General features: G+C 43.0%; 2 protein-coding genes across 3 annotated transcripts; one reads left to right on the top strand and one right to left on the bottom strand.

The window, feature by feature from the left end:
• Positions 1–37486: 37486 nt before the first annotated feature.
• Positions 37487–52359, bottom strand: UCHL5 (ubiquitin C-terminal hydrolase L5). Of its 2 annotated transcripts, none has more exons than XM_079763532.1 (11): positions 52157–52359; positions 49539–49602; positions 48091–48196; positions 46961–47086; positions 46817–46878; positions 46609–46739; positions 46089–46152; positions 43818–43920; positions 42679–42789; positions 40976–41074; positions 37487–38134 (listed from the first exon to the last, which is right to left on the bottom strand). In XM_079763532.1, the coding sequence occupies exons 1-11, from the start codon at positions 52230–52232 to the stop codon at positions 38090–38092; spliced, it is 987 nt and encodes a 328-aa protein (XP_079619658.1). In that variant the 5' UTR covers positions 52233–52359; the 3' UTR covers positions 37487–38089. The 2 variants fall into 2 exon arrangements, with proteins under 2 accessions (XP_079619658.1, XP_079619659.1); XM_079763533.1 differs by having other exon boundaries at positions 42679–42786.
• Positions 52359–71223, top strand: RO60 (Ro60, Y RNA binding protein). Its single transcript, XM_079763531.1, has 9 exons — positions 52359–52710; positions 55763–56362; positions 58273–58493; positions 58807–58953; positions 59209–59346; positions 61806–61922; positions 62685–62798; positions 63269–63415; positions 64961–71223. The coding sequence occupies exons 2-9, from the start codon at positions 55783–55785 to the stop codon at positions 65111–65113; spliced, it is 1617 nt and encodes a 538-aa protein (XP_079619657.1). The 5' UTR covers positions 52359–52710; positions 55763–55782; the 3' UTR covers positions 65114–71223.
• Positions 71224–71871: the final 648 nt, after the last annotated feature.

The raw sequence follows: 71871 nt of genomic DNA, 5'->3' as shown, positions 1-71871 counted from the left end.
CCCTCGCCTCTAAACCACAGCACTTTCCCTTTTGAGTAGAAGAACAGCGAAAAGGGACCTGAGAGAGGGAACTTGGCAAGCAAACAGCGGGGGTCCGTGACATGCTCTTCCTTTTGGGGGCTGAGGAGGGAGGCCCAGGAAACCCTCCCCTGGAGAGGAAGAGAAGTGGGAGGGCAGCAGGTTCTACTGGCAGGCCAGGGCCCTTGGCTTCTCTCTGCCACTGGCCCCTGTGGGACCCTGAGCCACTGCCTCCCTATTCGTGCAAACAGAGGGTAGGCCAGGCCCTGCTCATGCTCCTGAAAAGCTTGACATGCCCCCAACTGGGCCGTCATCCAGCCTCCATCAACTCACAGCAAAATTCCAAATGGATAATTGTAGCAGGAGATTTCTCATTCTCCTTTATCTAGCTCTTCTAGGAATTGGATCAGTTTGACTTACAGTGAAAGGAGAAGTAAACTTTTTTTAAATATATGTTTATTGATTTCAGAGAGGAAGGGGGAAGGAGAGATAGAAATATCAATGATGATAGAGAATCATTGATCATCAGTCTCCTACATGCTCCCTGCTGGGGATTGAGCCCACAACCTGGGCATATGCCCCAACCAGGAATCAAATCTTGACCTCCTGGTTCATAGGTTGATGCCCAACCCCTGAGCCACACTGAAGTCAACTTGGTTTTGAAGACTATATTGTGATTAGATAATACTTTGGGTATTATCTGATATTTGAAGAGAACATCACAAGTAGAAAAGCAAGCATAAGAAAAGCACTGAGAAGCAACCAAACCACAAGCAATTTACCATCTCTTTCAGTGTGCTTCTTTTATGTAACGAGGGAGAAGGATTAGGAAGATCTGTTCTGATCTTCTCAGTGTCGGCTGAGAAGCAGTTGTCACTCTCCTCTCAGCTCTGTTGGGAAAACAACTATATAATTATGTGCATATGAGGGCAAGCCATACAAGAGGACTGGACATTATGGTATATTACCGTGCGATGGTATAACTGTCAAGTGATTTACCGTATTGCTGAATTCCCTGCAGTGGCATGTATTACTTCTATAATCAGGGGGAAAAAGATTCTCATTATGAGGGTTTTTATACAACATCCCTGTGATTGACGAGCAGAGTTGTTTATGGGGCTTTCACCATCTTGGTGAGTCTTTCAGGGGGCACCTGTCTCCTCTTCCCAGGGGTACAAAGAAGGCGGATGGGGGATAGGAAGCGTGACTGAGCTCATACTGGAAAGGGGATAAAGCAAGTTCCCGGACAGGAAGCAGTCAACAATATTAACTTTGAAGATGTGTATTAATAAGCCAATGAGTGCCTTGAGTTGGAACATGTAGAATTGCTTTGATAAATGAAAATCCATTACACACAATAAAACAATCATAACGTAAACCCACATGGTGAACAGGGTCTGTGCTTTGTCTTGCAACATGAAATAGTAGATGAAAGCTGGTCAGTAACGGGAGAAATTGGGTGAGTAACCCTCACCTGGATGAGCGGTTCCCTTCCGAGAAACCCCTCGCAACTAACTGTATTTACCAGAAAAAAGCACGTTAACTGAAAAAAAAAAAAAAAAAGAACCTCTAAAAAGAAATGTGATCTTCTAAGTATATCTGGTAAGCTATATTTCTCTCTCTCTCTCTCTCCCGCTCTCTCTTATTATTTTTTGTCTTTGAGCCACAGATTTAACAATTTATTATTATCCAAAGCATAAAACTATCCCTCCAGTGGAGGAGAAACTCAATAAATATTAATTGAAGAGCAAAATACTGGGTTAAAGAGAAAGACCTAAGTCAATTTACTTTCCTTGGATAATAGAACAAGAATAAAAGAAAGGACATTGGGTTAAGAGCCCTTAGGGGAAAACAAATTAAGTTAGTTGGGTTGGTCTGACATTTCTCATAAGTCTGCTTTTGACCTCTCAAAAAAATAAAATAAAAACGCCATGCTAGGAAAGCGAGCTAAGAAAGTGAAGGGTTGTGTGCGTGGCAATGGTGATGTCCTTGCAATGTTGAAAGTAAGGACATCTGAAGGTCAGGGCAGTTCACGGACAGGGGCCATAGAAGCGGAGTTGAAATAAAACGCAGGATGATACAGTGAAAGGAGACGTCTGTCAAAGATGCCATCAAACGTTACCACCGGAGGCTAAAAGAGAAAGCCATTTGGATGACAAATGACAGACTGTAACATCTAAAGAGAAATGGGGACATGAAGCAGCCCATGTCCTCGTGTGACTCTGGACGCTTCCCAGACAAGCTTAGTGTAGGCAGGCCTGTGTGATCGCTGAGCTCTCCCTCTCCGCAGCAAAGAGGAAGGCAGCCTTGTCTCCAGTTTTGAAACAAATGGCCCACGGCGTATCAGGAGAGGATGCCGGAAGGTGAGGCCACATCCTAGGTGGGCTCTAATTTCTGTGCTGAGGAGTTGGAAGGTTCTTCTTCAGGAAATGGAGAGCCACTAAAGATGTTTGCTTCACTGTGCCTCCAATTCTTTTCCTTTTTTTAAATATATTTTTATTGATTTCAGAGAGGAAGGGAGGAGAGATAGAAACATCAATGATGAGAGAGAATCATGGATCGGCTGCCTCCTGCACGCCCCCTACTGGGGATGGAGCCCACAATCCGTGAATTGAACTGTGACCTCCTGGTTCATAAGTCAACACTCAGCCACTGAGCCACACAGGCCAGGCTCCCTTGTTATTTAAAGGCCTATTCAAAAGGGCCATGTCTAGATTGGCAAAAGAAGGTGAGAATTCTAAATGGAATTCCTCTCAGGAAATACGATCTATTTTTAAAACAACCCATGGGCCAGTCCCAGGAGTTCATTGTGGAATAGATCACCTCCTCATGAAGAGGTTGATTCTCTGTGAAGAGCATGGAAAAAGTTGTTTGGAATGAAAACACTGGAAAAGGAGAAACAGAAGAGAGGCATGAGGATAAACAAGCAAAGGATGCTGAATACTCAAAGGGACCATTCAAGTTTGGCACAAAAACATCGATAAACCTTGTTTCTGGGAGAGTCGATGGGATCAGAGGGGTAAAAGGGAGGATATTTGGGCAGAGAAATCGAGACGATATTAAATTAGACATTTCATTTATTCAGTCTGTACTGCATGCGTTTTCTTTGAGAATGCAAATTCCCGATCCCGGGGCTGTTTTTATCCAACACCCACCGTGAAGGAGCCTCTGTTCAGCTGTGTCTAACAAACACCCAAGTAAATCACTCCGCAAGCATGGCCAGAGGATCACCAGGCCAACAATGAGGCAGGCTTTCCGTCCGTTCTCCTTTGTAGAGGTTAAAGATTGGGAAGGATCAGGCCTAATAAATTGAAATCTGCCATAACATCTGCTAGATCCAGAAGGATTCATTCTAAAACACAACCCCCCCCCCCAAAAGGCCCAAAACAAAACTATTGAGCCCACTTACACTATTTTCTGAAGCATTTTTAAATACACCTGATCTAAAAGTAGTTTTCAAGCTAGTTGTTATCCTTTTTTTTATATAAATATATTTTATTGATTTTTTACAGAGAGGAAGAGAGAGGAATAGAGAGTTAGAAACATCAATGAGAGAGAAACATTGATCAGCTGCCTCTTGCACCCCCCTACTGGGGATGTGCCTGCAACCAAGGTACATGCCCTTGACTGGAATCAAACCTGGGACCCTTGAGTCCGCAGGCCGACGCTCTATCCACTGAGCCAAACCGGTTTCGGCTGTTATCTATTTTTAATAGGACATGGAGTTAACTGCTCTATAATCTTGAGCACAAATAAAGGGTCTACTAATTGCATAAACTTTACTTTAGCCAAACCTCATTGTGGCACCCCACTCAACATCCTAGAAACAAAAATCACTCTATACCTGTAGTGACAGCAGCATGAAGAGCTTCAAAAAGAGCTATTTCCACACCCACATAGAAACTTACATATTTGAAAGGCTTGTTGGGGCTAATCAAAATACAATACCAATAAGTGAAATCTTGAGTAAGAACTATGAAATTGTTAAAAATTAAAATTCTGATTTACTTAAATATTTTTGAGAATGGTTTTTGGATATTATAATAGACCATAATTTAGGGTTTCATTTTTCAATCTAAACATAACATTTTTCAAGCACCTCCTGTAAATCAGGTATTAGATTAATTTTTTTAAAAAGACATGTTCTCCCCCAGCCAGTTTGGCTCAGTGGATAGAGTGTCGGCCTGCAGACTGAAGGGTCCTGGGTTTGATTCCAGTCAAGGGCATTGGAAATGTGCAGGGGGCAGAGGATCAATGATTCTCTCTCATCATTAATGTTTTTGTCTCTCTCCCTCTCCCTTCTTCTCAGAAATCAATAAAAATATATATTTTTTAAGTTATATTGATCTTGCCCTAGCTGGTTTGACTCAGTGGGTAGAGCGTCGGCCTGTAGACTGAAAGGTCCCAGGTTCGATTCCAGCCAAGGGCACATGCCTGGGTTGCAGGCTTGATTCCCAGTGTGGGGCGTGCCGGAGGCAGCTGATCAGTGATTCTCTCTCATCATTGATGTTTCTATCTATCCCTCTCCCTTCCTCTCTGAAATTAATAAAAATAAATATTAAAAAAATAAAAATAAATAAAAGTTATATTGATCTTAAATTAACTGAGGGGGAAGCATGATTTGTTAACAAAACATCAAATTTAGTTTGGGGACCAAATGCACATCCTATAACATATAGTTATAGGATCAAAATGGGCAAAAATGACTTCCATGATACGATTGAATTTTATGCTGAAATTTTGTTAAAACTTTAAAAAATAAGTCAGTCTTTAAAAAAAACTTGCAGTCTTATCTTTTATCTAAAAAGCGAAAAACTATGACTCAGAGTGGGTGAGTGGGTTGTCTGGACAGTGAGAGAAAGTCAAGCCTCCCACCTCCTGACAGATCTCCAGGCAACAACCCCCTCAAGATGGGACTTAGGGAGTATCCTCAGATGCCAGTGCAGTTACTAAGGCGAGGTCCAAACTGGCTGTCAGCCAGCCACCAGCCTCATCACTGAGAGTTTTAGACCAGAGGCTGCAAACTGACAGCCCCAGGCCAGATTCAGCCCCAGATGTATTTGTTTGGCAAAGAATAGATTACTTTCTTTTTAATTTACTTTTTTTGGTTAATCCTTACACGAGGATAGTTTTCCTATCCATTCTCTAGAGCAGGAGTGGGGAACCTTTTTTCTGCCAAGGGCCATTTGGCTATTTATTTATTTATTTTTTATTTACAAAATATATTTTATTGATTTTCTACAGAGAGGAAGGGAGAGGGACAGAGAGCTAGAAACATCGATCAGCTGCCTCCTGCACACACCCCACCGGGGATGTGCCCGCAACCAAGGCACATGCCCTTGACCGGAATCGAACCTGGGACCCTTCAGTCCGCAGGCCAACGCTCTATCCACTGAGCCAAACCAGTTTCGGCCATTTGGCTATTTATAATATCATTTTGAGGGCCATTCAAAATTAGCAACTTAAAAATTATGGGGAAAAAAGCGCCTAGATTTATTGAATTTTGAGTCCAGACTTATTTTTTGCCGAGGCACGGCCAGATCAAATGATATAGCCCGCAAGCCAGATGTTGGGGGCGGGGGAAGAGGGAGAAACATTGATGTGAGAGAGACAAATTGATTGGTTGCCTCCCACTCGTGCCCCAACTGGGGCCGGGGATTGAACCTGCAACCCAGGTACGTGCCCTTGACTGGGAATTGAATCTGTGACCCTTCCGCCATACTCCAGCCAATGCTCTAACCACTGAGGGACACCAGCCACAGCTAAATTTACATTTTTAACTTGAGAAATTTTAACCAATAATCAGAATTTTTTCCCACTTAAATAAAAATAAACTGGTACCCTCTTCCCACTTGGCAATTTGTAAAACCGAGTAGCTGCTCTGCCTTTAGCTGTGTTCTCTGCTTTGCCCGCGTCCCCACCTCTTCTTACCATCTCTCATTCTAGCTGGCTTCGCTCATTTCTATTACTTGCCTGGTCACTGTGACATCTGAATCTGTAATAGAGTTCCAGCGCTTTAGCTCACAATTTTTTTTTTCCCACACTTTCAAAAGATGATTCAAAGGCATTTACAAGGTGAAAATTAATGCAGTGATAATTCACACAAGACGGGTTACTCATTCTGGGCTGTTATAAAAATGTGATGGACTAACTCCATCCCTAGTAACACCTGCAAGACCTAGGACAAGACTAAATGCAGGGACCCAGGCCACAGCCCACCTCTTTCTCTTCTCGCCTCTGGCTCCAGCCTTCACTGCAAGGGGCCCCTCGTACACACATGTGGACAGCCTGGCTGTATATCCCAGGTCTGTTGACAACCTACACTTGACACGCAGCTATGTCTTGGCCCTAGAAGTGGCTGGACCCTGGCAGGAGGCCCGTGCACACTGTGGAAGTGGCTAAGGACCCTTGAAGGAGAGAATTCCAGGGTCCGAGGTCCTTGGAACATGACCTGGAGCAAGGAGAGCATCTGGATAAGCACAGTCCCTTGGCCCAGCGATCCTCACCCCACAGGCAAGCAGAGGAACATGAATCCCTCACTATCCAACTTTTCAATCTTTTTGCCAATCAGATAGGTGAAAAACAACCTCAGAATAGTTTTTTATTTGTTTATCTTTATTGTTGAAAATATTACAGATGTCCCCTCTGGTTTTTGTTGTCGTTGTTGTTGCTGTTTTTCCCATGGACGCCCTCCTTCCCTCACCTGCCCCTCTCAAGCCTTCGCCACACTATTGAACCTCAGGGTAGTTCTTAACTGGCATGTCTCTTATTATAAACTAGAGGCCTGGTGCACGAAATTCATGCAGGGGGGGTCCCCTCAGCCCAGCCTGCACCCTCTCCAATCCAGGACCCCTCGAGGGCCTAAACTGGCAGTCGGACATCCCTCTCACAATCCTGGACCACTGGCTCTTACCGCTCACATGCCTGCCTGCCTCATCACCCCTAACTGCCCCCCCCACCAGCCTAATCACCCCTAACCGCCTCTGCCTGCCAGCCTGATCATGCACCTAACTGCCCCGCCCCCCACCGGCCTGGTCAGCCCCAACTTCCCCCCTCTGCCGGCCTGGTTGCCCCTCACTGTCCCCCCTGCCGACCTGGTCACCTCCAACTGCCTCCCTCTGCCGGCCTGGTTACCCCTCACCGCCCCCCCCACCAACCTGGTAACCCCTAACTGCCCCCCCACTGGCCTGGTCACCCCCAACTGCTCCCCCGCTGGCCTGGTCACCCCCAACTTCCCCCTACCGGCTTGGTCACCCCTCACTGCCCCCCTGCCAACCTGGTCACCTCCAACTGCCTCCCTCTGACAGCCTGGTTACCCCTCACCGCCCCCCCCCCACCGACCTGGTAACCCCTAACTGCCCCCCACCGGCCTGGTCACCCCCAACTGCTCCCCCGCTGGCCTGGTCACCCCCAACTTCCCCCTACTGGCCTGGTCACCCCTCACTGCCCCCCTGCCGACCTGGTCACCTCCAACTGCCTCCCTCTGCCAGCCTGGTTACCCCTCACCGCCCCCCCACCACCAACCTGATAACCCCTAACTGCCCCCCCACCAGCCTGGTCACCCCCAACTGCTCCCCCGCTGGCCTGGTCACCCCCAACTTCCCCCTACCAGCCTGGTCACCCCTCACTGCCCCCCTGCCGACCTGGTTGCCCTACGCAGCCTGCTGTTCGGTGGACCAGTTGTTTCGGTCATCACGGTCACTGCCTTTTTATATATATAGATGAACTTAAGCATATTTGAGTAAATTTCAAGAGTAAATCATTCACAAGCCCAGACAAGTATTAACAATACAGTCAACTCTAGATAACCTGGGGCAATGGATGGAGGTGGTCAATTTTGAGAAGACCAGCCGTGTGAGGCATGAAACGTGCTTCTGCCTAGCTCATCCCCCCTTCCCCTCCCTCATCTCTGCAGGCCTTATCCTTCCGGGCATTTGGGTCTCAGTTTCAATGCCACCTTCTTAGAAAGGCCTTCCCTGACCACCCAGTATAAAATAGCCAGTAGAGCCCAGCCGGTGGTTGAGCATCGACCTATGAACCAGGAGGTCATGGTTCGATTCGCGGTCAGGGCACATGCTCAGGTTGCAAGCTGGATCCTCAGTGTGGGCATGCAGGAGGCAGCCGATCAATGATTCTCTCTCATCATTGATGTTTCTCTCTCCCTCTCCCTTCCTCTCTGAAATCAATAAAAATATATTAAAAATAAAATAGCCAATAGAGACTTCCTAACATTCACAGTCCTATTTTAATTTTTCTGTATTGCCCTTATCCTAATCCAATGTTTCTCTTATTTTTACTAGCATATTTAGTGCCTTTCTCCTCTACCAGAATATGCTATGTAAACATGCAAGGTTCACATTTTTCCATTTACAGCTTCTAGATCTAATATAGCAACGGAGAAAAAAAGGAAGTTTGATTACATTGTTTATTATCTACTTAAACTAAGGGAACAAGGACATCATCTGTCTTGGTCACCCCTCCGTCCCCCAGAAATGGAAAGTCTCTGTCATTTTGTGGGAACTCAAACGATAGGCTTGGCACACATGATGAAGGCTTCCTTTCTCGCTGCGCCCCTGTAGTCATGCTGTGGGCCCAGACTGAAGAAGTGAACTGTGCCACAGCCCGGTCTCACAGGCCAGTCCTTCCAGATTCCTCTGAAAGTTTCAATCAATTTCCCTGGGTTCAGGTCAATGCCACCTTTATCCATACGGCACTGTGCCTCCCTCATCTGCCGGCAGCTTCCTGGTGACCGAAGCAAGCTGTGGAAATGAACAGCTGTGCCACAGATGCCAAAGCCACGCCAGCAGGTGCCACGCTTCCATACGGGCTGCAGGAGGATGCGTCTGGGGATGCAGTGAAGTGGGGTCCCGAGCAACAGTGGTGTGTTGGGGCCCCACAGGACCAAGGGTCTCTGTAGTGACATCTCTGATTATGTCACCAAGGCACCCCCAAAAGAGTATCTCTTCCTCAGTCATCACTTCTGCTTTTTTTGTTGTTGTTGATCCACACCCGAGGATATTTTTCCATTGATTTTTTAGAGAGTGGAAGAGAGAGGGAAAGACAGAGAGGAACATCGATGTGAGAGAGACACATCAATTAATTGCTTCCTGCACGAGCTCTGACCAGGGCCCAGGCTGAGGAGGAGCCTGCAACCAAGGTACGTGCCCTTGACCAGAATCAAACCCGGGATCCTTTGGTCTACAGGTCAACACTCTATCCACTGAGCCAAACAGGCTAGGGCCACTTCTGCTTTTTTTCATAATGGTAGAAGGTAAAGAAATTTCTCAGCATTGCATGTAAATTGTATAAAATTACTCCTCCACCACTGTTGACTTTAGAACACCCCAAATGTCTTCTTTGAACCACAAGTCCCCATAACTTATACATGGCCCTTCTACTACTTTTCTCATTTCCTACTCTTTGTTATTATTATTATTGATTTCAGAGAGGGAAAGGGAGAGAGAAATAGAAACATCAATGATGAGAATCATTGATCAGCTGCCTCCTGCACACCCCCCACTGAAGATCAAGCCCACAACCCAGGCATGTGCCCTGACCGGAAATCAAACTGTCACCTCCTGGTTCATAGGTAGATGCTTAACCATTGGGCCACACAGGCCGGGCTCGTTTCCTACTCTTGCTAATAGTTCACCAAAAAAAAGTCCATTCATCTGTTTTCAAAGCTTCCACCCAGTCACCCCAGCTGCCCTGATGAAGCTGCTGTGGACAAAACCGAAGCTTCCCACGCCGCCCAGTGAGATGCTCAGACATTTACAGGAATGTTTGAGGATGCTTCTCCATCTGACCTCCACTTCAAGACAGAAAGCCCGTCTCGGTTCAGCAGACGAGATTGGCGGGTTCAGGCACGGAGGGATCACACTGTCCTGGAAATTGCCAAGCAGACAGCTTCTTCAGTTCCCTGAGTGATGCAATGATCTTTCTCAGTCTCGGAACTGAAGATCAGAAAGCTGCAGACTTCCATCTGTGTAGTGTTTCACAGTTAAACGGTAAGCTTTGCCATTGAGGGATACAGGGTGAGTGACTTAACACAAGATCCAAGTGGGGAAAAATAGGATACAAAATGTATCTGTGGTGCTGGGTGGAGGTTGGCAAAGGGGGCGGGGATGGGGACATCTGTAATGGTGTCAACAAAAATAAATTCTAAAAATAATTTTTATTGGTAAATGTATATGTGGTTTTTTTTATTAAAAAAAAAAGAAAATAAAAACCCTGGCCAGTTGTTTGGATCATTGTCCCATGCACCAAAGGGTCGTGAGTTTGATTCCCAGTCAGGGCACATACCCAGGTTGCAGATTTGATCCCTGATCAGGGCATGCGCAGGAGGCAACTGATTGATGTTTCTTTCACACATCGATGCTTCTCTCTCTCCCTCTCCTTTCCTCTCTCTAGAGTCAATGAAAATAACATATCTTAGGGTGAAGATTTTTTTTTTAAAAAAGTTAGTGGTGATCTCTAGGTAGCAGAATAATGCATTACTTTGATTGTGTTCTTTATACATTTTTGTAACCCCCAAAAAAATTTCCACAGTAAATATGGACTATGTTACCATTTAAAAAACTGCTCTTCAGGCCTTCTCATATTTCAGCAAGGGCTCGCATGTTCTGTAAGCATGCATAGCCTCCTTGTCCGAGTGAAACACTGCTTGGGTAGGAGAGGTCATAGCTTCAGCCACAGTTTGATTATTCTGTACTTAGTGTATTTGCAAGCTTTTCAGTGACATGCCAGAGAAGGGAAGCCGGCGCTGGAAAGCGGGCTGAAGGAAGAGGAGCCGCATGGGAGTGTATGTCTTAGTCAGATGTTGACAGATTGTAATGCTGTCGGGGATCGGCGCCCATCACAGGCCTTCTGCAGAAGATCGGCCACGTGAGGCAGGGATTGTCCTGGGATCAGAACGATCCTGGGAGTCTGGTTGAGGTGATCAAACCGCGCGTTCCAACGTTAAAAGAGAGCGAGAGGAACCTACGTCACTGGCTGCTAGCTTACGGACAGCAGCCCACTATGATTCATTATTTTGGCAAACATGCGAGAGATAATAATGTTTTATTTAGAAGTTTTGTACCATTCCCGGGGCTCCACTAGGGGTACGGCACGTAGCTTTTTGCATATGTGTCTGAATCAGTAATGAATGATTCCCTTCATTTAAGCATATAATTTTTTTTTTAGTCAGCTTCCTTCTTTTTGGTGATTCTGTTTCATCTAGGAGCTATAACTGGAACAAGACAGACCTCAGGGTATTTATTAAGCTGATTCACCTATCCCACTTGTTGCAAGGCATTGTGAAATACAAAGGGCGATTCTTCAAGGAAATTATGAAATTCTTTACTACTGTGCTTCACATGGATTGGGAAAAATAAGCAATAGCTACTGGCTTTGAAGAAAAAATCTTTTTTCTTTTTTCTTTTTTCATGATCCTAAGGGGGAAAAAATAGCTCTGCTAAGAACACATAATGACATTATAGCTTTGATCCCCATGAAGTCTGTCAAATATATCACCCTGTTCTGACGAAAACTTCCTGTATCACATTTTTGTGTGTGTGTGTGTGTGTGTGTGTGTGTGTGTGTATTGAGGACCTGTGATGTCAGTTTCATATGATCTTATGTTTTTTCAATATTGCTATCATAATACTAAAAGAAAAAAACACCTGACTAACAACAGACTCTTCAGGTAAAACTGCCCAGTATTACAAATGATCTTCAATCAGGAATGCTACCTTGTGGCTCCATTTAAGTACTTCGATCCTAATTCAAGATACTCGGTGCTGCTTTGTGGCTCTTCTACCAATATGTTTCTATAGCATGGTGTTTTCTTGGTATATTAATAATCCGGGCTTGTGGAACATTTAAACAAGGCATAATGATATGTACTACTATGTGCAATACTTTAAACAATCCTATATAATAAAACCCTAATATGCAAATCGACCAAAAGGTGAAACAACTGGTCACTATGACATGCACTGACCACCAGGGGGCAGATGCTCAACGCAGGAGCTGCCCCCTGGTGGTCAGTGCACTCCCACAGGGGGAGCACCGCTCAGCCAGAAGTCGGGCTCACAGCTGGGGAGCGCAGCGGTGCTGGCAGGAGCCTCTTCCACCTCTGCAGCAGCACTAAGGACCCCTTGGGGGTCCCGGACTGCGATAGGCCTCAGGCCAGGCTGAGGGACTCCCCCCAGTGCATGAATGTCATGCACCAGGCCTCTAGTAAATAAATAAATAAATAAGGCCTGATTGCAAGTTTGGCTTTGATTGGCAACTGCAAACTTGGATTTCAGAAGTATTCCCATCATTCCCTAGCTGCTAAGAGTGGCTCACTGTGCCTAAACAGTTTTACAAACAATAAACAATGTAGTTTTAAAAAATAAATAAATAAACAACGTAGTTCCTATTGAATATTTGCTTTCCTTCTGGGAGTCTGGAATGTTGGTATATGCCAGACAGGAGTACCTATGTAACCAGTAACCCGACAGAAACCTTCAGCCCTGAGTCTCAATTGAGGTTCCTTGTTAGGCAACACTTCACACATGTCAAAACCAATTGCTGAAGGAATTCAACCCATCCTTTGTGGTTCCGTGGGGAGAAGACTCTTGGAAGTCTGCTTCTAGCTTCCTCTGTACTTTGCCTGATGTGCTTGTTTCTCCCTGATTTTGTTGTGCACCCTTTCGTTGTAATAACTCATGGCCATGGAAGAGGTCTTCGAGTTTCGTGAATCTAGAAATAAATCATCAAAACTGGGTGCGATCTCTCTTACTGCTACTTTTGAATTTTGGTATAGAACTTACAAACAGATGGGGTTTGTTAATATTTTACAAGGTATGACCTATATATGTATGTGTGTATGTATACTAGTCTATTGTTTTGTATATTGTTATTCTGTTCTGTAGATGTAAATTCACAGCGCTTGTTTTTATTTCTTCTGTATGTTACATGAGTACATAATAAATGCTGTGAGGAGAAAAAAAATAACAAGGCATAACATCAAGCAGAAAATGACAGTTCCCTCCCCCCCGCCCCCGCCAGATCGCCCGTGCCGTTGCCGAAGGAAGTTGTGACAGTGAATGAGCCTGCCTTGGAGAAGGGGCTCCCAGGACAATGTGCTGCGGTTGCTTGTGTGATACAGTGTGACTGTTGCAAACATCTTAGGGAAAAAAGAGTTACAGAGTGTAGAGTCTGACCCATTTTTGCACAGCTACTCTACAGAAATAGCCGAGGTGAAGAAAGCGCAGCCTCTGCTATCGCTGACCCTCAGTCTCGGGAAGAGAAGGGACTACGCTGGGTGGCGGCTTTGGTTGGGAAGGAAGCCGAGCTTTCCCACAGTGTGGGCCATTGGCTCACTCCCCGCCTGCCCGAGAGGCTCAGGAACTCCTCCTCTCATCAAGGCAGGGTGGCAGCCTGAGTGATGGACCGCTTAGCCAACCCTTACCGTCCCGGAGTGAGATGGAGGAACATTCACCCTCACGGTTCATCAGTACATGGGGCGTGGGGCGATCCTACACCCTCGCCCCTTGGATAAATGTGTTAGAAACACCCTGGTGAGCTCTAGCCGGTTTGGCTCAGTGGATAGAGTGTCAGCCCTGAGGACTGAAGGGTCCTGGGTTCAAATCCAGTCAAGGGCATGTGCCTCGGTTGCAGGCTCAATCTTCGGCCCACAGAGTCAACCAATCGATGTGTCTCTCTCACATCAATATTTCTCTCTGTCTCTCCCTTTCCCTTCCACTGTCACTAAATATCAATGGGAAAATATCCTCGGGTGAGGATTAACAACAAAAAAAAAAGAGTACAAAGGCTTGTGAATAATCCTGATTTATCATTAAAGATGAGAATAAACCTTTAAAAAAAAGAAGAAGGAGAAGGAGAAGGAGGAGGAGGAGGAGGAGAAGAAGGAGAAGGAGAAGGAGAAGGAGAAGGAGAAGGAGAAGGAGAAGAAATATCCTCGTAAGTAGATGAAGAAACAAGCAGAAATGCAAGCCCCACCCCCTGGCCTTGGGTCGAACTCTGAGTGAATTTTTGCATGACCAAGCAGATTCCAGTTCTCTGTGGTTGGCTGCCTACTTCTCACATCCCCACCCCGACTTTCTAGGCTGTAGGGTTCATTCTAGCTGCTAATAACACTTAATCCACCCAACAACACCTACATCAGAGAAAATGATTGGGATCAGAGCATGCCTTCCCGCCTCCCACCTTGCAGGCTCAGAGAATTCCCTACCACTGTCTGCAAGTTCAGGCCGGCTGCAAGGCTCAGCTGTAGGCACGTCGGCTGCAAAGTGACTTGTGGCAAAGCTGAACTACCCTTTGCCCCCCAGGGCCAGCTGATGTTTGAAATAATAAATTTTATTTCAAAATAAGACCGTGTCCACAAGACTACTGTATTCCCGCTCCTATTTTAAGCCTTGAATCTAATAAACAGAACAGACCGCCCTAGCCATCCCCTGCTTACCCCCTTGTTACCGCTTGTTTGCATCTATTTTTCTGTGTTGCTATTTCTGGCCATGCTTTTAGCCACAGGATTGAGTCTCGGAACAGGCAGATAGGGACTCCGGGAAAGACAGATGATGGTTTTCAATTTATTCTCACAGGATGAGGACCAAAACACGCTTCTCCTGTTCAAAGAGCACTCCAAGCGGATGAGCTTAATTGCCAACTTTGAGCCACCTAACAGAACAAAACAAAAAAAGACCTATTTAAAGGGTTCTAATCCTAAGGCCCATGGAATAAACTCCCAGTTGGATGATCATAAATTCATGTTTCACAGCAACACTGCTGCAGAGGTTAGGAGTCAGGTGTAAGCACACGGGGTTTGGGCGGTAAGTGGCCTGATTGTGTTCCCCCTGGACAAGGTTAGCAGGCACTTCCCCACGTGAATAATGAAGGGACTGCATGGGTTCCACAAAGGGCCTTCTAGCACTGGAAGCCTGTGGTTCTGCCCAGCTGGTGTGGCTCGGTTGAGCGTTGACCTGTGAACCAGGAAGTCACGATTTGATTCCCGGTCAGGTCAGGGCACATGCCCAGGTTGCGGGCTCCATCCCTGGTAGCTGGTGTGCAGGAGGCAGCCGATCGATGACTCTCTCTCATCATTGATGTTCTTTCTATCTCTCTCCCTCTCCCTTCCTCTCTGAAATCAATTAAATATATATATATATTTTTTTTTTTTTTAAGAATACAAGCCCTGGCTGGTTTGGCCCAGTGGATAGAGCGTCGACTGCAGACTGAAGGGTTCCGGGTTCTATTCCGGTCAAGGGCATGTACCTTGGTTGCGGGCACATCACCAGTGGGGAGTGTGCAGGAGGCAGCTGAATCTATGTTTCTCTCTCATCGATGTTTCTAACTCTCTATCCCTCACCCTTCCTCTCTGTAAAAAATCAATAAAATATATTAATAAATAAAAATAGGGGCCATGGGAGCTACCGGTGACCCATCCGCTCTGCCCTCTGTTAAAAGTGTGGTCACACAATAAAGAGTCCCAGCCCTCAAAAAAAAATAATAAAAATAAAAATAAGAATACAATGCCCAACCTATTTGATTCATGATTTGTTGTTTAGCACTGGGCAAAACTGCCATCAAAATGTCACTGCCCTGGAAATAAATGTAGAAGAGAATATTAACTAAACACAGGATGGTACATCCATAAAATGGAAGGCAGTCCATGTACAGTCCCTAGCTGTGTGGCTCAGTGGTTGAGCATCAACCCAGGAACCAAGAGGTCACAGTTCGATTCCTGGTAAGGGCATATGCCTGGGTTTTGGGGCAGATCCTCGGTAGGGGGTATGCAGGAGGCAGCCAATCGATGATTCTCTCTCATCATTGATGTTTCTATCTCTCTATTCTCTACCCCTCTCCCTTCCCCTCTCTCTAAAATCAATAAAAAACATTTAAAAAGAAAAAAAAATGCAATACCCTGTGCTCTGGGCCTAACTCTGTAGGAATTTCTGCATTTTTTAAAATATATTTTATTGATTTTTACAGAGAGGAAGAGAGAGGGATAGAGAGTTAGAAACATCGATGAGAGAGAAACATGAGAGAGAAACATCGATCAGCTGCCTCTTGCACACCCCCCACTGGGGATGTGCCCACAACCAAGGTACATGCCCTTGACCGGAATCGAACCTGGGACCCTTGAGTCTGCAGGCCGACGCTCTATCCACTGAGCCAAACCGGTTTCGGCTCTGCATTTCTTTTCTTAGAATGTGTGTTCTTAGAACAGAAGGGGACCATAGAGATTGTCTAGTGACATTCTACTCGATTTTTACACAAGAACTTAGAACACCCCCCCAAAAAAAAAAAAAAAACTGGAACACCAGCTCTAAGGGCACATTTTGGGCCCAGAACTTTCAGGGGCCTGAGCAATGGTGTGGCTTATATGGTCTTGCAAACCCACTGTTATTTCTCAAATAGTCTTAGTAATGAATAACTTGCAAACAAACCCCAAAAAGCTAGTGATTAAATGCCATTTGTTGGTTTGTTTCTCATTAAACATCATTTTCTAGGAGTCACTAACGGCTTAGTATAATGGCATCATTTTAATTTTACTGTGGAAATAAGGATTATGCCCATTTCCTTTACCTCAGAAGTCTTGGGATGGAAAATCCTGCTTGTGGAAGTACATGACTTGTTGGGTAATTTTAAAATAAAACTGTGCTTTTGAATACCACTGGTCTTCCTCGCGAGGCATTTCATCAAGAACCGCTTAGCAGCTGTGTTGTTCTGAAATGCAGATGTACTGCTACAGCTTTCATTCCATGACAAAAGAAATCCTGTAACCAAGCAATAGGACTCCAGCCTATTTGATTCATGATTTGTTGTTTGGCGCTGGGCATAGCTACCATCAAAATGTCACTGCCCTGGAAATAAACATAGAATAGAGTATTAATTAAACACAGGATGGTACATCCATAAAATGGAAGGCTGTCCCTGTATAGATATGCTTTAGGGAAAAGTAATACTTGCATTAATGAACATATTCATTATTAATTAAAAAACAGGTTACTGCCCCGCTGGTGTGGCTCAGTGGTTCAGCATCAGTCTATGAACCAGGAGGTCATGGTTCAATTCCCTGTCATGGCACATGCCTGGGTTGCAGACTCCATCCCCAGGAGGGGGTATGCAGGAGGCAGCCGATGAATGATTCTCATCATTGATGTTTCTGTCTTTCCCTCTCCCTTCCTCTCTGAAATCAATAAAAATATATTTTAAAAAATGAACAGGTTACTAACTATAGGGTGTCCCCCCCAAAACGTATACACACCTTAATAGCTGATAGCTTAATTTTGAAAATGAGTTGTATATTAATAAACACTGCCTTTATAATTACTCAAAGTGTATATATATATACATTTGGGGGGACACCCTATGATCCTCATTTTGTAAGTCTATGTGTATAAAATCCTAAAAATGGATTACATCAGAAATTTCAAGTCGATTTGGAGCGAAGTGTCTCGCCAGAAAAATTTTTGAAGATTATACTGCTGTTTGGTTTTTAATCTGGAAAAACTCATTCCTCTCATCCTCCCTCCCCATCTCACATCCACCCCCTCCATAAAAACCACCATTTCCTGGGTCCTCATCCGAATTGCTGCAGATCCGAAATGATCATTCCATTTCCTTCTGCATTTAACGTGAAAAACTTCATGGTCCAATGACAGTAAGAAAACCTGGGAGTCTCAAACAGATGTGTCATGGTTTGTTTTTCCACATAATATTGAGGAAGTATGCCATTCCGATACAATCAAAGTGATTCAATATGAATCCGTTTTCCAAAAAAAGACCCACCCATACATCGTAGATATTGCAATTTCGACTTCCTAGTTACTAGTAGAACTGGAAAAGAAGAAACCTACACACACCCTTCCCAACTCCTGACCCCAGGGGCTGTTTGTGCTGAGGGACCGTAGTAATTGCCTTACTTGGTTTGCAGAGAACATGCCAGGACACCCTGCCCTGCCAGGGAGAGCTACTGGCCTGTGGCAAGGAAATAAATGTCAAAGCTTTGGCCTCGCCTTTGTGTCGCTACAAGGCTTGTGATGGTTCCTGGCTTCTTGGGCAGGAGGGCAGAGCCTCAACCTGGGCCCAGGGAAGTGGGATTGGATGCAGAGTGGCCTTGACCTGCATAATGGTGTTAAGTCCCGTACCGATGTCATAGCAGACGCTGTGGGGTGCTGGCCCGGCTCTGCCCAGACCTACTGGACTGGGCTTATCCACTCGCCAGCTGCTAGGAGTGTCGGCTTGCTGGCAGCTCACACCCACCCTCCTTCTCCAAGAACTCTGCTGACCAGGGCCATGCCAAAGAGCTTAGCCTCTCAACAGAACCCACAGCCCCCGTCTGACACAGCCTACAAAGACAGTGCCCCCAGCCCTGGCCACTGTGGCTTAGTGGTTAGAGCATTGGCCTGCGCACCGGAGAGTCTCCGGTTTGATTCCCGGTCAAGGACACATACTTGGGTTGCAAGTTTGATCCCCTCCCCCTGTTGGATTGCATGCAAGAGGCAACCAGTCAATGTGTCTATCTCACATCGATGTTCCTTTCTCTCTCCCCCTCCCTCCTCCTTTCCACTCTCTCTAAGAAGCAATGAGGAAAATATCCTCACTCCTTGGGTGAAAATTAAAAAACAAAAAAAGCAAAAACATAGCCCCCCTTACCTCAAAGGAGGACCCCTCAGCAATGAGATTTTATGTTCCAGGGCCCTGTCCCATCACCCCACTGCATCCACGGCACCCCCTGAATGCAGCCAGGCCCAGAGTTCACCTTAGATCACATCCTGCCTGAGTCCACCCCTCCTTCACCCCACTTCCCTCCATCTCTGAGAGGTTTCTTCTGCAGAGCTGACCCTCAGCAAATCACAGGAACCCCAACCCTGGCTCCCGCTTTGCCTCAGGAAGCCCAACCTGAGACAGGTATTTTAAAAATTTATTTCAGAGAGGAAGGGCGAGAGACAGCAACATCAATGATGAGAGAGAATCATCGATCGGCTGCCTCTTGCACGCCCCACACTAGGAATTGAGCCCGCAACCCAGGCATGTGCCCTTGACCGGGAATCATACTGTGACCTCCTGGTTCATAGGTGGCTGCTCACCCACCGAGCCACGCCGGCCGGGCCTAAGACAGATATTTTGACGTGGGGTTGTATTTCCCGGACAGGTATCCGGAGGGCACTGTCTGAGAAGCGGTGTCTGCCTTTGGGCCTGTGTGCCTGAGTGCACCTGTGCCTGTGGAGGGCTTTGAGGGGCTCACTCGTTAACTGCCGATGGAGGCTACAAATCAGCCTTCTGCCTCGCACCCTGGATGGGCAATAGTCAAGGCCATGCTGAAGGGTCCAGCAGGACCCGCATCACAGTAGCCGTCTCCAATGCCTGACTCCTGTCCCTGTGTCGCTGCCGAATACCCACAGCAGGGATGGCTCCCAGGGCAAGGCCAACCCTGTGGGGAGGGGCTGGGTGTTCTTCAAAGAAAAGGGGACCAAGGGTCTGTGTGTCCTGGAATAGCTCTCCAATACCACCAACCCTCTTCACTCCACGCTTTTTATTTTTAATTTATTTATTCTCCCTCTCTGGAAAGTACTTCCTCCTTCTTCCAGCTTCTCGAAATCTTACACAACCTTCAGTGCCCTACTGGGCATGCCCTCCACGCTCCAAGTCATCCCACACTGTGCTCCATGCATCGGAAATCTCTCCTCTCACCCACTCTGCTGTTGCCTACACCCTTCTAGAGCTCCCATGTCCTGTGTTATGTTCATGCCTCTTCTCTCCAACTTCTTTGAAAAGTCCTTGAGAATAAGGACTATGCTTTGTACAGGATCTCCCTGAATAGTATGCACATTACAGATAGGGAGTAAATATTTATTAGTGATGTTGACAGGTTTGTGCATAGCTGAGCTTGCAGAAGGAGATGTCTTCGTGTAAATAACAGGATTTTGTGAGGTCTGTTAATTAAGATCTTTTCCTGCCCGGGGAGGTTACCAAATGATCGCAGGGATTAAAGAAGAGTTGGTGTTTTGTTGACAGCAGAGATATCAAAGTTCAAAGAGGGCTGGGTTCAGACAGAGCGGACCCTGCTCTGACCCCCCTCCCCCCATGTGAGAGAGAACCATCCGGCTTGACAGGTTCTACCCAAAACAGATGTGCCCCCTCCCGCCAAAGGGCCCTTTGAGGAAAGAAGGGGAGGAGGAATGCTGTGTTTGTAAGCCTTTAACAGCCCTTTCGAATGGTTTGTGTATCAAAAACTGTGTCTCCCTTCAAGAGAAGAGGCTTGCTTTTGAAGTCTGGCCATAATTGAGAGATGGTAACAATGGTACCTTGTTTCCCAGTTGGTTGACCTCTAAGCCACCAGAATGGGCGATCTGCCCCATGTGTGGCATCATAGGGGACTACTAACCTGGCAGACAGGGCCAGGTGTCCCCTAGAGGTACCCCAGATGCTACCTGCCTGCACCCTCGGGCTGCAGAGTTAGAGCCACAGAGGACAGAGTGGGCCGCATCTGATTAACCGGGCCCCACCTGCTTCAGGTGAAACTGCCAACCAGAAGTTAGCCAAGGTGGTACCCAGGTCCCAGGGGCGCCACCTCTACTGAGGAAAGCCCTTGGAATCGAGTCCCTTATGGGCATATGAAGTGGAATTGACCTCCTCCTCCCACACCTAAGCAGGCCAGACTCCTCTCTGCAGGGATAGAAGGAACAGGCCACTTTCTACTTTAGTATAATCCTGTCATTTTCCTGAAGTGCAGATGGCCTGCAGGGCCGAATAGATAGTTTCTCCAGCAGTGCAGGCTGCTGGGACCCAGTCTCATCCCTCTTATATGGGAATATTCTGTTTACCCATCAAGGAGGTGTTGGGCTAGGGCCCAGAAGTGCTGGGACTGGCCAGAGAAGGCCCTTAAAAGGGCAAGAATGAAGAAGGCCAGGAGTTAGAAGAAATCAGGATTATAACCAATGCAACACTGTAATCATGTCCAGGGACACAGAAGGGGGGGCACTGTGGCTCTGTAGATACGTGCATGATATCCTTTGTAATAGGAAAAACATCTGAGCTCAAGACCGAGTAGTGGCCTTCTCTATGTTTTATACCCTGTAGGTCAATTGCAAAGAAATGAATGTTTCTATCTCGACATGGTGAGAATATATGCACTACATGTATGACATATAATAACATAGTGCCCCCACTCAGGAGGTACATAGGACTTAATTTAATTCTGGGCTCCCTACACTTAGCACCGTGCCTTGCACATAGGTCATGCTTGATACGTTTGGGAAATGAGTAAAGCGAATCTTCCTTCACAGATTTGCTGCCTCAAAGGATGCCAAGAAGAAGCAGAGGTCTCTCCCGTGTCCACCCAGGTTCCGCCCACCTCCACCCGGTGTGAGAAGGACATGGAAAACTGGGGACCCTGAAAGGCATGGCCATTCCTTCTGTCCCTGCAGAGAGGAGTCTGGCCTGCTTAGATGTGGGAGGAGGAGGTCAATTCCACTTCCTGGCCTGGACCTAGACAAGCCCATGGCCGGGTCCTCTGTTTCCATGGCGGGGGTACTGCATGCAGGTGGCCCCCAATCTCTACGCCCGGTCAGGGAGTGGGTGAGGCTTCCTCCCATGCTTTTCGCCCTCCCACAGCAGCCTTCACGCTGCCCCTCCCATGGTCTCCTCCACGCCCACCCCCACCTCATCCCTTCAAAGGAGCCTTCCACATAGCTAATGTGCACCTCTCTGCCATCGCTCATGTGAGTCAACAGAACTAATTGAGGTCGTGGTAGAAACACAAGCAGAGATCAGGGCCAGAGTTAAGCTAAAGCAAAACACAGAGTCTGTGGGAGTTGGGTATGTGTGTCTTTCCCGTGTCCATAAACCATAGGGACGAGAAGGCAAGGTAAATAATTAAGAGATAAGCTTGAGTCCTTGAACCTGGCATTTGTTTTCCCATCTTGTATATATTTGGTATCTCTCGCTTCATCTACATACAGAGAAGTCCATGACAGGGAAATCCTCTACGAACCGTCACGTGAGCAGATGATTACATTTTGACTCTGTGCACTTTTACATCTGCACTGCAAGCTTAGCCGTGGATAAGTATCTTGGAAATAGGGGATTTCCAAGTGTCTAAATGTCAGAGCAAGTTCAAAAATAGCCCACTGGAGTGTTTCCCTTGAGCAAAGCAAATAAATTGCCCTCCAAATCCAACATGTCTGGGGTGTGAAGTTTGAAACAAGGGTGGATATCCCGACATAAAAAAACAAAATATTGGCAGGCTTGTCAAAGGTTTATGATCAGCCACATGTTACGAGATTCTATTTTCAGCAGATTCCTCCCAAAGGAGGTGCCTTCTACACTTGCAAGGAGCGATCCAAAAGAGTCACCAAAAAGTAAATATCAGGAGTAAAGATTTCCAAAAGGAAAAGTATAGTTTTAAAAACACCAATCTAAAAAAAAAAAAAAAAAAGTTGAAGATTATTTTATCTTGCCACCACCCACATATAACGGTGTTCCTTTCTTTCCAATGCTCAAAACTTCTGTGTCTCCCCAAGAACCGTGGTTTCACTTCACCTTAGGCATCAGCACTTCCTCTTTGAGTCAGAAAGGGTCTGACGGATCATGTCATCCAACCCTTTCCTTTCACACATGACCCATTTGCAAATTGTATGGAGCCCCCGTTACCTAAGAGGCAACGCACCAGGCTGTAGGAGAGAGACTAATGGGAAAAAATGCGTGATGCCTGGAATCATTTTACAAATATAATCTCCCTTCTGTCTTAAAGAACTTGTGTATTTATTTATTTGAGGAAACTGATCATGTGTACATATGGAATAAAGCAGAGACATACAACTGCAATGAGACTGATTCGAACCAAATGCAATCCACAGACTGGCGGAAGTCACGTTGACTGGTGGGATGTTGGAAGGTGATAGGATCTGGACTAGATGTGAGGAATGGATGGATTTCCACTAGATCTAAAGTGCAATGAAAAGTTACTTTCCATAGAAGGAATAGTGTTGGTAAAGACTCATAAATAGTAGAGAATATGTGTGTCCCAGGAGTTCTAAAACCCAGTGTGGTCGAGGCGATGAAAGAAGTACCTGAAGATGGAAAGGCATGGACTCTGGCCAGGTGGAGAAGTCTAATTACGTTTTCACTCCTTTTTACAGCATTCTGTTTTAAGTGGAAATTTTGATTAGAGAAAGCAAAGAAGATAGATTATCTATGGGAAAGCATTTGCGTCCAACATTGATTTATGACTGAGTTTCTTGGGTCCTCAATCAGAGTTGGGACCTCCTGAGGTTGGGAGTTTAGCAGTAAGGATGCTTCTGACCACGAGTAGACAATTCCAACTTCACAAATAAGTCAACTTGCCCAGCGCATGTGGCTCAGGGGTTGAGCGTCAACCTATGAAACAGGAGGTTCATAGTTTGGTTCTGGGTCAGGGCACATGCCCAGGTTGCAGGCTTAATACCCAGAAGGGGGCATGCAGGAGGCAGCCAATCAATGGTTCTCTCTCATCATTGATGTTTCTCTCTCTCTCTCTCTCTCTCTCTCTCTCTCTCTCTCTCTCTCTCCATTCCTCTCTGAAACCAATAAAAAATATATTTTAAAAAATTCTCCAATCAATTTATTACCTTCTCACCTGCCTTCATAACATGATGTCAGAATTCTTAATCCCTCAGTCAAGGTAATGTTTTAGTGAAGGCCACTGTTGCATCCTACGTCAAGGGCCTATAATCTGGGCACCAAATGAGTCTCCATAATCACAGGTTGCTACATTGTCATTGGAGTTAGGAAATGATGATGATGTTTTGCGAAACCACATCTTTCATTTCTCAGCCGCTGTTTTCTGCTTTGTGATAAGAGGAAATTAAACACCAAAACAGCCTGAGTCACTTGGTAGCCACCACTTCCCTTTCGTTTTCCTGCCGGTTTTCCCTTTGGAGGCTGCCTGCAAGGTCACGGCTGGACTCAGGAGAGTCTCGAATCAGGCTCAGACAAAAGTACCACGGAGATGTTGTGTCCTTCGTTCACCAAATAGGCAGTCCAGACACAGCGCCAGAGAATTAAAACATCCAACTGAGACACAGCCTTGTGGCCTGATTACTCGCAAAGATAAATGAAAGTCCATTTGTGAGCACGGGAAGATGTTCACAACAAATGAAAATGTGTTTACCTTGGTGTGTGGGTGTACATCTATCCAGATATTTTCAACGCATTATGTGTAGGTGCCTGTGGGGGTGCGGAGTGCTTTTTAAACAAACAAAAACACCTAATGGCAGTCATTCTGTCTTCTAAGGGCTGGTGTGGGTGGTAGGGCCTGGTGTTGATGGTGATCAGAACAGCAGAATTCATGCCAGCGGGAGAGTAATCTCCATGCTACTTCCTTTTGGCCTACACGAAGTAGTGCAGACCCATCTTCTTTAAGATTTTACTCGTGTTTAAAAAAAAAAAAGAGTATAGCCCAGTCAGTGTGGCTCAGTTGGTTGAGCATCATCCCATGTACCAGGAGGTTGCTAGTTCCATTCCCGGTCAAGGGCATGTGCCTGGGTTTCAGGTTCAATTCCTATGTGGGAAGTAACCAAGGGATGTGTCACTCTCACATCAATGTCTCTCTCTCTCTCTCTCTCTGGCACCCTCCCTCCTCCCTTCTACCTCCTCTGAAAATCAATGGGAAAAAATATCCTAGGGTGAGGATTAAAAAAGAGAGAGAGAGGTACACACACACAGTATATATCCTTCTGTTAAAATTGTCATGCCAAATAATCTAGTTTACACGTTTGTGTTTTTTGAGGAATCCGTAGGGGCCTGAGATATAAAGCATGTGCATAACTTCCTTCTATGAGGCATGATTTCTGCATCGCTGGCCATCAGGAAAGAGTGTGCCGAGTGAGTCTACTCTCCCCTTTTTTTTAAAGGGTGAAAACCCCTCGGGAGATTGCGTTGACAGTTCCGGCAAGGAAGGAGTTGGGATCGTGTTCTCTGGCTTGTGGGCTGCAGAGGAATGGCAGGATGCTTGCTGGGAATTTCCCCTAATCATTCGCTGTTCCTTTGCGTGATCCTTCTCAGCATTGTCGTGTCTCGGTCCTACAGTCAGCAGTTCACGTGCAGACATTTGTCCCTAATTTGTTTCTTTATCAAAAAAAAAAAAAAAAAAGTTTATTGAGAGGGCGAGAAAGAAGGGAGAGAGAGAGAGAGAGAAATTGATGTGAGAATGTAACACCAATTGGCTGTCTCCTGCACGCCCCCTACTGGGGATAGAGCCCGCAACCCAGGCATGTGTCCTTGATCGAGAATGGAATCGGCAACCTCCTGGTGCATGGGAAGCCGCTTAACCACTGAGCCACACCGGCCAGGGCCCTAGTTTGTTTCTTGAGTGGTTGTATTTGTAAGGCAGGGACTCTCTGCCACAGGCTTCCACACTCCTGGAGGTCCCCTAGGTGTGTTCCTGCAGGGCACCCAGGCCCACAGGCTCCTGGAAGTGTGTTTACCTACGTTTCCTTCCCACGAAGAGCCATAAAGAAAATGACCTTGGCCCCATAATCCTCCCCCCTGATTTACAGACTGAGGCATCCCATTAGAGGTTTTCATTTCAAGCCTATCAGTCAGCTGTGTTTTGGCAGGATATCTCAAAGCTAAACATCATAAAGGTAAATTTCACGTTAACTTACAGCTATATAAATGGACATATCCTTTTCATATTTCTCTTTCTACTTGTGCTAGCGCATAATAGAAATTAAATCCATCTGCCTCCAGCACAGGCGTGGTCTGTTTAGTTAAAGACAAGGAGAATAGAAATTAGAAGGGTAGATTGGAAGACACGTTTGGAAATAAACACAGGTACTCAACTCAGACTTCACCTTTTAAAGAGCAAACTGTGCTGGTAAAATCCACAAAACTTATTTATTTCCTCATAAAGAACAAGAGAGAGAGAGAAAATTTAAGGCTGTGCATGCAAGATTTAGAAATGTTCATCTTTTGAGTGTATGTCACTATTTTATTTTCTTCTCAATAATTATTTGTAAATGCAAATAACCCATTTTCACCATCCATGGTTTCAGAAGCCCGTAAGTAGTTTTAGCAAAATATGTAAATGTCCCCTTGTTTCTGTGCTGCCTTTTCTACCCCCCGCCCCCACCTAAAAATAGCTACAAGAAGAATCGTGAGCATTCTTCCTCTTTGGGGTATATTTTAAGCAGCTAACAATGAAGCTAATTGCTCAGTAACTCAGAGTGTGCATCAGAAAGATACATAAATTAAGCATAGAGGCCTACCTGGGGGAAAAAAAATACCACTACCACCACTTCTTAAGTTAGGGTTACTAATAACTACCATTTAGTGAATGCTTATTATGTCGCAGGCACTATGCTAAAAACTTTACATATATGTACAGGCATGCGTAATTTTGTTCATTCTTTATGACATTGTAAGGCAGGGACTTTTAATGTCCCCATATCACAGGTAAGGAAACTGAGAGTTATTGGGAGGTTCCTCAACTTGACCTTGTAATTCATTTATAGAATTTTTTTTTCTTATTTGATTTCAGAGAGGAGGGGAGAGGGATAGAGAGATCAAAACATCAATGATGAGAGAGAATCATTGATTGGCTGCCTCCTGCATGCCCCCTACTGGGGATCGAGCCTGCAACCCAGGCATGTGCCTGGGAATTGAACTGTGGCCTCCTAGTACATAGGTTGACGCTCAACCATTGAGCCGCACTGACTGGGCTGAGTTTGATAGTCTGTGAAATTATTTATGTCTCAGAGCAGAATAATAGAATTCTTTAATAAACATTTTTAATTTCTGAGAGCTCTCTTTTATTCTCTGACTTGCCTTCTTCATGGCATCCTTATCCCTCCTGGGGGGTACTTATTAGGATTTATTTCTGTTTCTCTTTTGTTCCTTGCACTATATTTCCTCAGTGACATTCTGTGTGTTTGTGTGATTTTTTTCCCCACTGGTGTTAGAGTGTTACCTCAATGATCCCTTATCCTCTATTCACATCGGAATAAGCCAGTCAGAGGCTTTATTAACATGGATGAAGTTTTTCCAGTGGACTCACTTTGCTTTAAGGTCATCATTGAATGAACAAGCCATGATGCTGGTGTCCCTAAATGACACATTTGGAGGTCATTTGTGGGGCTGGCGGGGATGCTGCCTGATTTTATTTAGAGAAGAAACTTCTGATGTTCTAACTCAGGCTTAGAGGAAGCTGGGCCGCCATTATGCTCATGGTAGCAGTGGACTATTTCACGTACCGACTCTCATCCCTTGTGAATGCTTGTCTGCTGAACCATGTGTCTCTGAGCCCCCACCCCCACCCCCCCCACCCCCAGTCTGCCAAGCAGTTCCGAGTTCCTCTTACCCCCTTCTCTCCTGAGACTTCCTGGGCCTCAGCTTCCCTGCAACATCAGGGAAAACTCGACTCACTCTCCATCTTGTAGAATTTCGTTGAACCCTCTCCTCTTCCTATGGCACCTCCCTGGTTCTCTCTTGTAATTTGTGCGAATTGATTCTTTGGTAATTATTTTAACTCAGGATTGAAGGAGAAGTGATAAATGCTGGCTTCAGAGACCGAAGTCTCATTCGAGGCCCTGGTCACAGTCAGAGGGCCCAGCCTGCCTTTTGGATTTTCCAGTTATCTAAACCAACAACTCCTATTTCATTTGTCTAACGTGAGTTGGGTTTCTGTCACTTAAAAAAGACCCCTTACTGGCCTGGCTGGTGTTGCTCAGTGGTTGAGCATCGACCTATGAACCAGGAGGTCATGGTTTGATTCCCGGTCAGGGCACATGCCCAGGTTGTGATCCCTAGTAGGGGCGTGCAGGAGGCAACCAATCAATGATTCTCTCTCATCATTGATGTTTCTATCTCTCTCTCCCTCTCTCTCTCTCTCTCTGAAATCAAGAAAAAAAAAATTATTTTTTGAAAAGATCCCTAACAAAATTTTATATCAGCATCTTTAGACTCACAATCATCCCTCGGAAGACTCTATTCCTAACATTTTTTTTTTCCCTTAAAAACAAAGGTGTGGTCCACACTTAACTAGGCATGCTATCTTTTCTCCATCATCCTCCCGCTATCTTCCTGACCATTTTAGTCAGAGTCACACTACCATTTCACAGCGAATATTCCCCCACTTCCTGACACACCCCAGCTCCTGTTTGAGAGCTGTAGGTCCCGGCTTGCTACATTTTCTCTGCCTTCACGGTCTGTGTACCTGAAGATGAGCTTCTGGACTGTGACACTCTAGCCAGAGCCCCATGGTGTCCCCAAAGGCAGTTCCCCTCATCCTGCCATGTGGCTGAGCAGTGAACAGCCTCCGGGGTGCCAGATTTGCAAATCAAAGTCTGTTGAGGCTGCAGATACCACGCTCTTCTCTTCGTTAAAATCGTGAAGGGGAGTCAGTCCCAGGGCAATTAGCTGCTGAAACCTGACATCCCAGCGCCTGATGAGTAAGCGTCCCCGGGACTCTGCGGGGCCGGCTTTGGTGCCATCCAAGAATCACGGTGACAAGACGCGCTCACGAACACATTATTTTTGCATTCCTACCGTGAAATTATTCTGCACATGAAAAGCCCACGGCTTGGGTTATGAAGGCAGCGAACGCCTGATGCTCAGCCCATCTGTTAAGCGCTGACATCTTCACCAGCGCTCACGAGGCGTGAACGTGGAGGCTAAGAGAGAACCTTGGGGGTCACCGGGGAAGCTCACAGCTTGGAAGGAAAGCATGTTGTGCACCCTGTTGGGCTCTCGGCTGCAGAGCCGCGGGATCTTAGAACCAGGAAGCACATACCAGAGACCCCCTCTCGGAAGTCCTTGAACTTGAGGCTCCGAGCGTTCTCCCAGGCCTTCACAGCTCGTGCGTGAGCCTCCGGGGCAGTTCCTGGCGCCCTGCAGTCCAGCTGGGGCCCCCTCCCTGCTGCTCTCCCCTCAACTTCCCTTCATCGTCATCCTTAGGTTCTCTCCCCCCTCCGGCTGGGGTTTGCTGGCAAAAGCGCCAGATCGAGGGTTGGAGGACCTAAACTTAAGTCCTGGTTGCAAACCACTGCTGGTAACACCAGTGATGCAGCCCACAGGGATGCCTCCCGCTGAGACCCTGGTACCAATACCTCCTCCTCCAGCTCCCTTTGCGAAATACTATCACAAAACCCGCAATTCTGATTTTCAGAGTTGTGTTGTGGGGTGTGTGTGTGTGTGTGTTTTAGTTACTACTTTTAAAAGATAACTCTTGCCCTAACCGGTTTGGCTCAGTGGATAGAGCATCGGCCTGTGGACTGAAGGGTCCCAGGTTTGATTCTGGTCAGGGGCATGTACATTGGTTGCGGGCACATACCCAGTAGGGGGTGTGCAGGAGGCAGCTGACCGATGTTTCTTTCCCATCAATGTTACTAACTCTTTCTCCCTCTCTCTTCCTCTCTGTAAAAAATCAATAAAATATATTTTTAAAAATCAATAAAATATATTTTTAAAAAAGATAACTCTTGCCTGACTGTTGTGGCTCAGTGGTTGAACATCACCCTATGAACTAGGAGGTCACAGTTTGATTCCCAGTCAGGGCACATGCCCAGGTTGGGAATTAAACCCTGACCTCCTGGTTCATAGGTCGATGCTCAACCACTGAGCCATGCCAGCCGGACGCAATTTGTACTTCTCAATCCCTTCACCTTTTTCACCCTGCACCCCAATCCTCCTCCCCTCTGGCTACCATCAGTCTGTTTTGTATGTCTGTAAGTCTGTTTCTGTTTTGTTTGTTCATTTATTTTGTTTTTCAGGGCCCACATGTAAGTGGGATCATTTAGTGCTTGTCTCTCTGTGCCTGACTTGGAGGAATACTTAGATGGGGAAGCTCAATCGGTTGTTGGACGGGCACCTGGGAGAGAAAGCGGACGTTGGGAGTCTTATTTACAGAGGCCTGCGCGGAACCTGTGGGGATGGAGGAGTCTAAACAAGAAAATACAACGTCATGAGAAGAGAAGCAGTGCCTTCTTCCTTAAAAGTCACAGAATCTTCTTTTCTCCATCTCACGCCAGCAGAATCAAAGCCTTGCTACCTGCTTATTAAGCGCGTGGGAGAGCACTGAGTGTAGATGGTAATTCAGGGAGGACTGACAGGGAGCGGGGGAGGCGGAGTGCAGGTGGAGCCGAGCACCCTGATGCGATCCTCCCAGCAGCTTGTGCAGGAACCGGGGTCCTTCCTGGATACAGCGACGGGGCGTCCCACTGCGGCGGGGAAGTTCGCTCACAGACTCAATGGGAAATGGCCTGTGTCCAGTGATGGCTCACCCTGTGTGGGGCAGGTGGAGAGGCGATCAGAGAGCCATCCTGAGGACACCGTGGGAAGAGCAGGTACGCCGGAAGCCATGACTCACACAACAGCTAAGTCATCACTCGGCTCTGAGAGACAGGTGTCACCAAGAAGATGCAGATGAAGACACAGAGGACAGACTCACCTCCCGCTGGGAAGAACAGGGAGGGGAGGGAGGAGGTGGGGACATGCGGCAGTTTGGCAACAGTGGACAAGTGATGGATCCATGGAAATGAGGGCTCCCGTTCCTGACGCTCAGTATACGTTCAGTAAGTGGTCATTCCGGATCACCAGCCTCAAGTCATAAGTATCAACATTTCTCCTTCTGATTGATGGCGTAACCTGATAGCGGAGAAGAATGGGAAGTAATACCTCAGCTTCCCTTGCAAACCAACATTTCTTAATTCCTAAAATGCTATTACAAGTGGAGAACAAAAATATGAACGCATCAAAAGGAAAATGAGCTGGCCCTAACCGGTTTGGCTCAGTGGGTAGAGCGTCAGCCTGCGGACTGAAGAGTCGCAGGTTTGATTCAGGTCAAGGGCATGTACCTTGGTTGCGGGCACATCGCCAGTAGGGGCTGTGCAGGAGGCAGCTGATCGATGTTTCTCTCTCATCGATGTTTCTAACTCTCTATCCCTCTCCCTTCCTCTCTGTAAAAAATCAGGTACTTCACTAGCCAAGACATACAAATGGCCATTAAATACACAAGTGATTAAGTCCATTTTAATCAAGGAACACTAAAACACAAGGTATACCTCCACTGCAGAGATAAGAACCACATTCATTTTTATTGAAATTACAATCGACTTGGGGTGGTGAACACACAATACAATAAACAGATGATGTATTATAGAGTGGTACCCTTGAAGCCTGTATCATTTATTAACCAATGTCACCCCACTGAGTTCAATAAAAATTATTTAAGAAATTACTATCGATTTTTAAAAATTAATTAAGAACTACTAGTAGGAAACCTAAAAAATAAAAGAACTACTAGTAAACCCTGACAATTTTTACATGTAGAAAAGAACAGAAGCAACTCCATTGTCTAGTAACGCTGACCTGGTAGTTCACTAAATCTCTAGCTTACAACAATTAAAACATCATAATAACAAGCCCAGCTGGTGTGGCTCAGTGGTTGGGCATCGACCCATGAACCATGAGGTCCCTGTTTGATTCCCAGTCAGGACACAGGCCCAGGTTGCGGGTTTGATCCTCAATGGGGGTGAGCAGGAGGCAACCGATTGATGGCATTTCTCTCTCATCGATATTTCTATCTCCCTATCCATCTCCCTTCCTCTCTCTGAAATCAATAAAAACATACTAAATTTCAAAAAAAAGAAAAATGGAGAAAATCACATGTATTTGTGGACGTGAAGAATATCGCTTCGAACTTAGTAAATACGTTACTACCTGGTCAGCTAATTACCTACCTGCTCGGCATTAGGCTGCAGCCTGTGGGTTATAGTCACGTCTAAGTGGCCTGGTCACCGTGGGCCTCATCCTAGGGACTGCCTGCTTTTGTACTCTATCTGTTCCGTGTTGACTTTACCATTTAGCTTTCAGGAGCAATCTTATTTCCTAATTCCCAGGTCCTGGGAAGCACCTCCAGCCCCCAGAGCTGCTAGAATTGAAAAGTTGCCATTGCTACTTATCTATCTGGAATCTAAACGGAAAGTTGGCTAACACCTCTGTTCTCTTCTCTCCCCTTATTTCCTACCCTCCACCACCCCCCACCCCACCCCCAAAAAAAGAGCTGTTACTGAATCTGCAAAAAGAAAGAAGGGGACAGGAATGAACACACTGTGACCTCAAAAACAGTCAGTTGGTCTCTCAAGTGGAGGTCAGTTCATAAACATTTGGTCCAAGTACATAAACGTTAGTACTGCATATGGGGCAAAGGAGACTTATTTTAGACTGTTTTGTCTAATGTGCCGGTAACAGTTATCCTCCTGTGGTCCCTGCTCCGTGGGGAAGTTACGACCAGGGAATAATCTCTTCCCACAAGGTTAAAATCCAGCCCAAGCCTACAGAGTAAGAGTGTGTCTTTTCCTCTGTGTATCCCGAAGACTCCGTTTTGAGCCTGACTCAGAGTAGGTGCTTAATAAATAGCTTTTGAATGAATGAGGTGATGAATGAATGAATGAATGAATGAGGGGATGCTTAAGCCTATCTTCAATCTTGGCTCTACCATTCTAATACTATCAGGTGGTATTTAGAATAGGGCTTCTATCTTGACACTTACTGATAGTAAAATACGGCATTCAAAATGTGTGACCCGGCCAGTGTAGCTCAGTGGTTGAGGGTCAACCTATGAACCAAGAGATCAAGGTTTGATTCCCAACTGGGACACATGCCCGGGTTGCAGGCTGGATCCCCAGTGTGGGCGTGCAGGAGGCAGCCAATCAATGATTCTCTCTCATCATTGATGTGTGTATCTTACTCTCCCTCTCCCTTCCTCTCTGAAATCAATAAACAAAATATTTGTTTAACCTTTTGCACTCGGATGTCTAGTGTGACTCGACACGGTTAGCATTAGAATAAAGGAATCAAGAAAAAAGCAAGCGAGTGCAAAGGGTTAAAAAAGAAGACAGATCAGAATAAAATTGAAATCAGATAAATATAAACTTCAATGTATTTGAGAGCATTTGTTGAAATGAGAAAGGGAGTAGGAAAATGTCAACCAGGAAAATGATAATTATGTTGCTTAAAATGTTGTCATCATGTCTCTACCCATATGTCGGAGAAGGAGGCAGTTAACTAACCCTTTGACCAAGGCATGTAGTGGCCCAGAAAGACTTGGTTAGTGCCGAAATGGCAAAACACACCCCCGGCTATCACAGCCAGTGTCTCTAAAACACAATTTCCTTTGGACCAGTTCTAGGGCCAACCAGCCTCTGGACTTAATTTGCTTTCCTGGGCGAGTTAATCTGCCAGGGAGAGAATGTATTGATGGGCAGATAGGAATGTCTGGTCTGCTTGGCAGTCATAATTGTAAAGTCAATTCATAAATTGTCTTTCAGGCGTATGTTAGTCTCCGGCGAGTTTTATTGTGTTTTCTCAGTTATCCAGGGTGCTACGGCCTTTATGGGGAGCGCTCTCGATGCCTCCAGTCCTAAGCTAGGAGGTCAGATGTTGGACTTTGGTAACCTCACTAGGAGACACAGCCTGGGAGAGCTTGTTAGTTTCTCATCAGGAACATTATAATTACCAGCCCACGGAGCCATTGCCTCCCAGAGCTCATGGTTACCACTCAGACTCTGCATTCTTTAATAACTCAGCAAAGTCACCACTGTCTCCCATAAACTAATAAATCCAGAAATCATGCTCTCACGTGACTGCCTCCACCGTAGGATTCTGCCCATGATGCAACTTTCACCTCTAAGAATGGGAGGGGGAGAAGGGAGAGAGAGAAAAGGAAGGGGAGGGAAGAATGAATGAATTCGGGAGCCAGTTAGCTTGGTCTGAATCCCAGGTCTACCACTTCCTGGCTATGTGATCTTGAGCAAGTTACTTCCTAGCTTAGTGCTTTCCTGTCCTCCTCTGGAAAATGAGATCATAGGATCTACTTCCTATCTTGTGAGGATTCGAGTTAATATGCAAAATTACTTAGGCTGGTACCTGACACACTGAGAATGGCTTTGCATTTTATTCCCGATACATTTTCTAATAGATCGCACTTTTGCATTTTGCTGCCGAAACTGTAAAAATCCTAGAACCAATTTTTTAAGTGCAGAAAATAAACAAGCATAGTGCCCACTGATTATGGAAACATTTATCCCATAGATGTAAAATTAGCGAGGTTGTGCTTGTTAAATTTTAATGTAGGAATCGACTGGGCATCTCATTAAGTGCAGATTTTGATGCCACTGGGCTGGCGCCAGAAAATTCTGCATTTCTAGCACCTTCCTCGGTGATGTTCACAGTGCTGGTGTGTGGGCCACACGTTGAGTCACCAGCCTACGGATTGTTTGAGTCAAAGGGGGGAAAAAGTAGGAGGAAGAACCCTAGCCGGTTCGGCTCAGTGGATAGAGCATCAGCCTGCGATTCTGGTCAAGAACATGTACCTCGGTTGCAGGCTCTTCCCGGGCCAGGCCCTGGTTGGGGCTCGTGCAGGAGGCAACCAATCGATGTCGCTCTTTCACATCGATATTTCTCTCTGTCTTTCCCTCTCTCTTCCACTCTTTCTAAAAATCAATGGGAAAATATCCCTGAGTGAGGATTAAAAAATAAAAATAGAACGAGGAGGAAGAAAGGAAAATAACATATTTAAAATGCCAGGAGAGTCCTGGCTGGGTAGCTCAGTTGGTTACAGAGATGTCCCCATATGCCACGGTTGTGGGTTTGATTCCTGGTCAGAGCACATACAAGAAGCAACCAATGAATGCATAAATAAGTGGAACAACAAATCAATCTCTCTCTTTCTCTCTCTCTCTCTCTCTCAAATCAACAAATAGAAAACAATTTTTCAATAATAAATTCCAGCCCGGCTGGTGTGGCTCAGTGGTTGAATTTTCCTGCCTTCCAGCGTAGTCACCCGGTGCCCGAAGAGAGCCGTGGTAGGTTCCTGGAGCACAATTCTGGGGACTCAAACCTGAGCTCACTCCTCCAAAAGCTCCCCATGGCTTCGCCAGGAACTAAGTAGTTTCACAATTCCCAATATTAATCCCCTTGTCCTGTTAAAAATTGCTAGAGTGGTTTGTTTCCTGTAAGTCGTCAATGATACAAAAAAAAAAAAAAATGATAAATTGCATGTCACCCACTTTAAAAATAATTGGTGCTGCATACGTCTATTTCAGAATGTGGGGAGGGCATGAGAGACTAACACAAAACCTGTGTAAACCTCTGGAGAAAAGGATCAGTAAATACACTAAAATGTTACTGCAGTCTTCCCTGGTGACAGAACTATGGTTAATTTACACTTTATTTTTGTTTACCCTTCTTTAATGTCTTTTTTTTTTTTTTTAATGAGGGACCCCCCCTCCCCCAGTGCACGAATTTTCGTGCACCAGGCCACTAGTCCTAATATATAAAAAGCCAGGTTTAATATCTTTTTTTAAGGGAAAACTTAAAAGCCATTTTTTCCCCACAAACAAAAGAAACAAAATCCTCCTGCAGAGGAAAAAAAGAAAGTAATTTCTGAATGTAAATTGAAATGTTTTAGGCCACTAAGAGGATTAACTAAAGGTGTCAGTCTGCATGGAGCACCATAATACACACAGAAGCAATGTATCATGGTCTAAATGGGGGAGCGCACCCCCATAGTTCATGATCTCAGAACAAATGTTTGTCTGTTCTGGTGGCACAGCCCAGCTGGCTGCTGGCTGGAAAAGGGCAGCTGTCTGGGGAACTAAACATATGAGGTGAGACTAGCCAGGGCTGCCGCTGGTGGTGAGCTTTCTCTGTTTATAAGGACGGAGTATATCCCTGAGCACTGGCTGGCTGTTTTAATAGGCATAACACAGAATGGAACAGCCTTCACCTACCTAGCCATTAACTGAGATTTTAGAAAAGGGAAAAAGGGAAATGAGCCAAGGAGACTTTCAAATACCCCCCACTTTTTATTTAACTTTCCATGTTACTAACATTTATACATATACACTGAGTGGCCAGATTATTATGATCTCTGAAGGCATAATAATCTGGCCACTCACTCTGTGTGTGTGTGTGTGTGTGTGTGTGTATTACATCTATCCCTTTCTTTCCCCCATTGACCTAGCCTGCCCCTGACCCCTGGCCAAGGCTTATATATTTTTGAAAGCTTTCAGAAATATATAAGCCTTGGCCAGGGGTCAGGGGCAGGCTAGGTCAATGGGGGAAAGAAAGGGATAGATGTAATACTTCCAACAATAAATATTTATTTCAAAACAATGTAAGCCTCTATAAAAGAGGGTACATACATTAAGTTGAAGTGAATGGGATCAAGATTAGCCTACAATAAGTCTTACAAAAACATTTTTTTAAATTATATCATGGCTTTGAAAACACTCCATAATTACTACTGTATCAAGAGCAAAATATATTCACTCGCAAACAAGTGGAAAACTAGAAATTCTTCTTTATGACCTCCAACTGAAATTATATTAAAACTAGAGGCCCGGTGCAAGAAATTCGTGCATGGGGCGGGGGAAGGGTCCCCTCAGCCCAGCCTGCACCCTCTCCAATCCGGGACCCCTTGGGGGATGTCCGACTGCCAGCAGTTGGACATCCCTCTCACAATCCTGGACCACTGGCTCCTAATCGCTCACCTGCCTGGTCACCCCTAACTGCCCCCCCCCCCCGCCTCCTGCCGGCCTGATTGCCCCTCACTTCCTCTGCATGTCGGCCTGGTTGCCCCTAACTGCCCCCGCCCCCCGCTGTCCTGGTCGCCCCCAACTGCCCCTCCGCTGCCGGCCTGGTCGCCCCATGCAGCCTGCTTGTTCAGTCATTTGGTTGTCCCTCACTAACCCCCCTGCTGGCCTGGTTGTAGGCAGCCATCTTTGTGAGGGCATGAGGGTCAATTTGCATATTACCTCTTTATTTATAGGATATTTCATTAACTTTTCTACTCAATTTCCCACCAGGTTTTGTCATATTATTTAATAATACCACAACAAAGTAAGTTTTAAAACAATCCTTAAAAAAAGTCATGTTTCAAAAAAAAAAATCACGTGTCTGAAGCTGGAAGATAGGTACACTCTCCCATAACAAAATGTTAAAAAGTCATGTACCAATTTCAGAAATGTGCCCAAAAAGTAGATCACAGTTTTTAAAATTTCCTTTAAAGTTTAACTTGGAAAAGAAGGTTAGGAGCAAGAACATAGTAATATTTTTATAAAATAAGAAAAGCAACTCCCGAAAGCAATGGGAAAGAAACAAAAACCTCCATTGGGGGCAAACTGTACATGTCTCTTGGGAACTGCTGGACTACTTCTGTTCAAATTGCCACATAAGGATCCTGCACCACCACTATCACCCTTTTTTTTAAAGGGACATACCCTTAATTGTCAAATGTTATAAAAATTCATCTTAACAGCTTGAAAAAATGTTGCCCAGCTGAGTGTACCACCAGAAATCTTAAAGATTGACACTTTGTTCTTAACCTGAAATTTTGCTTTGAGGATAGGACCCCTTCCGTAAACAGTTTTACAACACAGAAAGAAATAACCCCACACACTTAAAAAGAGTTTGCGAAAATAAAGTTGGGATGTTTATTACTTTTTCTACTGGCAGCATGAAAATCACTAGAAACTGTACTTTTGTCCTTTCAAATAATCTGCACTAAAATCATACTTTTCCAAATAATTGATATAGAAGATAAAATTCAGTTTAAAAATCCTCAAAATATTTAGATATCAAAGACAGAAATACTGATTTTTTTATTCCATTAATGATGAGAACAAGAGATCCAGTTTAATCAAGAGCTGACATTTATAAATTTTAAGCTTTTAAGTGAGCTAAAAGATCAAAGGGTTAATGATATCAATTACAGGTAGAGAAGATCATCTGTACGTTTTCTAGATTCATTATGGTAGCTACATATGTGGGGAATCACAGAATTTCTCAGATCCAGTGTCAAATAATGGGATTTGGGCAAATGTTCTTGACATCACCTTTATTTAACAGGCACTACATGCACACGATGCAGGTAGGGGGCTTTTATGAATCCATGCAGTAAAGACAAGACGGACTGGACTACTGCCCAATGTGCACTGAGCCAGTCAGGGTGCTGCTCCACGTTCCTCATGCTCAGTGGTTTCCATGGAAATAAAGGCAGAAGCAGACGTGTGCACACGCCACAGCATCCTCTTCATTTGGTCTCCTGTGCTTTCTTTGCATTCTGTTTTTCTTTTGCCTAGAAGTTAAAGATAGTATCTTACAAAATCTCAAAGGTCTGTTTTAGAGCATATTGACTGTACCTGGCACTTGTCAAAAAAAAACACTATTCAGTACAGTACTGTAATTACTTAATTTTCCCTCCGCTGTATCATAAGTTGCTTGAGAGAGAAGAGGTGTCTTATTCCTGTGTACAGCCACAGGCTTTAACAGAGTGCCCGACCTATAGCTGCAGCTGGATAAATGATGAGTAATTAAAACATTTCAAAAATTTTAATCAAATAATAATCTGAGTTCTCCTCAGAATCTAGGGAGAGAACATTGCATATAGCAAGAAATAAACGTATTTCAATATTGTCTATGCAACGTGAATAATGAAAAAGCAGTTTGGAGAAACATACAAAAGCTCCAAGGTCAATAACAACCTCTTCAGTAAAACAAACGCAACAGCAAGGACAGACTGTATTGTGCTCCATTAACACCAGACATTCACACACTGCCACCCTGTGTCCACAATGGGAACTGCGGTTCTAATGCAAAAGCTGAAAAGCTATGTTCTCGAACTATGCTTTTTTAAAATAAAAAAATCTGGAATTATACTGTCATTAAAACCAAACAAGAATTGTCCTTTTCCTAATTGCACAAAAATATTTATGCACAGAACAAAAATTTTTTTTTAATGTTTTATTGATTTTTTACAGAGAGGAAGGGAGAGGGATAGAGTTAGAAACATCGATCAGCTGCCTCCTGCACACCTCCCACTGGGGATGTGCCAGCAACAAAGGTACATGCCCTTGACCAGAATCGAACCTGGGACCTTTCAGTCCACAGGCCGATGCCCTATCCACTGAGCCAAACAGGTTAGGGCAGAACAAAATTTTAAAAATGTGTTTTTATTGACTTTAAGAGAGGGAGATATTGATTTTAGGAGACGGATAGAAACATCAATTATTAGAATCATTGATGGCTACCTCCTGCACACCCCCTACTGGGGATTAAGCTCATAAGCCAGACACATGCCCTGACCAGGAGTCAAAACGTGACCTCCTGGTTCATGGGTCAACCTCACTGAGCCACACAGGCCAGCCCATAGAATAATTTTAGAGCGAAGTACATATATTTAAATTTTCTCTAATAACATTTGTCTGCTCCTTAATAATATTTATACATAAATGTGATATAATATATCCTATAACTTAGTCCGTTTTGTCTTATTTATTATTTTTAATATAGAACTATTTCATAGTGTTTCCTACAAAGAACACAATAGCTAGGCGTTCTGTTAACACAGTAATTTTGAAAATCACAGAACCTTAACTGTTAATCTAAAACTTTAAAAATCAGTTTCCTATCTTGGACTTTCATAACCTTAATACCCTGAGATACATAAACAGAAAAAGGTATATCACAAAGAGAAGATTTAGCAGTCTTCTGCAGTAAGGGTTGCGTTTAATAAGTTGAAGCACACATTTTTCGGGATCTGGGTAATAAGGTACACACAAAAACCTTAACTCTACTTCATATTATTTAGAATTTATGATCACGTATGTTTGCTTCATAACTTTAAAATAAGGAAAATACACCTACCGTGTATACTCTGGTCTTTAAGTTATCTTTTTTTAATTTTATTTTTATTATTATTTTTCCCATTTTTAATTCTTTTTTGTTAATCCTCACTCAAGGATATTTTTTCCATTGATTTTTAGAGAGTGGAAAGGAGGGGAAGAAAGAGAGAGAAACATCAATGTGAGAGAGACACATCGATTGGTTGCCTCCCCCATGCACCCTGACTGGGGCTAGGGATCAAGTCTGCAACCAAGTTGTGTGCCCTTGACCGGAATCGAACCCAGGACCCTGCAGTCATCGGGCCGATGCTCTATCCACTGAGCAAAACCAGCTAGGGCTAGTCTTTTAAGTTATAGGCTCAATATTTTATTTGCCTAGTCGTGTCTTCTCAAAGCGTTTCTGAAAATGTGGTCCAGACCAGCTGCCTTAGAGTCATCGCTTAGGGGGCACGGGGCTTATTAAAGAGTCCTTCCTCTGTATCAGAATATCTGGGGAGGGGCCAAGGAACATGTATTTTAAAGAGTATCCAGCAATGGGTCACGCTCAGAAACAATGATTTACATATAAACTTAAAAACAATTTAAATGTGTTTCATTTATTCAACAAGTATTTTATTTAAGTACCTTCTAGAAAAAAAAATCTTAGAATATTTCATTAACAGATGCTAGCTTCCCACCCCTGAAAAGAATACCAGCTTCGGGATAGGGATACCTAGTTCTTAGTCCTGGCTACATTTGTTTCCCTCGCCAATGTCCATTCTAGTTCTAAATTCTGTGATAATTCAATTTTTGCTGAATTAAATAAGAAAAATCTATAATTTCAATTATTAGCATTAAGCTTTGTTAGTAGCTTTAAGAAAGGGCACTGTTTTAAATGTCACTCTAATACAGCACAGGCTGAGGTGTGACATGGAGGAGTCTAGGAGGGGAAGCAGTGGGGCAGCCCTTGTTTCTAGTTCACAGGTACCTGGCTGAACTAATGCTCATCAAGAATATAAAACACATAAATAAAAGTCAAAAAAGCTTCAACACATTTTACCTCTACTTAAGCTAAAACAAAATTTTGTTTTTGGAGAATCGAAATCCAATTTAATATAGTCAACAATACCGTAATAACTATCTATGGTGACGGCCCTAAATGGTCAGAGGTAATGTATATAAATGTCTGTCTGCTGTGCTGTACACATACAAAATAGTATTGAATGCAAACTGTAATAAAAAAATAAATTCCACAAGGACAAAAAAAATATGTGTGTGTGTGTATACTAGTATATATTCAGCATTAAAATCCTTACCTTTTCTACTAGTGGTATTAATTGCTGGTGTTCTGCTAACGTCTTTAACAATTCCATAATGAACGGCAGGTAATTATGTTTCCTTCTGATATTTTCAATCTGAAAATAAAACAATTATCAAACAACACTAGCTTTGCATTTCCACTAAGTTTCTGACATTCTGATTTTGCATACAACTCAAAATTGAAATAACTATTAGAAATAATGAGATCCAGTTCCCACTGAGAATAAAACTAATATAATAAACATGTGGAGAGTTTCTGAGCATGGCTTACTACTACTAACATAATTAATCAAAACTTTTTATAAAACCTAAAAAATTGAAAAGCAAAATTTAAAAAAATAAACTCACTTGTGTGTCAAATTGGTAATAAACCACACCAAGAGAAAATTTTTCAAATGAATTTCAAAACACAGTATTTTGATTATACATTTAAAATAGGATATATCCCTAAGGAAAAAATGACATTCCTGGTATTGTTATTCTGAACTATCCTATATAACAAAAGCCTAATATGCTAAGTGTCCGGTTGTCCGTTCAACCAAAGTGTAATATGCTAATGATATGCTAAAACCACTCACTATGACATGCACTGACCACCAGGGGGCTGACACTCCAACCAGTAGGTTAGCTTGCTGCTGGGGTCTGGCCGATTGGGACTGAGCAAGATAGCCAGACATGCCCTGGAGCCCTCCCATGGTCCCTCCCCGGCTGGCCAATCTCCTGCGTCCCTCCCTGGTCCTGATCGTGCGTGCACCAGTGGAGTCCCTCGGCCTGGCCTGCACCCTCTTGCAATCCGGGGACCCCTCAGGGGATGTTGGAGAGCCGGTTTCAGCCCGATCCCGCAGGCCAGGCCTCTAGTATACTAGTGTGTGTGTGTGTGTGTGTGTGTGTGTGTGTGTGTGTATATATATATATATATATTTGTGTGTGTGTGTGTGTAGCATAAAGCATATAAATATCTCTTTACATACAAATGCTATATATATATATATATATATATATATATATATACACATATATACACATATATGGCATAAAGCAAATAAGTAATTGTGTTACTGTTGTCAGGAACCAAGATTTTCAGATTAAGAGAAAAGATGCAAATGCTTAACTTCAAGTATAAACCCTTTAATCCTAAATATGAACATTAATAGGAACTCTCATTATATTTTTCTCTCCAAAAATGAAACAAAAAATATACATTTCTTAGCTCTGAAAAGGTCTAGAAATAAAGGCCAATCAGTATCACTGAGTACACAGAGAGATGGTTTCTAATACCACTTCCCACCAAAGGACCCAGAGCTTCTTGAAGAAATGGCTGATTCTAAGTCTGAGGCGGGAAATGTACAAGATGGGCCTGAAACATCTGTTACTAGAACAGAAGCTAGGAAGGATGAACAGCCATGTCAAGGACACAGGAGGCAGCTTGCAGTGACCTCTACTGGCCAAAGGGGGGATAATTTGAGCATCAGCAATATCTGCCGTGAACTGAAACATCAAATAGCTTAAAAATCTGTACATAATACTTTTTTAAAAATTAAAAAGAAAGACAGCTCACTAGTTACTTTTGTAGAATGCCAGGGAATCAACTCATTCTAAAAACTAGTAAATAATGGTAGAAAAGTGATCACTATTATACATACCTTCAAAATATACCACTCCATTTTAAAACATTAAAGGAACAAATTTTTTTAAATACCTTATATCTTTTTAATTTCTGTACTTCTTCTTCAATGAGCATCTGATTTTTGGCGAGTTCTGACTGAATAGCACTTAGCATACTACCCTGATCTGTATCCATGGGTTCCTCCTTAGGGGAAAGGAAAGAAAAACACACCCTAATAACTGAGGCTTAAGTGCAGAATATTTTCAAGTGATATACACAGTACAATTCCTTTAAAATTTTACCCTTAATACGGTAACAGAATTCCAGCTGAATAAATGCAATATTCAAGGATAAAAGCCCTAAATAATACCTTCATATTTCTATATTCTGCAATATATACTGTTTACCTAAAAGTAATCTATACTGTAATATACTTAAATCTATACCTTTCCATTCAGCTGTAAATTTGCTTAAATATACTCTTAAGAAAATGTGGTCAAAGAATGTAAAAAGGTCTTTTTGTCTGTTATTAATTCTCTCCAATCCTATTCACTACAGAAAGATAATCATAAAGACTAGTAAATATTATATGTGAGTCTAAATGTACCCAATTGAGCCCTAGCTGGTTTGGCTTGGTGGATAGAGTGTCATCAGCCTGTGTACTGAAGGGTCCTGGGTTCGATTCCAGCCAAGGGCACATGCCTGGGTTGTGGGCTCAATCCCCAGTAGGAGGCATGCATGAGGCAGCTGATCAATGATTCTCATCATTGATGTTTCTATCTCTCTCTCCCTCTCTGAAATCAATAAAAATATATTTTAAAAAACACATAAATGTACCCAATTGATTCTGTGAAAAATGCAGTCTAACTTGCTTAATTAAATGACAGCAAATAATTGCTAACACTTATTTAGCACACACTACTTCTCAGTCACTGTTTAAAGTGGTTTACATATATTATCTCAGTTAATCCTCACAACAACCTTCTAAGGAAAATACTATTATCCTCATTTTACATAAGAAACTGAGTCACAAAGAAATACACTCAAATTAACGCATCCACCACAGAGCTGAATCTAGGCAGCCTGACTCCTGAGGGTGTTCTCTTCCCACCACTCAGGACACTTGATTCAGTCTACGTTTAAAGAAAGGAGGAAGAAAGAGGAGGAGGAGGAGGGAAGGCATAAATCCTTTCCCTGAGAAAATAACTAAGTCAGAAAACATGGCCACAAACCTCAGCAAGTTGTCTCTGTAACTCTGCTATCTTCTGTTCATATATCATTTTTCTGTCAGACACGATGGCCATTAAGTTAAATCGAATTTCACCTTCACTGTACCTAAAAAAAGGTCAAGTGTATAATGTAATAAAGAATTGTAACACTATTACAATTAAGATAATCTGCTGTGATTAGCCCATGATTCTCTGGGAGATCAAAGTCAGTGGTTCATGTATTGGAAGATTCCACATAGTAAAGATGCCAATTCTCCTCAAATTGATACAAATGTTTCACACAATTCCTATCCAAGTCCCAGCAAGAATTTTAGTAGATACAAGTTTACACTGAAATCTGCATGGAAGGGGAGGATCTATAATGGCTAGAACGATTCGGAAGCAAAGGAATCAAGCAGGAGGCGTCACTGTCCCTGATGTCAAGCCTTAAGCTACAGTAACCAAGACTGTGGTGCTGACAGACACACAGATCAGTGGAACAGGACAGTGAACCTAGAAACACCCCCACACATACGCCCACGGTTCTGAACCAGGTGTGGGGCCAGTTCCGTGGGGGAAGGACAGCTTGCTCACACCCAGGGGTGCTGGAGCAGGTGAACAGCCATAGGCCATGTATAAAAATGAACTCCAAATAAATCACCGACTTAAATGAAAACTGTTAAACCACAATCAGCCTATAAAAGACAATAGCAAAATCTTTGGAATCTAGGGCTAGGGAAAGAATTCTTAGATTTGGCATAAACATACAATTCATGGTGGGAAAGACAACTCAAGGGGATTGAGGACGTTTGCTCTGAAAGACCATGCTGGGAGGAGGGGGATAGGCTACAGGGTGGGACAGAGTATTTGCAGACAATGTGCCTAAGGACCAGCAGTATCTAGAGTAGGAAAAGAACCTCAAGGCTCAACCGTCAAAAAAGAAACAATCTAATTACATACAAAATAGGCAGTTAGTCACTAGGGAAATGCAGATTCAAATCATGATGAAATATCACTACCCACCTATCAGAATGGAAATAAAAAAACAAATGCTAGTGAGGCTGTGGAGAAACCGGATCCCTCGTACATTACGAGTGGGAATGTAAAATGGTGCAGCCACGCTAGAAAAGTTTGGTGGTTTCTTAAAAAATGAAACATGCCTTTACCATACAACTCAGCAGTGTGCTCTTGGGCAGTTACCCAGGGAAATGAAAGCTTAGGTTCACACACAATCTGTCTACATATGTCTGTTATAGCTTTATCCGTAACAGCCAAAAACTGGAGACGATCCCAATGTCCTTCAGTGGGTGAGTGGGCAAAAAAAGTGGTATATCCATACCACAGACTATTGTTCTAAAAGAATCAGCTATTGATACACATAACCTACAGGAATTTCTAGAGAATTGTGCTGAAAGGAGCCAATCCAAAAGGGTAACACGCTGCATGATTCCGTTTATATAACACTAGAGGCCCAGTGCACGAATTCGTGCACGCGTGGCGTCCAGCAGGCCCGCCCTGATGGGGCCCATTGGGCCAGGCCAGTGGGGGGGATGGGCCATGGGCAGTTGGCCCACCTCACCCCCAATCTGCATGTGAGGGGCCGATCGGGAGTGGGGCTGGCCGGGGGGAGGGGCCACACAAGTGGTTGGCAGCCAGCCCCGCCCCCGATCAGGGTGTTGGGGGCCAATCAGGGGCCTGGCCGGCCGGGGGATAGCCAATCAGGGCTCGGATCAGGCTGGTTGGCTGCCCCAGTGCGTGTCATAGCCACCAGTCATTCTGGTCGTTCCGCTGTTCTGTTCGCTGGGCTTTTATGTATATAGAGTTTTTAAATGACAAGTGACGTGGGGGGTGGCAGGGAAGGGAGGTGGTTGAGGCTCTAAATGGGCACCTGAGCAGTCCTGGGAATTCCTCGGTACCTTGACGGTGCCAATGTCAGTATCCTGGCCATGGCACTGCAACAGTTTTGCAAGGTGTTACCAATTGCAGGTGAAGGGCACACAGGATCACTCTGCATTCTTTTTATAACTATCTCAAAAAGTTTAATTAAGAAACATATGCTCAAAACAAAACTCTGCAAAGTAACTGCATGAAACATCTAACTTAACGGAGATCTGCGTTTAATTCCGCTAACGACAGGGCAGGATCTAGAGGTTTTCCAACACATATTCCCTGAACCCAGTAATCAAAGGCAGACAGTCAATGAGCACTGCTAAAATAAAAATGAAATGCAAGTTTTTTTAAATGCTTAAAAACCAAACCAGAACGTTAGGCGAAGGGGCTTAGCGGAGCATTTACTTCTGTATCCTCTTCTCTATGACGGGCCTCACGGCGCTGATCCAGTCGTCCTGACTGCAGGCCCCTGGAGAAAGGTGGAAGATTTCCGTCAACGAAAGTCAGCATCACTCCATATCTTTGGTCCAAAGTATCTCTTTATAAAACACTTAGGAAATTCAGGATGGCCAAAATCCTTTTAGCATAACTGTGTTCAGCTTCAATTCTTATTTATTGAAATCAATAAAAACACATACACTTTTCTGAAAGTTAACTAAAAAAATAAATAATAAATTATGTAATCTATGGGTTAACATGTTTTTCTCTTAGAAAAAAAATTAAAGGTTCCAACTGAATTGCAGTGGTCAACATGCCCTTCCTATCTGTTCACTTCATGAAGTGCTGAAGAGCTTGGGGGTGTCCTGATAGCGCCCTACGTCGCCGTCGCCGTCCCCTCCAATCTCTGAGGCATGGAGGCTAACACAGAGGTGAATCCCGTTCTCTCCTGGCCAGGAGGGAAACAGCAGGAACAGGAACCGGTTACCTAAGTCAATGGGTCCCTCCCGCAGTCCATCCAGTTCATAGAGTCTTCCGTTAACAGGAACATAACTGACAAAGTGAAACGCATCTTCTTCTTTGGTTGGTGTCTTCGCATCGAACTCAAACATCTGCTGTCTGCAGTGAAGAAGGAAGCAGTGAGAGGCAAGCAAGGCGAGAAGGACGCAGGGTCGACTCAGCACCCAGTCTCTCACCTGGCGAAGCTGTTGTGTACTTGTCGGATCACATCGGAGTTGCTCAGTGCCAAACCTTTCATCTAAAAGAATTTGTAAAAGTCGCCCATTAAAATAAGAAATGTCACAAATAGGGCACTTTAGGAATAAGAAGATGGTACTCACAGCTGCATCAAAGCTTTGTGAGAATTCTTTAAACTCTGACAACGTCTCTCCTAAATGGACGTCTTGATGAGTGCAGTTCAGCAACACGCTTACTATGGCTTGCGTAGCACAAGCATTATTAATGACCTATGAAACAGAAAAGTGGAGATACCATCAACTTGTTAGAAAAGCAGCCTGACCAGCTCAGTGGTTGAGCATCGACCTATGAACCAGGAGGTCACGGTTGGATTCCTGGTCAGGGCACATGCCCGGGTTGTAGGTTCGAATCCCGGGGGGGCGGGAGGTGAGACCTCACCTTCCTCATCAGTGAAATGGTAGCTAGGCAACGATGTTTTATAGAAAAGCACTACCAAACTGTCCTTCCTGGATCTTCACACACACACTGGTTATTAGAAAACTAGCGTTCCTGTTGCAGGAAAAATCCTGCAATAGGGTTTCCTGCTGCACTCTACCCCGCCCCGCCTCCGCTCCTCCCTGTCCCCCGGCCCGCCTTCTCCGCCAGCCTGCCCCGCCTCCACTCCTCCCTTGTCCCCCGGCCCGCCTTCCTTGTCCCCTGGCCCCGCCTCCACTCCTCCCTTGTCCCCCGGCCGCCTTCTCCGCCAGCCCGCCCCGCTCTCCTTCCTTCTCCCCCGGCCCCGCCTCCGCTCCGCCCTTCTCCTCCCCCCCCCCCCCCGGCTTGCTTGCTTCTCCACAGCTTTGCTCCCTTCAGCATCTCTTGGCTTCTTCCTATGCTGTCTTGATATGCAAATTAGCCACCATCTTTGTTGGGGTGATTTGCATACTCGTTCTGATTGGTTGGTGGGCGTGGCTTGGGCGTAGCGACGATGTGGTCAATTTGCATATTTGTCTATTATAAGGTAGGATTTCTTCCCTCAACATTTTATTCATCCATAATCCAGACACACACACCTCCAACTAGAGCATATGATTAGCCTCAGTCAGCCAGTGTTACTGCCTCTCTAAATGAATGCAGTTGTGTGGGGAGCTCAATAATTTTGAAGAATGTAAAGGGGGGGGGGAGGGTCCTAAGACAAAAAGTGGAGTACCGCTACATTACAAACACATGGGGAAATAGAGTCCTGTTTATAAGAAAGATGGTTCACAAGACTTCGGAGTACCCAGGACCATACCTGCTTGGCAAAAAAGATTGTGTCGAGTCTGGAGTCCTGAACCACAGAGCCTGCTGGTTCTTCTCCTGGCTGCCACTTGAAAAGAAAAATTAGCCCGTGAACCGGCCTACAAAATAAAACACAGGTTAGTGACACCCCAACCTGCTGCTGCTTAAACACATTGTCAGTATATTACATTTTACTCAGCTACTTAACAAATACAATGCAAATGAAGTACATTCAATTTTTTTTAAGGTTTCTATTGCTCCTCAGTTGCTAGAATGTTGCCTGAGACAGGCTAATAAAACTTGAAATTACATCAGTTAAAAAAGAACCATAGTGAAAGGCTTGTTCTCAAATCTGCGGATTATTCATTTCTACCTTATATCACTTAACTTAAAGGAAATAAGAACAAAGCAAAACTAGAAGAAGCTGCCAACCTAGGCTGAATTCCAACACACACAAGTAAAGTGCAGCTCGGATGTCTGCAGATCAATGGCTGATAGCACATGCATTATGAAGTGCAGGGAGTCACTTCGTGTCATTCTCGGATGCATGAACAATCCTCACGCCAGTGCGAATGGAAGCTGTCATCTGGTTCAGGAGGGGGTCACCACTTTCCTGAAGGAATTGTTGTTGCCCAGGAAACATCCAATGGACCCTCGAGGATTCTCTCCAGTCCCTTTCACAACTGCCTTCCATGCAATAAAAATCTCTCCTCTCCTTTGAAGCCAGTTCCAAGGCGCATCTTTAATTAACCTTCCCTGATCACTCAGTCGAAACTGATCTCTTATTCCATCTACAGTGACTGCACTTTTTGTGGGGAAGGGGAAGGTGGGGGAAGCAAACCATCCCCTTCTTACTATGAAAACAGAGGCCAGATCCCAACGGTCCCCGCTGTCCCTGTTAGAAGCCAACTTGCCTCCAGCCAAGAACTTGCCCACCCGTGAGAACTCCCCTGCCCTCGTTCGCAACTCAGGGTCAGCGCTTGGGTGGGCGGTTAGGAAAGGCTCAGCGGGGTGGTTCTACTCAGGGTGGGGGAAGAGGAAGGTACTTTGGAATCTGGACCACAGCCTCCCAGAAGGAATGTGATAATGTGTAGACAAGTTTGCATTACTATTAATATGCATTATGAAATATGCTTTTGTAGATGGACCTCTTATTCATGTCTCTTATGCTAAAAATGTGTTCCATGTTCGAATCCATGATCTAGATGTGAATGTCGTAAAAACCAACCAATTACTTTGTTGACATGGAATTACAGGGACTTAGTTTCTAATCCCTTGCAAGCTACTTATCTAGAAGCCTCGGGTTCATGGTTATAAAAGGAGAGTAGTAATTCCTATCTCATAGGACTGAAAAAACTTTAAAGAGATCGTGTATTCAGCCTAGTGTAGTCCAAGAATAATAAATAGACAAATGTTTGCTTACATGGAGACAATTTTTAACACAGCTAAAATTATACTCACTTTAATTTTTCAAAATTCTCAGGTTCTAAACTCCATATCTCTTCTACTTGGGCTCCTCGGCAACCTGAAATAAAAAATTATTTCCTTAGAAAACAAAGTATGGATTCATTTTTCTCCACCGTTAGACATTAACTAAAAGGTGTGCACATTTGGGATGGTAAAACATGAGAAATTAAAATGGTAAAACTGACCAAGTTCACAGTCAAATCCTAGTCCATCCTGTACGATTTTCTAGTCATCTGCAGTGGGAGTGTTTGCCTTTATAACTTAGAAGTTTCCGGAGTGTGCCGGCCTCCACTGACATGCCATCCGTGTCTGCACCTTCTCCGCGCCTCCTGCATCCACTTTTTTTGCTCAATCGCTAAGCTCTCCCAGCTCTGCCCTTGGCCCTCTTTTTTTCTTACTGTACATTTTTTAATTGCTAATAAGTAACTGCCAGTAACAGCGACTTTTCCTAAATTTTTATTCTATTCTATTTTCAACTACCTCAGGGTATTTGATAGAATTTACGAGTGAAACGATTTTGGCTGGAGTTGTCTCTGTGAAAAGACTTTAAATTACAATTTCAATTTCTTTAATAAATAAAAGGTTAAAGGGATACCTATTTTTCTTGATTGAGCTTTGGTAATTTGTGTCTTTAAGGGAATTTGCATATTTCATTTAAGTTGTCAAATTTACTGGTATAAAGATGCTTCCAATATCCCCTTATTATCCTTTTAATGTCTGTAGATTCTGTGGTGATATCATCTCTCTTCTTTCTGGTTATCGGTCATTTGTGTGTCCTGTCCTCTTCTGATCAGTCTGGTTAGAAGTTTATACATTTTATTGATCTTGGAGAAACCGGCTTTTGGTTTCATTGATTTTTCTTGGCTTTTGTGTTCTTTTTTAATTTATTGGGATGACATTGGTTAATATGATCATACAGGTTTCAGGTGTGGGTTTCTATGTTACAAGATCTGTATATTGCCTGGTGCGCCCACCACCCAAAGCCAAAATGAATGGCTGTACCTCCTCCTCTCTACCCCATACTTTACATCCCGCCAATCATCTCGGGCTCTGGCCATTTTAAGAGACCTCTATCTTCTCTCACTTCATTCCAGTCTACTCTGCACACTACACATGGTAAACCTTCCTCAGTTATAACAAATGTCATTTCAGCATTCAAATATCTTTGACAGTTAAGTCCCCAGCGACTACAGGGCAACACAAACCATACAACAGAGCATACAACCTGGCCTCCGTTTGTCTTTTCAGCTTCAGACGCAAATCAATACTCCTCCAAGTCTGGTAGATTACGTGTTAGTCACTTCCCTAAGCCACACACTTTAACATCAGTGCTGTTTACGTTTTTCCTTCTGCCTGCGTTCCTATAACATTCTCTCACACTTCAAGATAGCAATCAATACACTGCATTATGGTTCGCCACTTCTTTAGAACAGCGGGCATGGTTTATTCGCATTAAAAATCCTCACCCACGCCCAGCGTGGCTCAGTGGTCCACCTATGCACCAGGAGGTCCTGGATTCCCGGTCAGGGCACATGCCCGGGTTGCAGGCTCCATCCCCAGTAGGGGGCGTGCAAGAGGCGGCCGATCCATGATTCTCTCATCATTGACGTTTCTCTCTCTCCCTCCCTCTCTGAAGTTAACAAAAATATATTTAAAGAAACTATTCTCCAGAGCCTACCAATGCACCTCACACATCGCAGGTAAACAATATGCGCTTGGTAAGTGATATTCCAAATATCCAGCTATGCACAATAGACAGTACCTGTGCCGACGTTTAATTTTTTACCACGAGTACAAGTTTTAACATCACAGCTAGAATTAATAATACTCCCGGAAATGTGACAGATAAAAATAATCGCACTGGTGCGCCCCACAAAAAAAAAAAAAAAAAAAAAAGAGGCTAGGAACAAGAGGGGCAGGAAGAAGGATAAGAAGTCAAGTGCGCTGGTTATTCGGGTGGAAGACGGGGCGCCGGGCCAGGAAGAAATTGCGAGGCGAGCATGTGGCCTCCAGGCTGGAGCACGAGCTCTAGGAAGCACACTTCGCCGGAAGCGAGACCAGCAGGGAGCAGAACGCGCGGCGGGGCCCGCCGGCCCCACGCGGTCACACACTCAAGGTGTCCTGCTCGGAAGAACGAAAAGCTTGGGTTCCGGGGCGCCTGGGGCCTCGGGCACCCCACCCTCCCGCAGGCACACCGCAGCTGTCCCTGCGGGGCGGGCGGCCTGAGACGCGCACCTGGGCGCACCTGCCGGGACGCGGGGCGCGCGGCGAGGGGAAGGGAAAGGCTGGCGCTCCAGGCGGCAGGGGAGTTGCGGGGACTCATTGCAATTAAACGAGTAAATGGGGAGCCGGATCCTGAGCAGACGGCAGTGCGGACACTCGGGGTCCCTGCCCTCGTGGTGTGACTCTAGGGATCTCTGCGGAAACGCGACCGCCCGGGACCGGGAAGGGGGCGGAGCCCTGAGTGTCCCCTCCCCGAGTCCCTCCAGGTGCCCGGAGTCGCCGGCTTCTCCACGCGGGGCGGCGGCGGCCGCAGGACACCCCTCCGTGCCCGGCTCGGCCTCCTCCATGACCCCCCCCCCCCGGCCCAGGACGGTGCCCCTGGCTCTCACCGAATCCTTTAATGAGCTCGGTGAAGACGCCGGGGTCGCTCTCCATGAGGCACCACTCCCCGGCATTGCTCGTCATGGCCCCGGCCACACGCCGCCCCGCTCCACCTCGGTCGCTGGCCGCCACCGGCACCCGCTGCCGCCGGCCACTGATCCCTGCGAACCCGCCGCAGAGCTCGTCCGCCCCACGTCACCCCGCCTACTTCCCGACAGCCTCCGCGGCCGTCCCCAGGAGCGCGTTAGAGCGCGCGCGGACACTCTAGCCACCCGGGAGCCAGCGACTCTCCCCTTCGGGCCGCGCCGAACCCGGAACGGAACAGGAAGAGGCGGGGCCTCGGCGCGCCGGAGGAGGCCACATCCGGGATTCTCGCCAATCCGGAGCGAGGGCGGGCAGACGAGAGGGCGGGGTCATTCCCGGGAGCCGGACTTGGAGGCCCGGCGGCGGCGTGCGGTCCGAGCAGGCTTCGCCCGTCAGGCCGCCGCGTCTTTTCGCTTCCCCGTGCTGCGCAGGGTTCGCCCAGTGGCGCTGCGGGCGGAGGGCCGGCCGCTGAGCACAGGTGAGGAAACGGCGGGAGGCCGGCGGGGGCCCTTTGTGCGGTCTGGGCGGCCCCGAGGGCGCGCGGGCTCCGGCTGGACCTCCAGGTGCCTCACCCCGCATCTCCGCGGCCGAGTCCGAGCCGACGCGTCGCCGTCCCCGTCCCCCCCCGCCCCGCCCAGGCCGCCGAGCGGACCCGGCACCGCGGCGGGGACGTTCTGGCTCGGCCGGGCCTGGGCGCCCCGAGGGCGGGCCTTGCGCCCCCGGGCGGCCCCTTCGGGTGCTCGCGCAGGCCGGCGTCCACAGGGCCCGCCTTCCTCCTCCTCCTCCTCCTCCCCTCCCCTCCTCCTCCTGCTCTCCTCCGTTCTCTGCCCAGAGGCGTTGCCGGGATCCGGGTTCGGGAAGAAAGACCTTCGTGGGGGAGGAAGCCGTGCCCTGCAGTCGGGGTGGGAGGGCGGGGTTGATGGACTGGACAAGGGGACGCCTCCGAGGAAAGTGAGGGTGCAGAGACGTACGGTGTTCGTCTAGAAGCACTTGTGATGCTTCCAGGATTCGATGATGAGTTAAACCCCGAATGGCCATTTTCACGAAATAGCCTTCATTCATCAGGCTCTTGCAGAATGCTCGTGTTCAGATGAAAGTCTTAAAGAGTCTATTCTACTTATGCACAGGGAATATAGTCGGTAATACTGCGATAGCTATGGATGGTTTTAGGCGGCTTTAGAAATATCGGGGGAACACTTTGTAAAGTATACGATTGTCTAACACTGTGCTGTGCACAAGATTGAATGTCAACTGAAATTGAAACATTTTTAAAGTATATTTGTGCATCATTCCTTAAACCTCTTGAGTTCCAAGAAGGTCCTTTAGCTTCCGGCGGAGGGGGGGGAGGGGTTAGTGCATAAAACTGATTCCTAGCTCATCAAACAGGTGACCTGCGCGCTGGAGTTACTAGTATACAGTGAGCGTTGCGCTATGTGAAGCCACAAAGTAAACACGATAAATTTTACCAAAACAACAGAATAGCGTTTATATTAAGATAAGATGGGTATAATGTGGAATAGAAGCGAAAATTTGTATCAAGTGCTTGATTTTATTTATTTTTATTTTTAAAAAATATATTTTATTGATTTTTTACAGAGAGGAAGGGAGAGGGATAGTTAGAAACATCGATGAGAGAGAAACATCGATCAGCTGCCTCCTGCACTCCCCCCACTGGGGATGTGCCCGCAACCAAGGTACATGCCCTTGACCGGAATCGAACCTGGGACCTTTCAGTCCGCAGGCCGACGCTCTATCCACTGAGCCAAACCGGTTTTGGCTTGATTTTATTTTTTTAAACTGGACCTTTCTTAAGGTTTGTCCCCTGGGAGTGGCCCTCAAGCTGGGGGCCTCAGTTAGTTCTCTCTGCCCTGTTCCTTGTACTTAAATGGGAGAATGTGTAAGGCCCAGGGTCTAGCCTTACAGCCTTAGAGACCACACTAGAAGGAGTGTCACCAGCACCCAAAGGTGTTGGTGGTCATCTGTCGTCTTTTTTAATCTGTAATACTACTGTGAACTTGAAAGTGCTTTCTGTGCTTAAGTAAATGAAGTCAAAACTAACAGGTATTTGAAACCTAACCTCATTAACATGGTGTCTCTTGAAGAAAGACCAGACGGAAAATTTAGCTCTTGGTACAACCTGCAAATAATCTGAAAAGGGGGTTAGAATTTCTTTAGTTTTGTTGTTAAAATGCAATCCTAAGAGTTTATTTTAAAATTCCAGATTTCTGGGTCTTTGAGAAAAATGAAAGGATCTGGCAGTACTAAGCCCGTACCCCAGGCTGAAGGTGCGCACCTTCAGGGTGGATGCTTGACTCGATCCACTCGTGCCATTCCCAGTCTAAATGGTACAGTCCTTTGAATGTGTGGCCCCAGTTTTTGCAGTATTGGGTTTTTCTGAGCCGTCTTGCACACTTTATTTCATAAGTGTAAGTAAGCTCTTAAAAAAGAATGAGCTGACAACTTGTTTGATCTCTGGGGTGAAAGGTAGCATTTTCAAATAACAAATGATTAAGAGACGAGAAAGAATTCAAATGTGAACCTTTACTATGTACGAATCTGTAGGAGTAATATATTATTAGTACTGTTAAAAGATGCTATGCTGTTCTAATGAGTACGAAGCCGAAAGAAGTGCTGTTACGTATTGTGTGTTACTAGCATTCACTGACTGCATTCAAAGTTAAGCAACTAAGAAAGAGAAGTAGACAATGTATAAAATATCCACAACCAATTTCAAGTTGTGGCCATGCTTTTAATATTGTTGCGATCTGCTTAATTTCTTCAAAAAGTTTAACTTATAGAAGTTTAATACACCTTTAGCTTATAAATCCTTTGAAGTGGTGTGCTTTAAGAGCACTGGATAAATCAGGCCAACCCACTGAAGAATTAACTCTTTTTTAATTATTATTAATCTGGATTTACAACAATTGAGTATTCAGGGTTTGGGATAGGTGAGGAACAGATATGGGTTATTTAACCAACAACGTCTGCTGAGTTATTCAGGGAATAAAGATCCTAAGATCTTTCTTAGGGTCAGTGACTATAACTGCCCTCCCTACCCCTTTGATTCTCTATATGGGACTCTAGACCCTCTGCTGAGCTGCCTGCTGAATCTCTGAAGCAACAAATTATAACTCAGAAATGTGACTTCTTAGTTGTTACTTCTGATTATCATAGTACCACTTACTGAGCTTAAGTATTTTTATGCCCAGCTGATGTGGCTCAGTGGTTGAATGTGGATCTACGAACCAGGAAGTCATGGTTAATTCCCAGTAAAAGCACATGCCTAGGTTGTGGAGCTTGATCCCTGGTAGGGGCATGCAGGAGGCAGCAAATCAATGATTCTCGTTCATCATTGATGTTTCTATCTCTCCCTCTCCCTTCCTCTTTAAAATCAATAAAAAATATATTTAAAAAATAATTTTATATCAAAAGATTTTATGGCAGATTTCAATAAGCATAGATTAATAAGTGTTTCCCTTTTTATAATTTTACTGTCTCAATCTAGCAAGAAACATTTTGCTTTTTGTTAGGTTTCCTAAAAGACAGAAAAATGGAGGACTCAATGAACCAAATGCAACCCCTAAATGAGAAGCAGATAACCAATTCTGAAGATGGATATGTATGGCAAGTCACTGATTTGAATCGCCTCCACCGCTTCTTATGTTTTGGTTCTGAAGGTGGGACTTATTATATCAAAGAACAGAAGTTGGGCCTTGAAAATGCCGAAGCTTTAATTAGATTGATTGAAGATGGCAGAGGATGTGAAGTGATCCAGGAAATCAAGTCATTCAGCCAGGAAGGCAGAACCGCCAAGCAGGAGCCCATGCTCTTTGCGCTGGCCATTTGTTCCCAGTGTTCCGACATAAGCACCAAGCAAGCGGCATTTAAAGCTGTTGCTGAAGTGTGTCGCATTCCCACACATCTCTTCACGTTTATCCAGTTTAAGAAAGATCTGAGGGAAAGCATGAAATGTGGCATGTGGGGTCGTGCCCTCCGGAAGGCTATAGCAGACTGGTACAATGGAAAAGGCGGTATGGCCCTCGCTCTGGCAGTGACAAAGTACAAACAAAGAAATGGCTGGTCTCACAAAGATCTGTTGAGATTGTCACATCTTAAACCCTCCAGTGAAGGTAAGCATAGCATCTTTAGTGTGGGGATGGGGGCGGGGGGTGCAGATATCGAATAAATAACAAATTTGTTTGATATGACAGTTGTGTAATTTCTAGAAATAGCCTGTCATTCTCAGGACATATTGATTAATTCAAATATGTTTAAGCCCAATCTGGAAACACCGACCACAGGCAATCCAGACATTAGTAATCAAGAACCAAATGACAGGTCGCCATGCTAACGAAAACTCATCCAAATGATGATGGACTATGAAAGCAGCCTGGATGTGTTAAAATGTTAGCAAAACAGCTCCTAGCCAGTAGGTGGCAGGTAGCCGGGCTCTGTAGCCCCTTCTCATTTTTCCCCCTCCCTGCCTTCCTAGGACACATGTTCCATGGAACCTAAAGGCTGCCCGAAATAGTGCTCTGAACTTAACAATTCAGGATGTTCATTGTCTCCAGTCAACAAGGGAACATGGTAGCTTGGGCCAGTTTTTCTCTGTCTGTCGGAAGAGGTTTTTGAGAAGTTAGTTGGATCTAATTACTTAGTCTTTCTTAGAAGGAAATAAAAACTTTTGGTCAAGAATAAAGTGTGAACTTCCAGAAAAATCAACATGCCCAAAATTTTACTTTTTTTTTTTTTTTTCACACCAGAAGTGAAAGTTGAAAAGACAGCCACTCATATGGGTTCAGATTTCAGTTCTGCCCGTTGTTTTGTGTCCTGGCGCCAAGTAACTTAACCTTTCTGAGTTCCTGCGTCTTCATCTATTAAAAAGGGGAGAGGGGGAGTGACCCTTCTGGTGACTAACTGTGATCGTGGATGTTCCTGATGGGTACCAACATCATATAAAGCAGAAGACATCACACAAAAGTCCATATTCTTGTTTCTTTTGAAAAATACATTTTTTTGGCAGCACTAAGCAAATACTTAGCTAAAATATTTGTCAGGGCATACTCTTCAGTTCACCCTAGTCCTAACCACACTTTATTACATCACATGGCCTATTCATTTATATATTTTACCCACCTTTTCCCCATGGACCTTTGAATTTGATAATTCCATTCCTTTCCCCACCTTTTTGCAGAACTGTAATGTAGGGCTTAGAATAATCAATCACACCATTTATTGGCAGAGCGTAGGCTACAACCCAAATTTCCTCGGCCCCCTCGCCCCCCCAATCCAAAGCTTATTTTAACTATTAAAAGAAAGTGTAGTAGGAAACAAATTACTTACCTTTTTTTTAATATTTGGCCTATAATACTTTCTCAGTTATTAAAAAATTATAAGTTACCTACCTGTCCACATCCACTTACCTCTACTATTCATCCATGCATAATCAGCTAAAAGAGACAATTGAGTATGAAATTAATTGAGATCAGTACTTTTCAGAGGTGTTCTGAGATTATGGACCTAAGTCTGGCCCTGTCTATCAAAGTTTCTAATGCTGATGTCTCCAAAAATAAAGCTCTATAATGAAATGAAAATATGGGAGTTTTTAAAATATACATATATATTTTAAATTGATTTCAGAGAGGAAGGGGCAAGAGATAAAAATATCAATGATGAGAGAGAACCATTGATTGGCTGCCTCCTGCACACCTCCCACTGGGGATTGAGCCCAAAACCCGGGCATGTGCCCTGACCGGGAATCAAACTGTGACCTCCTGGTTCATAGGTCAACCACTGAGCAACACCAGCCAGGCTAGGAGTTTTTCTTTCTCCAAAGTTTCCTATTGAAGCAGTGATGGAATAAGCAAAATTAGTTAACTGTGTTTGATTAAATGTTATATCATACATAACAGCATCACAGATTAAAGAAGTTCATTCCTGGGTATCTACTTACACCTTTCATATAATGCCTTTACATAAACATGTTCTGTCTTTTACCTACTAATCCTACCTGCCTTTTCAATTCTCTATTTTGTTAAAGGACTTGCTATTGTGACCAAATACATTACAAAGGGCTGGAAAGAGGTCCAGGAGTTGTATAAAGAAAAAGCACTTTCTGCGGAGACTGAAAAATTATTAAAGTATCTGGAGGCTGTGGAGAAGGTGAAGCGCACAAAAGATGAGCTGGAAGTCATTCATCTGATAGAAGAGCACAGGTTGGTTAGGGAACAACTTCTGACAAATCACTTAAAGTCTAGAGAGGTAAGTAAAGTGTAATATGTTACAGCATGTGGTTAAACAGTGACTTATGGTATGTATGAAAAAGATAAACTGTGGGCGCCTATATGTTCATTACAGAAAAACACCTAACAATGCCCACATGTAGTTGCATTCAATAGTGTTCAAGAACAAGTTAGTTTATTTGCTAAGACTTTGACCATTTTGCACAAATTTTTCCTTAGAAATTGATCTGAACCCCCAAAGAAAGTCTTACAGAATATATTAATATTATTAATGATACAGGTATGTTTTACTGATTCATAATTTTCTATGTTTCTGCCTGTTATTGCAATAGGTATGGAAGGCTTTGTTACAAGAAATGCCTCTAACTGCATTACTAAGGAATCTAGGAAAGATGACTGCTAACTCAGTGCTTGAACCAGGAAATTCAGAAGTATCTTTAGTATGTGAAAAACTGTGTAATGAGAAACTATTAAAAAAGGTAAGCATTCCCTTTTTTAGCTACTACTGACTGAAAAAGTTGCTCCTAAATTTTGGAAATGCCATCAGCATATGTTTTAGGTGTTTTAAGATTTATCATACCAAGTTGCATTTTGACTCTGAAAGCTAAGATTAATATGTCCTGTTTTTCTCTTTTCTTTATGAAATACATTAGCTACAGTAACAAATATCTAAGGCACATAACTGCCACTTTTCATTTGAAATTTCACTTACTCTGTCTTCATCTTGTTTCTAGGCTCGTGTACATCCATTTCATGTTTTAATCGCGTTAGAGACTTACAAAACAGGGCATGGGCTCAGAGGAAAACTGAAGTGGCGTCCCGACGAAGACATTTTAAAAGCTTTGGATGCCGCTTTTTACAAAACATTTAAGGTGATGTTTTGATTTTTGTTTTAAAACAAATGGCCCAGTTAGGTAGGACTTGGTATCTTGTGCAAAAACACATTTTAAAGATATTAATAGTTTACATATTTTGATTACTCATTTGTTCCTATGAGAGGAATGTCCACTTTTCCATTTCAGTTCCACAAAGTACTGAAAATTCTAAAAGTTAGGCAAGAAAAAACAAAAGACATCCAAATTAGAAATCAAAAATTATCTGTTCTCAGATGACACGATCTTAAATGTAAAAAAAACTTAAATAATCCATAAGAAAGTACTAGAGCTAACAAACTCAGCAAAGTTGCAGGATACAAAACCTGTAGGCAAAAATCAGTAGTATCCAAAGGCTAAGAAAACATATCCATTTACATTAGCATTGAAAAGAATAAAAAACGTAGGGATAAATTTAACTATGGAGGTGTAAGTCTTATATACTGAAAACTACAAAATATGCTGAATGAAACTGAAGACATAAATGTAAGACATTCCATGTTTATAGTTTAAAGGACTTAGTATTAGTAAGATGACAGTACTACCCAAAGCAATCTACATATTCCATGGAATCCTTATGGCATGTTTTGCAGAAATAGAAAAACCTGTTCTAAAATTTATGTGGTCTTTAAGGGGACCTCCAAATAGCACAACCAGTCTTCTAAAAGGAGAACACAGCTTGAAGACTTACACTTGAAAACTACAGGTTCAAAATTTACTGCAAAGATGCAGTAATCACAACAGTGATACACATTAAGACAGAGATAAAGACCAGTGAAATAGAAAACAGCGAAGAAATAAACTCTCACATCATGGCCAGTTGATTTTTTTTCTTTTTTTTAATTAAATGTATTTTTTAATACAGTTTGCATACACTATATTAGTTTAAGGTGTACAACATTAGACATGTAATATACCTTACGAAGTGCTCACCCTAAGTCTGGTACCCTTCAGACACCATACATAATTATGACATTATTACTGTATTCCTTATAGTGTAGTTTACATGGTCCATTGATTTTTGACACGAGTATCAAAATAGTTCAATGGGGAATAGTATATAAATGGTGCTGGGGAAACTGCATATCCACATGCAAAAGAATAAAGTGGAACCGTTACTTTATACCATATAAAGAAATTAAAGTGGATCAGACCTATATTTAAGTGCTAAAACTATAAAATATAAACTTCTTTAAAAAAAGAGTAAATGCTTCAAAATATTGGACTTGGTAATAGTTTCTTAGACATGACACCAAAAGCATGGGCAACAAAAGAAAAAGATAAATTTGACTTCCATCAAAATATAAATCTTTTGTGCATCAAAGGATACTACCAAGAGAGTGAAAAGATAACCTACAGAATAGGAGAAAGTATTTGCAGATCATATATCTGATACTGTTTTGATGTTCGGAATATATATAAAACAAAGACAACTCCACAGTAAAAATACAAAGAACCCGTTTCAAAAATGATCAGAGTACTCGAATAGACATTTCTCCAGATATACAGATGGCCAGTAAGCACATAAAAAGATGTCAGCATTGTGAGTCATTAGGGGAATGCATCTATTTTTTTTTTTATTGATTTTTCACAGAGAGCAAGGGAGAGGGATAGAGAGCTAGAAACATCGATGAGAAAGAGACATCGACCAGCTGCCTCCTGCACACCCCCCACCGGGGGATGTGCTCGCAACCAATGTACATGCCCTTGACCGGAATCGAACCTGGGACCTTCCAGTCCGCAGACCGACGCTCTATCCACTGAGCCAAACCGGTTTCGGCAGGGGAATGCATCTTAAAACCACAAGGAGATACCACTTCACACTCGTTGGATGGCTCTTATCAACAGGCAGAAATAACAAGCAAGAATTGAAACTAGGCTATTGTTGGTACAGCCCTGTAGGAAAGTTTGGTGGTTCCTCCAAAAGTTAAATGTTGAATTGCCGTACCATCCAGCCATTCTACCATTTACATATATACCCAAACGAATTGAAAAGGGACTCAGATACTTGTACACGAGTATTCATAGGAGCATTATTCAGGTAAAAACAGCCCAAGTGTTCATCAACAGGTGAATGGATAAACAAAATGTGGTCCTAGTCAGCCTTACACAGGAATGGAAATAGAAACATGCTACATGGATGAACCTTGAAAACATGATGCTAAGTGAAATAAGCCAGACACTAAAGGTCAAGTGTTATATAATTTACCTTAAATGAGGTAGTCAGTAAACAAATGCATAGAGATAGAAACTAAAATAGAAGTTGCCAGGGGCTAGAGGAAGGGAGGAATGGGGAGTTATTTAATTTAGTAGGTACAGATTTTGTTTGAAATAATGGAAAGTTTTAGAAATAGTGGTCATTATATAACATTGTGAATGTACTTAATGATTTGTTTAAAATTTAAGCTTAGAATTTCTTTGATTAAATTTAATGATTATCTCATTTGTTTTCTCTATAGACAGTTGAGCCAACTGGAAAGCGTTTCTTGCTGGCTGTTGATGTCAGTGCTTCTATGAACCAAAGAGTTTTGGGTAGTGTCCTCAATGCCAGCACTGTTGCCGCAGCGATGTGCATGGTGAGAACACTGAGGCAGTTTACCATGTCTGCCATCCTAAGAAAATGTTTGCTGTGGGCCAGAACTGTAGACCTAAATAGGCTCAAGAATTAGGTTTCCACTTGTTTTTGTCAATTTGACATATTTGACACCATTTTATTTCATATAAATATTTCATATCAGTAATTAAAAATAAGCGAAGTTTAAGTATATTGTGTGTATATACTTTGATATAGTTACTAGTACATATACTTATATATTTAGGTGTAGGCAGTATTATAAGTATGTTGAAAAAATATATCAGAATAGAAATTCTAATTTTATAACTAAAGATCAAATATGTTTGAGGAAGTAGACAATGTTTAGGGAAACTATTAATAAATATGGAAGTTCAAAGATCAGAAACTAGTAACAGTAGTCAGGAGACTTCGGTTTCTGCCTGCCTGTCACTGGATAGCTATTAAATGAATCATGGATGAGTTTCTTAACTTCTCTGTGCCTGTATTATGTTACCTTCCGATATTAAATATGTATTCCTATTAATAAAATGAAAAGAATATATTCTATCTGCTTCAGAGGGTTGTTGTGAAAAGCAGTTTCTTTGTAAGAGTTTGTGAAAGTACTTTGAAAGCTGTCCTGTTACTGTGGAGATCCAAACCCCAATGTACATTTAGAAATAAAATAGGCATCACAGTGTGTTTCCTTTAAAGGTGATGTTTTATGAACTTGAAGTATGTGTTTATTTCTCCCAAATCTGAAAATTACTACCATTGCGTTTTTCAGGTTGTCTCACGAACAGAAAAGGATTCTCACATAGTTGCTTTTTCAGATGAGATGGTGCGATGTCCAGTAACTACAGATATGAGTTTACAACAGGTTTTAATGGCTATGAATCAGGTAAAAAACTATTTTATTATTTTATACTGTGTCGTCATGGTTATTGCCGTCGTGCATGATATTAATGCATTGGTGAGAACAAATTGTTTTCATCTCAATTTTTTCATGAGCATGAAATAAAATATCTACATAGGCTTTGGGAAGGCCTATGTATTGGCTCAAAACACAATGATAAAGTAAAAAACAGTACTTTTAAATATTTTATTATTTCATAGTGTTCTGGTGCACAATTCATGCACATTGTAAAGAAACCAATTAGAAGAAATATTTTAATATTGTTACTTGCCCTTTCTCTATAATAGAAGTGTCAACCAAATTCACAATCGACAAGGACAGTTCAAAACTGTTTGTGTGTGCGATTGGTGCCAGGGAGAGCTTTATATGTATTGTGCATGCGCAAGTCAACTTAGTCTTTTATATGTGTAGATAATGGAAACTCTTATTCTTACTTGTTTTTTGTTCTGAGTTAGATCCCAGCAGGTGGAACTGATTGCTCTCTTCCAATGATCTGGGCACAAAAGACAAATACAGCTGCTGATGTCTTCATTGTGTTCACGGATAATGAGACCTTTGCTGGAAGTGTCCACCCTGCTGTCGCTCTGAGACAGTATCGGAAGGTAACACAAATTCTTTTTTTTTTTTAGGTAACACAAATTCTGATACTCTTTCTCACCCCATAAAGTCTCAGTTCTGAAACATTCACTCTCCTTTTCCAAAAACAAGCTATGAATGTATACACCAGTAATGGACTCAGCATTACTTGAAAAGTATTGGCTATACCTATTACACTAATAAAAGAGTAAGATGCAAATTGACTGTACCTTTGCGACACCCACCAGCCACTCAGGAGTGAGTGTGCAAATTAACACAAAGATGGTGGGTTAATTTGCATACTCAGGCTTTCCGCACCGCCCCAGCTGCTCTGGGCCTCTGGGCAGCGTGGGAAAGCGAAAAGGCGGCTCTGGCTGGAACGAAGGTGGTGCCGGCAGCCAGGGGAAGGAAGGCCCCTTCTTGCATGAATCTTCTTGCATCGGGCCTCTAGTATATTTCCACCAGTTCCAGTTCTATACATTATTAAGAATATCCTTTATCAGTGGCACTTTTTAAATGATTCAGTGTGTTCCTTGAAATATTAAGGTGTCATTTGTGATTTTTGTTCAAGTTAAAGCTATAATCTGTGGTTTAAGTTATATGGATATTTCTGGGTTCTAATCCATGCTCTCCAATTGTGCTTTCTGAAATGAGTGAAATGTTCTATACCCACATGGTAACTGCTAATCAGTGGGCTGTTGAGCTCTTGAAGTGTAGTTAGTGTGACTGGCAGTAGAAATAAAACTCGATGAAGAGCAGTGGGTATCAAAGCATGGTTTCCCTACCAGCATTACCTAACACCATGTTACAAATGCAAATCCTGGGATGCCGTGGGGGACCTGCTGAATGAGGAACTCTGTTGGGGCTGTGCTTTACAAGCCCTTCAGTTGGAGACCAACAAGTGGCAGAACAGAATTTGGAGTCAGGATAGCCTGGATTCTGAGTCCTGGTCTTTCTCTTCCTGACTGTGGACCTGAGCCTATTATTGAACTCTGATACATGCTTACCGTTAGGGTTGTCACAATAAATACACTAGGGAAATTCCTTAAAGAGCCCATTACAGTGTCTGACACTGAGTGCTGGTTGGTTTATCAGAAACGCAACTACTTGAACAAGTCATAGCTATAGAGAACAAATTCTTACATGCCAAATGTTATGTTATACTTAGCAAAGTTAATAATCCTGGTGAAATATCTCCTTATATTAGTTCCACCTTCACATACGCTGCCCAGTGTTGACTATGTTGGTAAAAATAGCCTCAGCCCCTGAATATCCTGACAGGCTTGATAAGTAGAGTCCCCAGGTTGCTCAGGAAGGTGTTCTGTGGCCCACAGAACAAGTAACGTAGAACAGAAGCAGGAATTTCAGGCAGGTTGTTGACAAAATTTTATTGTCTAGTCTTCTGAAGATCACAGTCGAGCCTTGAAAGATTGACAGATTTTATGTAGAGAGAGGGGGAAAGAACTTGTGATGGAAATCTGTGATAAAATTTAAAGTGTTCATTTTGGAGGTTATTTGCTTTTGCTTTCATAGAATTTTTTTTTAATGTGTATTTTGATCTTTACCTACAGAAAATGAGCATTCCAGCTAAGTTGATTGTTTGTGGAATGACATCAAATGGGTTCACCATTGCAGACCCAGAGGACAGAGGCATGTTGGATATGTGTGGCTTTGACACTGGAGCTCTGGACGTAATTCGCAATTTCACGTTGGATGTGATCTAACCATAAGCACCAGCACGATCCAAGCGGTCCATTGCCATTAGTGATCTCGCTAAAAATACGCAGCTACTTCCCAGCTAATCTTAATCCAATGAAAGATAAGATGATGGCATAGTATGTGTATAATGGAAAGTTTACCTTACCAAACAAAGGGAAAACAAGATAAGCCCAAAGTTCGCTCTATCTGCCAGCCTAGCTCCTGGGAAGTAGCTTCGGAATTCACTGTAGCTCCCTTTGATAGAGAGCTGGTAGACCCTGTAACATAGTCACACAGGTTTGCTTGGTAAATAATCACATTTGTATTTAAACGAAGTAAGAGCCAAATTTGTAAGTAGTTCCATATCATGTCACTTGTTTGGAAAGTGCTTAAAGTTTTCTTAAATGTTTTCATTGGGGAAGGACAGCTTTGATAATGTCCATCGACTCTGAAATGCACTGGACCATTAACTGTGATGGCATATAAAACTCATCTGTAAAACAACAGCCAAGACATTAAATAATGAGTTTTGCAGATTCTTCTTAAGAGTTTTCTAAGGTCACATTAATAGCTTTCTTATTCAGTAAAAAAAGAGATTTTGTCTCATGTTTTATTTACACTTACAGAATTACTACCATTAACCAGAAACACAACAGAAAGGACACCCCGGGGCTGGGGACTCTAAAGTTTGAGTCACCTGAGGAAGTCTGGAGCGTTTTGTTCTGGTGGGTTTTATTGCTGTGAGTTGAGGGTGTGACTTGACAGTTTCCTCCAAGTCACAACAACATAGCCACACTTAGTCGTACTTTCTTTTTTCATGCTGTTAAATGCAAGCAACATAAAATGGTTCAAGCATTTAACTCCCCCACTCATAATCTGAAAATGACAAATCTCAACTATAATTGGATTCACTTTTTCCTTACTGTAAAATCAATATTGTTCTAATTTTAACTCTTTTAGCCAATTGTACATGGGTTCTAATTGTAAGCATGTCAATGGCCTATTTGTTCGTTATTCATTGTGACAAAACATTCTTTCTTGATAGAGTAAAACAGTAAAGCAAGCTAGGTCTTTCAGGTTTGAAAGGCAATTTTTGAGTAGCATATTACCACTAACCAGTTTGTAAGAAAGTTTTTTTTTCTACTTTATTTGTGTATATTAAACTTCTTTTCATTACGCTAAAGTGCATTATTTTCTTGAGCAAATACTTCTTCTTTGTGGGGAGGTTTAACTTATTTAAATGCCAGTAACTTTCCTTATAATTACATGGTTGTCTAGACTAACCCATAAAACTTCAATTTTTATGTATTTAAATAGTAATGGAGGACTTATGGGGGATTTTCATAAACTCCTTATCACTATGTAAAAAGACAGACTAGTAAATGTTCATTGTAGCATTTCATGTGCTTGGGGTTTAGAGATTTTGTTCGGGGGTTATGGGATGTTAGTAGTGTTAGAACTTGTGTTGATAATTGTCCTGTTTCAGGGGGAAATTTGGGCTCTAGGAGTGACAAGAAAATGTTCCTTTCACATGTGTTTGATATGGTAATACTAGCTCTGATGTGTAGGCTTCAAGGCAACTTACAGCAATGTAGTGATTTACCTGAGATTTTTTTAGTCAGCAAAACTAGTAGCACCCTCACACCAAAAAACACACATTGCTTCTGATGTCATTTTGTCTTAATCCTCTGTCACACATAGGATTTAACATATTATGTTCAGATTGAATTTGACGTTTAAAGAACCTAATAGAATTGTGTTCTGTAATTTTTTAAGTACACCCGATCTTAATTTAAAAATCATAAAATGATGTCACTTTTTATTCCTAATTGAAATGAAATGTAGCATAAAAGTGTATTTCCTTCAGTAACATACTATTCCTATAGTGTTTTTAGACAGATGGAATCCATCAGAGAAGTAAGATTAGATGTGACCTGCTGTAAGTATTTAGGTTAAGTTAAATTAAATGGATTAGAAGACAATTTAAGAAAGAAGGGGAAAAAAGGGAAAAGAAAAAAAAAAAAGAGCCACCACAGAAAGTAAGTTTATTTTCAAATCCTGGAATTTTAGAGCTGGACCAAACCTTAGAAATGTAAACAGATGATTTTGATTTTATTATTTTTTTTTTTTAGGTTAGGGTGGCTTTAGGAAAGGGTGGCTTTGAAGCACTAGATCTAGAAATCTTCATTTCAGTGTTCACATACCCACAAAATAGGAAAACTGAGGAGGAGGGGTGAGAATAGAATTATTCAAGACTTTCATCGTTTAAGTATTAGGAAATAATGTATATACGTAATTGCTGTAGAATAGAAAAACAAATTATGAACATAAACTTCTGTTTATAGTAATCCTCAAGCACAATGTTTTAATAACCTATGTTGCTATATAATATAGTCCTATAGGAAAATAAAAATTTACCTCGTGATTAAAATGTATTCAAGTGATAAAGTTAATAAATTTTATTTCTTAGAAAATACATAAAATTTTCAGGATATATTTGTAATTAGTAAAACAAAAACTACTGTTAAAGCCCTACCCTTCCTTATTAGTTGATATTTCTTGGAAATTCCATTAATTGTCATGTTATTTAGTAACTTCTATAGGTATATTGTTGAGGAAGATACTAGGGAATGGGATTCAGTGTTACCCCTCTGGCAGCTTTTACTGTGTAACTGACTGTAGAGCCCAATTTAACCTATGTGATTCAATTTTGCTATTTTTACAGAGTAACATCTGATGCTTAGATCATAGGAAAATCAATATACAAAAGTTTTAAGTTAGGATGAGGGCTTACAATACAAATTAGAACTTATATAGAATATGTATTTTAAAACAAAATGGTCTAGGGAAATAGCTTAATAGGTTCTTTTTTTCTGAGTGGGAAAATGTGGAAGAAAAATTTTCATTATTCTCTGATAAAAGAGAAAGAAGGAATATATATTCCAAGTCCAACAACACCCCTTCCCTTCTCCCCCCTCATAGATGGACCTAAAAAACAAGCTCTCAAACTCTAAATGAGAGATGCTACAAACATCTTTTAAAATAAGAACATTACAAATGATAACATACCATTTTACGAGGCTTTTCCCCCCTCATTTTCTGAAATTTTGCAAAAACGAATTATTTTGGAAATTTTAAGGCAGAATCTCTGAATAAATTTGAGGATCTAACAAGTGAGAAGCATCATTCAAAGCACAATAAAGCCATATCTAAATGATAAAAGGAAATCAGGATCAACCACTGAGGTATTGTATCTAAAGATACTGTACCACAAGTACAAATTTCTTGAGAAGTGAGGTTCTTAAGTAAGCAAAAATGAAAAATTATCTTGTATACCACAGGTTTGAACTGACTTAAGGCAATATCTTCCCTAGAGAATGTCATATAGCCTCAATGTAAACATGCTGAAGGAACAATTAGGAAAAAAAGATAAGCTATGAATTAGCTGCATTTAATGTATGGATTTTCTTTACTATTTCCCTGATACTGGCTAATCTCCGTTGGAAGCCTACATGTTATCCCTCCATTCTTCTTGTAAAACTCCTGACATTTTTGTCATTTCTTTTTCTATCTGGGTAATAGAATGAATGGTAGGAAAATCACCCGCATTTAGATTTGGGATGAATGTTTTGCAGATTGCTTTGTGTTTTAAATAGATTTAAGGTCATTTTTTTCTTTTAAAAAAATACTTATTAAATGTTTCAGAGAGGAAGGGAGACGGAGATAGAGATAGAAACATCAATGATGAAAGAGAGTCACTGATGGGCTGCCTCCTGTACTCCCCGCACTGGGGCTCGAGCCCGCAATCTGGGCATGTGCCCTGACCAGGAATCGAACCCTGGCCTCCAACCACTGAGCCACATCATACAGGCCATATTTTTTTCAAATTAATGATAGGCCTCTTGGAACAATATATTGACATATTCTCCCCAAATCAAGTTATATTGTATGCATTTTGTACTAGATATTTGCACTCTTTGAAAAATAAGTAACTGAATACTCTTTCAGAAAATAGTATGTTTCAATCTTCATATTTGCGTAATTATAGAAATCTTTGGTCTACTAAGTACTTCACTAAGCTTGTAGCATAAAAGGTTTTCTAAATAGTATGTATTTACCTTAAACCCTTTTTTAAAATTGGTGAGCTTTTTATTTACTTTTAAAAACTTACTATGAAGTTAATTTAAAAAATAATCCTATGGTAATGTTTTTCATGTAAAAAACTAATATAGTTAAGCATAATGTCTGAATAAAATTATAATAAGTGACACATTTCCCTAAACCCTGAAAATACCAAATTATATTGAAAATTGGTAGAAAGAAGCATAAGCTTAGAGGAGTTATATTACAAAATTCTATTATTGAAATTAAGTTGATAGCTTTCAATGAGAATTAATTTTGTAAATACAATGAAAATACACAAAAGCTATTTCTGAACTGAAAGCAATTTTTCTTTGCTTCTATTCAGCACCACCATGAGTCATATTAATCGTAGAAATATTTAATTTTAAAATAAATTTTAGTTTTAGAAATTATCAGAATCTGCACAAAAGAAATAGTAAGTTAGCTATGTTGCTGCTGGTTTTGCTTAATGAACACTTGGATTATTAAGGATAGTGACTGAGGTTAAAGGCTTACTATTTTATATACTATTTACTACATAAGTGATGGATATTGTGTCAATACAAACACTAATGGGAACTTCTGTTTAAATTACTTGTTAGGGTTTATTTGCAATGTAAACTGTTTAGAATCCATACCAGCCAAATTAAAATTTAGATATTATATACATTTGGTGAATAGCCAAGAAAAATGATTTTGTTGCACTATTCTAAATATGGACTATTTGGTATGGCGTGACAACATAACTTTTATAGAGCATTTGACTTCTGTTCCTTTTATTGCCAGCTTCTGATAAGAAATCGTCCGAAGGGATGAGATGTATATAAGAGCTTTAATTGGTTGGGGAGAGGTGTTACCTACTTCTAACTGTGCATGTGCTTTATATAAAGGCTTTGATTTCCATAATTGATCACTTGAGGAATATTTAAATTACACAGACTAATGCTGCCTGCACAGAATAAAGTTTAAGGGTACAGGAGCCTTAAAGTGAAAAACATGATCCCTTTGACTGCCTTACAACATGATGACTAGCTCTCCAACGCAGGCATCCTGGTTCCTTCCCAAGGGTCTGCTCAGTAAGTGGTGCCTTAATAGTGTTGGTGTTTCTGAAATACAAGCTCACGGGGTCTTTGAGAGCTTCCACTCTTACGTAATGAATGAATGAATGGGAATTTATCAAGTTTTCAAACCCGGTCATACGTTTGTAGTGGAAGCACCCGTGAACAGAATAATCTGGGGCTCTGGTGTTACTACATACGTGACTGTTAACATCAGCACTCTTTTGTGGTAGTTGGAGGTTTTTTATTGTTTTATATAACAAATTATCCAAGAAGCTGGACTTTATGAAACATCTCCAAGGACCAATTTGCATATTTTAAACACTGAATGAAAAGAAGTTATACAGTCCCCCCCCAAAAAAATGGTTAATTTTTTAAGGGGATTTTTCAAGACAAGAAAAATATTTTGTTTTGAGCCTACAAGCAAATTTCATTCAAAAGAGTGAATGTAGTTTTAAAAACATTACTATTGTGATTTGATTACATTCACATTTTTACATTCACTTTGCCTTTCAAAGCAGAAATCTTTTATAAAACTGAAAGAAAACTTTAAATTGTCAAGCTGGTGCTTAAAAGTATATAATTTTGGTTTATTACAAGTGTCATTTTAAAGGACAGAGACCCTGAAGGAGGTGAGGATGCGGGGGGCAGAGTGGGGAGTTCTAGGTCTGTTGATAAACTCACTGATGCTTTGTTGAGTCTTCCAAGTTTTCAGTGTAAATAAAATACCTAACAATGTAATTTTGCTGTTTTCTGATAGAAAATGGAAGAAATAACTAATGAATTAATTTATTTCATGATAAAACAGATTTCACCCATACTGTGAAATCCTGACTTTCTATCCTTGCAAAATACCATATTGAAAAAATCATCTTAGACACGGATGCAGGTGGGCACTAGCGAGCTGTTGCTGGACAATTGTATCATTTGTAGATGTTGCTAGAAGTACCAAATAAAGTCTCTGCACTTGAAATAATTGTCTTTCTGTTTCTTTAAAGAAGAATTCTAAGATTATAATATGCCTTATAAATTCTAAGGCTTTTAGTGATCCGTTATATTTGAATAAGATGAAGATAAGGTTTTGATAACACTGGCCTTACGTGCCTCTTTACATACATATATAAGTATTTATTTAAAATATACGTGGTTTTGCTGAAGCCAGTTTGGCTCAGTGGATAGAGCGTCAGCCTGCGGACTGAAAGGTCCCAGGTTCGATTCTGGTCAAGGGCATGTACCTTGGTTGCGGGCACATCCCCAGTAGGGGGTGTGCAGGAGATGGCTGATCGATGTTTCTCTCTCATCAATGTTTCTGGCTCTCTATCTCTCTCCCTTCCTCTCTGTAAAAAAATCAATAAAATATATTTTAAAAAAAATAAAATATACGTGGTTTCAATTATAGAACCAAAACTACGGGATTTAATCAAATGCACTTTAAGACTTTTAAACGATTTTTTTGTGTGTGAAAAAAATCTACTCGAAGTCGCCTTTGGGGAACATTGACAGCGAAAGTCAGCTATGCAAATAAACCTTTTGTTTCAGTGCCAATTTTCAGAAATTTCTATCTGAAGTCCCATAAATTTTTTTCTGAAAATGTCTAAGATTGG

Source organism: Cnephaeus nilssonii (assembly GCF_951640355.1).
Source record: "Cnephaeus nilssonii genome assembly, chromosome: 23".
Classification (NCBI taxonomy): domain Eukaryota; kingdom Metazoa; phylum Chordata; class Mammalia; order Chiroptera; family Vespertilionidae; genus Cnephaeus; species Cnephaeus nilssonii.
The sequence above is the reverse complement of the archived record's forward strand: the minus strand, read 5'-3'. Positions and strand labels throughout refer to the sequence as shown.

What these genes read in the sequence shown, in the direction of transcription:
- UCHL5 (XM_079763532.1), bottom strand. Translation starts at nt 52,232, where the DNA reads ATGACGAGCAATGCCGGGGAGTGGTGCCTCATGGAGAGCGACCCCGGC. An exon ending in AGAAATTAAAAAGATATAAG is followed by an intron (nt 41,075 to 42,678) that starts GTATTTAAAAAA and finishes TTTTATTTTCAG; the next exon opens with ATTGAAAATATCAGAAGGAA. An exon ending in TAATACCACTAGTAGAAAAG is followed by an intron (nt 38,135 to 40,975) that starts GTAAGGATTTTA and finishes TTTAACTTCTAG; the next exon opens with GCAAAAGAAAAACAGAATGC.
- RO60 (XM_079763531.1), top strand. Translation starts at nt 55,783, where the DNA reads ATGGAGGACTCAATGAACCAAATGCAACCCCTAAATGAGAAGCAGATA. An exon ending in TTTTAATGGCTATGAATCAG is followed by an intron (nt 62,799 to 63,268) that starts GTAAAAAACTAT and finishes GTTCTGAGTTAG; the next exon opens with ATCCCAGCAGGTGGAACTGA. An exon ending in CTCTGAGACAGTATCGGAAG is followed by an intron (nt 63,416 to 64,960) that starts GTAACACAAATT and finishes CTTTACCTACAG; the next exon opens with AAAATGAGCATTCCAGCTAA.